At 41.1% G+C, this 56,386-nt stretch overlaps 2 protein-coding genes across 7 annotated transcripts; one reads left to right on the forward strand and one right to left on the reverse strand.

The window, feature by feature from the left end:
* The first annotated feature begins 2,331 nt into the window (after positions 1 to 2,331).
* On the forward strand, positions 2,332 to 22,422 carry TIMMDC1 (translocase of inner mitochondrial membrane domain containing 1). 5 transcript variants are annotated; one of them, XR_011568510.1, is made up of 7 exons: positions 2,333 to 2,786; positions 6,254 to 6,419; positions 9,660 to 9,748; positions 10,685 to 10,752; positions 15,423 to 15,568; positions 16,078 to 16,156; positions 19,466 to 19,576. XR_011568510.1 is itself a non-coding variant. In XM_019985965.2 (7 exons), exons 1-7 carry the CDS (start codon positions 2,593 to 2,595, stop codon positions 21,915 to 21,917), a joined length of 705 nt encoding a protein of 234 aa, XP_019841524.2. In that variant the 5' UTR covers positions 2,340 to 2,592; the 3' UTR covers positions 21,918 to 22,422. The 5 variants fall into 5 exon arrangements, 3 of the variants coding, with proteins under 3 accessions (XP_019841524.2, XP_019841444.2, XP_019841373.2); XM_019985965.2 differs by lacking the exon at positions 15,423 to 15,568 and adding an exon at positions 21,767 to 22,422 and having other exon boundaries at positions 2,340 to 2,633; XM_019985814.2 differs by lacking the exon at positions 15,423 to 15,568 and adding an exon at positions 21,767 to 22,422 and having other exon boundaries at positions 2,341 to 2,786.
* A 1,046-nt stretch (positions 22,423 to 23,468) lies between these two features.
* Positions 23,469 to 56,126, reverse strand: CD80 (CD80 molecule). Of its 2 annotated transcripts, none has more exons than XM_070796006.1 (9): positions 55,976 to 56,126; positions 51,949 to 54,090; positions 50,623 to 50,671; positions 50,353 to 50,457; positions 41,281 to 41,607; positions 36,105 to 36,386; positions 29,770 to 29,880; positions 28,458 to 28,566; positions 23,469 to 25,832 (listed from the first exon to the last, which is right to left on the reverse strand). In XM_070796006.1, exons 4-8 carry the CDS (start codon positions 50,450 to 50,452, stop codon positions 28,496 to 28,498), a joined length of 891 nt encoding a protein of 296 aa, XP_070652107.1. In that variant the 5' UTR covers positions 50,453 to 50,457; positions 50,623 to 50,671; positions 51,949 to 54,090; positions 55,976 to 56,126; the 3' UTR covers positions 23,469 to 25,832; positions 28,458 to 28,495. The 2 variants fall into 2 exon arrangements, with proteins under 2 accessions (XP_070652107.1, XP_070652054.1); XM_070795953.1 differs by having other exon boundaries at positions 50,353 to 50,460.
* Between the last annotated feature and the right edge of the window lie 260 nt (positions 56,127 to 56,386).

The following is a 56,386-nucleotide window of genomic DNA, read 5'->3' on the forward strand; positions in this document are numbered from 1 at the left end:
GATAGTGAAGGACTTGGAAGCCTGGCGTGCTACAGTCTGTGGGGTCACAGTCAGACACGACTTAGCAACTGAACAACAGGAAAGGAAGGTAAACCCCAAGGGCTTGGAGCAGCAGGAGAGTAGGAGAGTGACAAGTAGTCTGAGGAGCTGAGGTGGAATAGCAGCAACAGTGTGAGCAGGCCTAGGATCTGGAGACTTCTTGAGTGATCAGATGACAAAGGGAACCTTAAGAAAGAGGCTTAGTTACCCAAATGAGAAGGCAGCTATAGCTTTAGCAATATTTGCCTGTTAATCTCATTTGTATCTATAAGGTAGTGAGGGAGCATTTAAGTTGTATATAAATTATTTCAGTAATACCTGCCCACACTCCCACCCTCCAATTCAAAGTCCTCCTCATCCCAGAATGATTATGGAGTCATCTTAAGCATTTAGATTTTCCACATGTAGACTAGAAAGATTGCACAGCCATTTCCTTGAGCTTTCGCCTTGGGACTTTATATGGTGCCCACCTCTGCCTGTATGGGTTAGGCAGCAATCTGCAGCCGGAGCCAGGAGTCAAGGGATCTGAAGTCTAGATTCAAAGACGTGTGAGTGTAGGTACTGGAGATACAGAAATGCACATACATGATCCCCGACCTCAAAGTTAGTCTACTGAGACACACAGTAAATAGGAAATCATGATGCAATGTAGTAAATGCTATGATGGGAACTGAATCTAATCCCGTCTCCCAGACACCAGAGATCTTCCTGGCGCCGCGACTTACTCAGCTAGTCACTGTTATCAGTCAGTTCCCAGCGCCCTATCTATAGAATTCCAGATGTCAAATTCCAGAAATCTATTTACCTTATCTCACTAAAGAGTGTAACAGTTTAGACTTAAACCTAGAAAGGAATAAGGATGAGTAAGGATTGGCAAGGAGAATACGTATGTTTGATTGCTGCTACTGCTACTGCTAAGTCACTTCAGTCGTATCCGACTGTGTGTGACCCCATGGACGGCAGCCCACCAGGCTCCCCCGTCCCTGGGATTCTCTAGGCAAGAACACTGGAGTGGGTTGCCATTTCCTTCTCCAATGCATTAAAGTGAAAAGTAAAAGTGAAGTTGCTCAGTCATGTCTGACTCTTAGCGACCCCATGGACTGCAGCCTACCAGGCTTCTCCGTCCATGGGATTTTCCAGGCAAGAGTACTGGAGTAGGGTGCCATTGCCTTCTCCGATGTTTGATTGCTGGCAGAGCTTAAATGAAATAACACAAACCAGTTTGAGAATACTTCAAATGTGTACATTTTAATAAGAACTATACTTTGATGGGGGCAGGAGAAGGGGACGACAGAGGATGAGATGGCTGGATGGCATCACTGACTCGATGGACGTGAGTCTCAGTGAACTCCGGGAGTTGGTGATGGACAGGGAGGCCTGGCGTGCTGCGATTCATGGGGTTGCAAAGAGTCGGACACGACTGAGCGACTGATCTGATCTGATCTGATACTTTGAAGTATATGTTAATGAAAACTGTAGTGGCGGGATATTATTGCTATTATAACTATTAAGTCAACACCTGGTAGAAATTCCAGAAAGTGTCCTGCCTTTTGAGAAACAGTAGCCATATAAACTAAGGGGAGTAAAACCTATCTTCTGGAGCCCAGAGCGGATTTCTTTTAAAAAGTGTTCTGGAGATCTCGGGGCACCCAGCACCAATACTCCTCTTCAATGCCTCGGTCTTTTCTGAAAACCAGAATGAACCCCGTCCAGCCTGGGAGTCTGTGACAGAGTAGGTTAGGATGCATTTGCCCAAACTGCCTTCCCCTTTCCGTACTCCGTTTGTAATGAATACCGCACTTTTTCTTCTTCACGGCATTCTGCTGTTTTAAATGGCTTCCCTGATAGCTCAGTTGGTTAAGAATCCGCCTGCAATGCAGGAGACCCTGGTTCGAGTCCGAGAGGCTACCCACTCCAGTACTCGGGCTTCCCTTGTGGCCCAGCTGGTAAAAGAATCAGCCCGCAATGCGGGAGACGTGGGTTCAATCCCTGGGTTGGAAAGATCCCCTGGGAAAGGGAAAGGCTACCCACTCCAGTATTCTGGCCTGGAAAATTCCATGAACTCTACAGTCCATAGGGTCGCAAAGAGTCGTCACTTCAGCGTAAGACCACATCCTCCCGCCTGCAAGCTACCTGCCACCGTGTTTCCCTGTCACAGAAGGGTGAGAAGGACGGCACCGGAAGTCAGACTGCGCTGAGCTTGGCTCCTGCCATTACCTCATTTCCGGGGGCTGGCCTGACACCGTCCCGCCCCCAGCCGGAAGTGTGTTCGGCTCCGGTTCCGGCTTTGCCCAGTCCCGCAGCCTTTGCTCTCGTTGGGGAGGGACTTCCTGTCTCGTGTGTCATAGTACCTCCAAAGTTAGGCTTGGCACCGAGGGCCTGTGTGTCAAGCGGTGTGTCGACGGATACGGCTGCAATTTAACTCGGGACTAGTGTAAAGATACTCTCCCATTCCTTCTTGCAGTTACCCTCGCTCATCCCCCACCGCACTTCGTGAGGCCTTGGCCTCCTAAGCGCCCAAGCGAGTGTCTGTCGACAGGTTCGGAGAGGGTCATGGAGGCGCGGCCGCCGGCCCCGCGGAGCTTCCTCTGCAGGTCGCTGAGACCTTTTCCTCGGGTCTTTGCTGCCGCAGCTGTGGCAGCCGATCCCAAGGCTCTTGTAGAGGACCAGGAACTGTCTTCCTTCGTCTCAGAACCCCAGTACCCGGAATCCGGATGGGACCGCCTCCGGGAGCTGTTTGTCAAAGAGTAAACGTGCCTTCGGTCTGTGGGGAGGGGCTACAAAGGAGGTGACCTGCAGCCTGGGTCATCTGGGGCGAAGGACCCCAGAGTGGTGTGATTTACTTTTGCGGGATTTGGAGTTTAATATAATGTACCTCAAGCTTGTATCCTAACATTGCTATTTGGTAGTTCTGTTGATTGACAGGCCGGTTTTCAGATGGAGAGGGTGAGACTAACTGAAAATAAGAACTTTTAGGAATGTTTAGGGAGTCTAAACATAGTCTTTAATATAATCCCCTGACTTTACAAATTAGAAGAATTAGAGTAAGCTATTTAGTGACCCTAGAACCAACATCTGGAGGACTCCAGTATTCTTATTCGTGTATCACTTGATCACAGATTCTGATGCTTCTTGAACAGTAGCCCTCTTCCCCGCCACAAAAATGGAGGTTGGAGAGAGAACACAGTTGTTAAAATTTTTACTCTGCCAAATAAGGAATGTATTAAAAAAATAGTAGCAACTGTTGTTGCAAAGATATTAGCTGGATTCACAAGTATGCTTCTGATGCTTCTTGAACAGTAGCCCTCCTTCCTGCCACAAAAATGAAGGTTGGAGAGAGAACACAGTTGTTAAAATTTTTACTCTGCCAAATAAGGAATGTATAAAAAAATAGTAGCAACTGTTGTTGCAAAGATATTAGCTGGATTCACAAGTAAAGCGGTGTCAGAATAAATGATAACCCTTTCAATTGAATTAACTTTAATGGAAAACTCAGGATAATTAATTTCATCATTTTTATTCCTCACCGGTGAAAAGTTTTCCCTTTTTATGAAGTACTTTACCATATACTGATGGACAGGGAGGCCTGCTGCTGCTGCTGCTGCTGCTAAGTCGCTTCAGTCGTGTCTGACTCTCTGCGACCCCATAGACGGCAGCCCACCAGGCTCCTCTGTCCCTGGGATTCTCCAGGCAAGAATACTGGAGTGGGTTGCCATTTCCTTCTCCAATGCATGAAAGTGAAAAGTGAAAGTGAAGTTGCTCAGTCGTGCCCGACTCTTAGCGACCCCATGGACTGGAGCCTACCAGGCTCCTCCGTCCATGGAATTTTCCAGGCAAGAGTACTGGAGTAGGGTGCCATTGCCTTCTCCGGATGGACAGGGAGGCCTGGCCTGCTGCAATTCATGGGGTGGCAAAGAGTCGGACACGACTGAGCGACTGAACTGAACTGAACTTCCCATATACTACACTGTAGTATCAACTGGTTAAATTAACATTGAAGCTTTATTATGTTGCTGAAATAGAGCAGGGGAGCCAGTAGAATTGTATTTAATTATTTTCTTTAGATTTCATCATCTTATTTTAAAGATAATGAGGCCGCCCTTCCATTGGTCGTTGCAAATTTATTTGAGATACTTGTGAACGATCCTATGTAGTACACAACAGAAAAGGTTTATTTTTGTTGATTTATTTATTTTTAATTGGAAATAGTTGCTTTACAATGTTGTGTTAGTTTCTGCCATACAGCAACATGAATCAGCCATAGGTTCCCTTCCTCTTGAACCTCCCCTTCCAACCTCCCACCCCATCCCGTGTGTGTAAGTTGTCACAGAGCACCAGGTTGAGCTCCCTGTGTTACACAGCAGCTTCCCATTAGCTATCTGTTCACTTTACATATGCTAATGTATATATTTCAATTCTTTATATACATTATATATAATGTATGTATATCAATTCTTCCCACCCTCACCTGCCCCTGCTGTGTCTGTAAGTCTGTTCTCTCTGTCTGAATCTCTATTCCTGACCTACAAATAGGTTCATCAGTACCATTTTTCTAGATTCCATGTATATGCATTAATGTATGATACTCGTTTTTGTGACTTAACTTCACTCTGTATAACAGGCTCTAAGTTCATCCACCTCACTAGAACTGACTCAAATTCATTTGAAAAAGGTTATTTTGATCAGCTTTATAAACCACAGAATGTTGGAGCTGAAGGAAACTTGAAAGATAATTTAATATAACTTTCATTGTCCCCTCCATGTCATGGGTGAGGAAACCAAGGTTCAGAATGATTGTGATCTACCTGTAGGTCACTTAGCAGTGGATGACAGAACCAGAACTACAACCCCATTGTTGCTACTTACAGTCTAGGTCCTTTCCACCACTTTTCCCTGTTTGTTTACCATTCATTAGTTCTTAGGCCCAGTCATGTAACTTCATAGAGTGTCTGTTGATATTATGAAGAAAAAATATTGCTATGTCATGGAATTTTTCAGAGGATGAAAAAGAGGATATTGTATGCATTTCCTGGCTTGTTAAATCTTAAGCTCTTTTTTCATTTTCTCTTTTCCGAGTTCTCCCACTTTTTGTGTAAATGTTTTTGGTTTGGTTCATTATATAAGATAAAATATAAAGTTTAGATTATAGCAGTTTTTCCTATTGATATAAGAATTCGTTTCTTAAGAAATTTTATTTAGGTTTCTCTCTTGTATATGTGGGAACTATAAGAACTCACTGATTCTGATTTCAGAAATGTGGTTGTTAGAATTAGATAAATTATATAGAATTAGAATTAGATAAACACTTGTACAGTCTCAGAAGAAAACAAGTTAGTAGTTTGTAAAAAAATAATATTCAGTAGTTTACTTACATAGGAGGGCCATTACTTCTAGTAACTAAACACTTACAAACTTAGCTGTTTGTTAGAGCAATTTCCAGAGGACATCTTGGAAGCTGCAACATAGCTTCTAGTTTCTAATGCTTTTGAGATTAATAGATTGAATGAAATGGTAGCTTTTCCGTTTATTTTAGGTTGGTCTGTGCTGCCCACTGCATCATGAGCTTTCTCATTCAGTGGTCTTCAATAGATAGTACAGGCCCATCTGAGCATGACATAAAAATTAAATATTCAGAAAGATAAAATTTGGGTTTTTTTATGTATAGGTATTCATTCTTGCATACATTGTCCTAAAATCTCATAAGTTTTTATAATTTCCAAAAGTTATCTAAAAATTCAAAAAGGTAATTGTTAATTCTGCATCCAGTTTACCAATTCTTTCTGTTTCCAGGGATATAGTATAGCTATAAGAGTCATCAAATAAAATAACCCTTTAAAAAACCTTTTTATTGCAGTATAAATAAAATATGCACCTAGAAAAATGTGCATAAGTATACCTGTCAGTGACTTTTCACTAAACATAGGTCTGTATCCAGCCCTAAGAGACTGTTAATAGTGTCCCAGAAGCTCCCCCTTGTGCCCCTTCTCTGTCACTGCCTTCCCAAGAATAACTACTAATCTAACTTCTGACAGTTTGACTGAGATTTGAGCTACTTGTAATATAATTATTTAATTCATCAGAAGATTTAATTGGTTCTGCCCATCATGAAAATTTAAGTCCTGTTTAGCATTTGGGACGATTCTGATCAAACTGTCTTTTGGAGAGCAGTATCCATAAACTAATCCCAAACAACATTGTCTTTTTGATGTTTTAGTGAACGGCAGAGAACTTCAAAAGAACTTCAGGACATTTACAAGGCAGCAATTTCAGCAGGCATCATCGGCTGGGCATATGGGGGAATACCAGCATTTATTCACGCTAAACAGCGCTACATTGAGCAGAGCCAAGCAGAAGTTTACCACAACCAGCTCGATGCTGTGGTACGTACTGGTGTTCTAATAGTGTTTGGGGGCATGCCAGTTTTAGCTGCTCACTTTATATTTAATCATCTAGTTAGGTAGTAGGGTTGAGAAGATTCAGGAAACAGTCTGTTCTCAGCAACAATGGAAGTGCTAATGCTAGCGTGCATACTCAAACTTTGTGAGACCACTTTTCTTACTAGAATCGATCACCACCATGGCTCTACTTTCTGAAATATATTTCTAATCTCCTGATAAATCATCAAGGCTCAGCTGTAGTGTATTTATCCTATTCACAAAGCCTGTATGCAGTACACTAGCTCACACTAAAATAATCATTAACATTTAGAGCTTTACAGTTTGTTGAGTGCTGACTCATTTGCTCTATCTTTCATCTGTACATCAGTTCTGTTGTCCTAGTGAGGAAGTTATGGCTCAGAATTTTTTGTTTTTTAAAATTCGTGTGTTTTTTTTTTTAATTGTGTCAAGTTTTTAAAGTTGCAAAAGTAGTGCCAGTGTCCTGTAATGTCCAAGAGGGATTGGTTCCAGGACTCCTGTGGATACTAAAATCCACAAATGCTCGAGTCTTTTATTTAAAAAAAACCATAGTACCATACGTCCTTCATATCCATGGTTCCACTTCCTCAAGTTCCAAATCTGGGGATACAGAGAACTGACTGTACAAAGAATTCCTGTACACCTTTCAGTCAGATTCCCCAAATGTTAACATTTTACCACATTTGCTTTCTTATTATCTCTGTATAAGGCATGCTGTTATTTTTTTGTGAACTGCTTGGGAGTATGTTTTAGACATGGTGAGTGCTTCAGCATACATTTCCTAAAAAACAAAGACATTTTCTTACATAACCACAATATTATTATGCAGTTCAGGACATTAATACTGATAGAGTACTATTATCTTATCAATGGACTTTATTAAATTTTGCTTATTGTCCCACTAACGTTATTTTTAAAGTAAACAAGTTATTAAAATTTGTTTTTCTGGTCCAGGATCTAGTGTTGGATCAGATGTTGAATTTGCCTGTTGTGCCTCTCTAGTCAGTCTCCATTAATTTGGAACAGTTTTTCTATTGTTCTTTGACTTTCATGACCTCAGTATTTTTTAAGACTTGGGCCTTTATTTTGTATTGTAGAATGTCCCACAATTTGGACATTTGATGTTTTCTTGTGATTAAATTTCACTTAAGTGTGTTCACAGGAATACCCTACAATTGATACTATATCCTTCCCAGTAAGTAATGATAAGAAGCATGAGATACCTATTTGTCCCTCTACTGGGGATACTTTAATCACTTAGTTAAGATGTTCCCTGCCATGTTTATCCACTATAAAATTATTGAGTTTTTCCCTTTGTGGTTAATAAGTATCTTAGGAATACTTATTAGATACTTTGAGACTCTGCAAATATCCTATTTTTCATCAATTTTTCACCCCCTGGTTTCAGTGTTCAGTGCTGACTCTTTCCTAAAATAGTTATTACTGTGGTGGTAACCAAACAGCCATTTTGTAATTTTGTAATTCCATCGTCCGTGTATATTTATTGGTTAGTATTCTGCTGTAAGGAAGAGCTTTTATCTGTCCGTTTATCCATTTATAATTTATTCAGTGTGGACTTGTTGGCTTTTACGTTATTCTATGGTTTTATAATCCATTATTATCATCATTTATTTTGATACTTGGCGTCGATTTAGACTGTTGGAATCTCTTCAAGCTAGCTCCTGTGTCCTTTTGATGACGTCCACGTTAGTCTTTGAGCACATCTTTACTTCGGGGCGCAGCATGGTTTTTCTGGTTCATCTTTTCAAGCACCAGCCTTGTTTCTTTTAAAATGATATTTAAATGACTCAGGGAACTCAAACAGGGGCTCTGTGACAATCTAGAAGAGTGGGATGGGGAAGGAGGTTTGGGAGGGAGGGGACATGGGTGTACTATGGCTAATTCTTGTTGATGTATGACAGAAAACCACAAAATTCTATAAAGCAATTATCCTTCAATTAAAAAAAATAAAGTGGCAAAAAGAAAATGGTATTTAAAAACCAAGATCTGGGGCTAGGCATGCTCATTGCTACTGAGGTATGATGGTGTCTAGGCAGATAGAGCTAGGAAATGTATGTGTGTGATTTATATACACTTTCATACATATATCTCTGTTTCTATATTTGTCTACCTATTTACTAAAAGCCATGAATTTGCGCTGATACCTTTCAGAGAGGTTTTGACTTGCCCAGTATCATATAGTAGTTAAGACTACATCTAGGGATTCTGTCACATTCTTTAAAAATCTAGGCTTTACCCTCACAATATTATGCCAGACTTGCTTCATGGTGGTTAATGAAAATGAGCGGTGGAAACAGACAACCTAACTTCCAATTCTGACTTTATTCTTTATTGGCTGAGTGATCTTGATTAGAAACTTCCTCTTTATGCCTTTTAACACCTGCTTGAAGAAAATGTTGTAAAGATTAAATGAGGTAATATGTTAGCAACTTTTACGTAGAAGGTGGTCAGTAAAGATTAGGTTTTTTTCCTTCCTTTCTTCCTCTCGTGCATATCTGTATTACTTTAATCCTTACCATTTATAGTTTACTCAGTGTTCCTTCTTTATTTTCTGTTTTTTCTTTTCCCCACAATTTCTTGAAAAAAAAAGCATGTCTAATACTTTTGGAAGGACTGAGGCTAAAGCTGAAACTCCAGTACTTTGGCCACCTCATGCGACGAGTTGACTCATTGGAAAAGACTCTGATGCTGGGAGGGATTGGGGTCAGGAGGAGGAGGGGATGACAGAGGATGAGATGGCTGGATGGCATCACTGACTCGACGGACATGAGTTTGCATGAACTCCGGGAGTTGGTGATGGACATGGAGGCCTGGCGTGCTGCAATTCATGGGGTCACAAAGAGTCGGACATGACTGAGCGACTAAACTGAACTGAACTGAATACTGATTTTATATCTGTCATAGTATTTGTCATTTAGATTCTTAGTTGCTATTTAATTGATGAATTACTTGGTTGACACTGCATTTCTTATTTCCTTTTATACCCTATGATAGAATAGAGTGCACATGGTACATTTGCTTAAGTTTCAGTAATTGCAGAATGATATTTCTAGAGATTTTCTATTGTTTCTATCTATTTAGGTGTTCCTACCTATTTCCTAGTTGACATTCCTCCACCACAGTTTTAGAATAAAGAAAGTATCAAGGTGTCTTGGAACCTCACAGCCTTTTTATTAACTTTAGCAATCTGCCCATCGTGCTGCTACACGAGGCTTCATCCGGTATGGCTGGCGCTGGAGTTGGAGAACGGCCATGTTTGTGACTATATTCAAGTAAGTTCTCTGAATCTCATAAAGGATTTTAGGTATTCTTTTAGGAGCACATTGTTTTAACAAATGGAATTATAAAATCTAAACACCTATATAAAAGTGATCTATGATACCTTTTTCTTAAGAACTGTTACCTATTTATGCAAAAGATTCGTCCAGCTGTAGTTTTGTGTCAATGGATGATGGTCTGCCAGGCTTCTCTGGTGGCACAGTGGTAGAGATTCTGCCTGCTGTTGCCGGAGATGTGGGTTTGATCCTTGGGTTGGGAAAATTCCCCTGGAGGAGGAGGAAGCAATCCATTGCAGTATTCTTACCTGGAAAACTCCACGGACAGAAGGAGCCTGGAGAGGTAGTCTGCTGCTGCTGCTAAGTAGCTTCAGTTGTGTCCGACTCTGTGCGACCCCATAGATGGCAGCCCACCAGGCTCCCCCGTCCGTGGGATTCTCCAGGCAAGAACACTGGAGTGGGTTGCCATTTCCTTCTCCAATGCAGGAAAGTGAAAAGTGAAAGTGAAGTCGCTCAGTCGTATCCGACTCTGAGCGACCCCACGGACTGCAGCCTACCAGGCTCCTCCATCCATGGGATTTTCCGGGCAAGAGTACTGGAGTGGGGTGCCATTGGCTTTCTATGGGGTTGCAAAGTGTTAGACATGACTGAGCACCTTGCACAACTGAGCACGCGTGCACATGAAGGCCTGCCAGCTAGTATCAAAATAGATACAGGGTTGCTAAATGAGAGGAATTCTGCAGAACTTTACTTTACTTTTCTGTTGCTTACTGGCATATTATACCAATCTGAAACACACTCACTGAAGGAGCCTGCTGGAACCAGGGATTGACATAGTAGGCTCGTCTAAACTAACACGTATCACTTTAGTGAAAAAGTTAAAGTCAAGAAGGTAATTGAGATATGCTTTAAATTTTGTTTTCTTCTTCATAGTACAGTGAACACTGGTCTAAATGTTTACCGAAATAAAAATGCCTTAAGCCATTTTGTCATTGCAGGAGGTAAGACATTTTTGTTCATATTTCAATCTCAAATGTGGTTTAGGAAACATGTAAGGACTTATAAGTCATGGCTACTGAATTCTTTGGTTGGCTTCTCATCATATCTCATTTAACATTAATGCAAGATATATGGAAAATATGCTTGGTCTTTGGTATACTTAGTGAACAAAAACAGAAAAAAGTCTTTGCCTTCATGGAGTTTTATCATCTAATGTGTATGGGATAAAACAGGTTGCTATGATAAAAAATAGGTGGGGAGGTAAGATCTAATGTGGACAGACTGATTTCTAAGGAAGTGACATTTAAGCTGATAGCTGAAGAATGGAAAAGAGCAGGCCTTGCAGAGAAGAGTCGCCTAAGCAGGGGTAACATCAAGGGTGAAGGCTCTAAGGTTTCTCAAATGTAGGATAATATGACTGCAACACAGTGAATGCGGGGGAGTGGCTTGAGAGAATTGTGAGGTGAAGTAGAGAGGAGCCAGATTTTTTATGATACGAAATTAGATTTTGTTTTAAAATGCTCTGCCTCTGGTAGACATGCCCTCTTTAAAATGAACATTTTTAAAAAGTGTTGAATATTTTCATTACATTTCTAGTACAAATCCAGTATATCTACCGAAATGTAAATGAAGTTAACTGCCATTTAGATGCAAACATTTACTAATTCATGTATATTCCCTCACATAAGAAAAATGCATATACTTCACATAACAGCTTTTTACTTTTTGTTTGGAAATAACTTCAGGCTTATAGAAAGTTGCAAAAATAAAAGTAATACAGGAGCACCATGAGCAGTATCCTTTAGTACAAAGATTCTGTTATTGTTAAGAGCTTTTTTAAGCTCCCCACCCCATGCCTATCCTGTTTCTATTTTTTTCCCCATCAATTTGCCATGAAGTGATGGAACCAGATGCCATGATCTTAGTTTTTGAATGTTGAGTTTTAAGCCAGTTTTTTCACTCTCCTCTTTGACCTTCATCAAGAGGCTCTTTAGTTCCTCTTCACTTTGTGCCATTAGGCTGAAGTGACAGACTTTATTTTCTTGGGCTCCCAAAATTACTGCAGATGGTGACTGCAGCCATGAAATTGAAAGACGCTTGCTCCTTGGAAGAAAAGCTATAACAAAACTGGACAGTGTATTGAAAAGAAGCAGCATCACTTTGCCAGCAAAGGTCTGTGTAGTCAAAGCTGTGGTTTTTTCCAGTAGTCGTGTATGGATATGAGAGTTGGACAATAAAGAAGGCTGAGCGCCGAAGAATTGATGCTTTTGAACTGTGGTGCTGGAGAGGACTCTTCAGAGTCTCTTGGACGGCAGGGAGAGCAAATCAGTCAATCCTAAAGTTAATCAGTCCTAAATATTCATTGGAAGGACTGATGCTGAAGCTGAAGCTCCAGTATTTTGGCCACCTGATGTGAAGAGCCAACTCATTGAAAAAGACCCTGATGCTGGGAAAGATTGAAGGCAGGAGGAGAAGGGGACAACAGACTATGAGATGGTTGGATGGCATCACGATTCAGTGAACATGAGTTTGAACAAACTCCGGGAGATAGTGAAGAACATGGTGTGCTGCAGTCCATGGAGTTGCAAAGAGCTGGACATGACTGAGCGACTGAATAACAACAACCACCCACCTCTGGCTGCAAAGCATGTGGAATCTTAGTTACCTGACTAGAGACTGAACCCAGGCTATTGGCAGTGAAAGTGCAGAGACCTATGCCCTAGACCGCCAGGGAATTCCCAGTTATTAACATTTTAGCCCGTTTGCTTTATCACATATGCTCTTTGTTTTAGGTGCACTCTCTCTTTTTCTGTTAATACACAGGCAAACACACATATACATAATTTGAGCTTAACATTTTAATGAAAACATTTAAAAACATGAAATGAGAAATAGGTATTAATAGCATTGGAGCAGCTAGAACTTGCCCTGTTTTAACTTGTGAAAAATTTTACATGGATATTCTATAGTGCCTATATCCAAAGAAAACTCTTGTGTTTCTGCCCTCACTTGCTCCTGTCTACTCCTGCTATATGTTTTTTGTCGTCTACTCTGTTAAATTCCAAAACTGGAAATCAATTAATGATGTGGTTCTGCCCTTTATGTCCCCTTTCCGAACTTCTCATTCTGTCAGTCTTATTTCTTAAATATTTGGACTCGCTCACCTCCTCTTTTCCCACTGCTACTGCAGGTTTTCGCTGTTTTTCATCTGGGTTTGCTTCAAACCTCTACTGTTATCTGACTTTTTTTGAAACATGAGTATGATTTTAGCACTTTTCTGCTTCAGATTCTTCCTTAGTTTCCCATCACACTAAGGTCGATTTTTTTTTTTTTAAGGTCGATTCTTGACCTGACCTCCACGTACCACTCTTGCACGAGCCTTATAATCTACTTTGATTTCTCAAACCCAGCATATTCTTGCATTACAAGAATTCTTGCTTGAATCCACCTTTCCACTCCCATAACTAATTTTATTCAGCTCCATACTTAACACATGTCTTTCAAGGTTGAGTTCATCTGTCTGCTTCGGCTTCCTCAGAGGGTTCTCCTAGCTCCCAGTTTCCTATCTTGCGTATCTTTCCCCTGTGTTCTCATAATTCACTGTGAACAGTTTTATCAAAGCATTTATAACACTGTGTTGTAGCAGCTTACTTGTTTTTGCTTCCCTACTAGACAACTCCCTGAAATTCAGAGAAAGTGTTTGTCTTTTATGTCACAATTGTTTGATATATAGCAGGGTAGAGTAAAGGTTTCTCGATTGAATGTAAATATTATTAAAATAAGAATAGAAAAATATGTATGATAGAAAATATATTTTTATCTCAAACCAGCAACCAACATTAAAATAAATAATATAACACTAAAATTAAAAAAAAAAATTATCCTGAAGTTGGAATCAGGTAAGGACATCTTCCCTCACCACTATTAGTTGGTATTTGTTTGAACACTTATAAAAGTATTTTCAATAACCAGAGAGCTTGGCAAATCCTTTCCTCCAAAAGTAATAATAAAATTGGACAAAATTATCAAAAACAACCCCTTAAAGATCCTGGAACTGAGCAAGGGCACATAACAAATTGAGAAGCATTTATTTAAGAATTTCTACTAAATCTTGGTAAGAACAATGGGAGTCTGTAGTGTTTCAGCCTGAGGCTGCTCCCACCTAATGCCCAGCTCCATGATACAGAAGTTCCACAAGTGCAGGGCAGGCTGAGAAGACCAATACTAAAGTTGGAGATGACTGACTTGATTAGGAGCAGAGCACAGAAAATTGTATGCCTAAGGGTGTTGCTGAAAACAATAGCAAACACTTAGGAAAGAACAACAGCACACAGCTAACGGGAGGTTTTGGTGGTATTTGGGGCAAGCGGTCAATTAGTGGATGAGGTAGAATTCTACCAAAGACATCCAGAGAACCAGAAAGCCAACGGAGACTTCATTAAGAACCTACTAATCCCCAGAACTCCGGAAAGTTACCTGTCTGTGTAAGCACACTCAGGAGAGACTGGTAAGGGCTCTAGCAAGCTGCTTATCTGCTTTATTGTGAGGCCTCATGAACACAGAAAGTAAAAGCCAGAAGATTTATAAACTGCCTAAACCTTGAGTGCGTTCTTCAAGCCACAGACAGATCCACTGACAAAAGGTGACAGCCTTACTGGCTTAAAATGTGTACTGGCTGGCTGCCAAGCTAGTGTGATTCCTAGGAAGCCAGAAATAAAAGTAAAAACTGAACAGAGACCTCTACTGGCTGCACTCTACTAAACAAGAAGACTAAGACTCCACAGACTTGGTCCAGGCAAATCACTATAGCAAAGAACCACAGCCATGCCCCTATAGGAAGATACTCCAGCTCCAAGTAGCAGACAGAAGACTTCAAGCGTTTACAATAATTAAAATGCGATGATAGTTATCAAACAATATATCACTAAAGATAGAAATTATTTTTAAGAATCAAATGAATATTCTGGAGTTGATAAATACAGTAATGGAAATTAAAAATTCACTGGAGAGAAGGCCCTCAACAGCCAGTTTGAGAGAGCATGGGAGAATCAATGAACTTGAAGATAGATTGATATAGGTTATCTTTTATGAAGGACAGAATTTTAAAAAATGAAGACAAATAAATAGAGCCTCAGAGATCTGTGAGACACAATCAGTTCAGTTCAGTCCAGTCGGCCAGTCATGTCCGACTCTGCTATCCCAAGAACAGCAGCACGCCAGGGTTCCCTGTCCTTCACCAACTCCCGGAGTCTACCCAAACCCATGTCCATCGAGTTGGCGATGCCATCCAGCCATCTCATCCTCTCGTCCCCTTCTCCTCCTGCCCCCAATCCTTCCCAGCATTAGGGTCTTTTCCAAGAATATGAATAATGGAGAGGAAAGGAAAAAAAGGGAAGAAAAAGAATTTTAAGAAATTATGGCCACAGACTTCCCAAATTTGATGAAAAACATTAATCTACACATCCAAGAATCTCAACCAACTCCAGGAAGAATAAATGTGAAAAGATTCACACCTAGACACATAATAGTACACTGTTCAAAGATAGAGAAAAATCATGAAATAGAAAAGTTAAAAAATGAATATATTATACTTAAATAAGAAATATAAACCTCAGATGTTAATGTTTAAACATGTTACCACCTGAAATGGCATTTATTGTTTTGTGCATAGTGAAAGAGGAAAATGAATGGACATCTTGGGTGTACGGTGTCGGTGGTGAGGAAAAAGGACCTATGCTCCAGCCACCAGGTGGCAGTGTCGGCCAACTGCCCACTTGCAGGTCTGCTGGAGAGGTGACGCTAAGCAGCACAGAGCCGGTGAGGCTGAGGGCGTCCCTGGTGGCATGGCCTTTCTACTGTAGGAGGCATGGGTTCTATCCCTGGTTGGGGAACTAAGATTCCACATGCCGGGCAGCATGTCCAAAAAAAAAGAAAGAGCGAAGCTGGGGGAAGACATGACCTGCAAGTGGCTAGTGAAGATTTTTATTGTTTATTTGGAGAAAACTTTCCTTAAATCAGGAAGAACTAAAAGAGGTAGAAGTGAAGAAATAACAGATTTTTAAGGTGAGGTTGGCAAAAAAGCAGAATGAGAAGAAGCTGGGTCCATAGAACCGACTGAGCAGTTCTGTTTAAGGGACCTTTCTGCCTTTGAACTTGCAGAGTGGATGAGAAGCTGGCCGTATGGGAAGTCTAGGTTGTGGTGATATATTGATGTTGGGTTCAAAAAGCTTACTTGGAGATTTATGTCCTTATAGAAGGAACATGTTCAAATGGAACTCTGGTGTTTAAAAATGATTTGATACTGCTTTTTGTTTCTTTTAAAATAGCTGTCACAGGAAGTCTTTTTAGAATAAACTTAGGCCTGCATGGCCTAGTAGCTGGTGGCATAATTGGAGCCTTGCTGGGGTAGGTATTAACATATTTTGACTCTAATATAACATTAATTAATTCATTAATGCCTTGCCTGTTAAAAATCTGAATCATTTCTAAAGAACAAATTTAATCCTTAGAGGATTTAATCCCATGAAAGATCTCTAGTCTTGTATTGAGCTTCCCTGGTGGCTCAGTCAGTAAAAAATCTGCCTGCCGTGCAAGAGACCAGGGTTCAATCCCTGTGTTGGAAAGATCCCTTTGAGGAGGGCATGGCAACCCATTCCAGTATTCTTGCCTGGAGAATCCCCATGGACAGAGGAGCCTGGTGGGCTGCAGTTCTTGGAATCACAAAAGAGTTGGACATGACTGAGCGACTAAGCACAGCACAGCACAGTCTTGTATTGGTAGTAGCTTTGATTGTCCAGTTCTGATTGTATCCCAGTTGTTGATTTTACTTCTGGTCTTCACTGGGTAAAAACTGTTTAAATATCATTAACACCTGAAACTGAGGTTTGAACAAAGACACTTATAAAGAGTAAGAAAAAGGAATAAGAAATGGCTAACAAGCACATTAAAAAAAAAATGAGGTTAGGTTTGTTTATTTAGTTTAATAAATTTTAAGACTTTTCTTCTCCAACTTTTTACTTTGAAACATTTCAAACCTGTAGAAAAGTTGAGGTAATTAGTATGTTGAACACCCATATAAGCTTCACTTAGATTCACCAGTTGTTCACATTTTTCCATATTTGTTTTCTCTTTCTCAGTATTTGTGTGGGACATGTGTATATTTCTTTTTGTTTGAACCATTTGAAATATTTGAGACCTCACAATTCTTCAGCCCTAAATACGTCAGCATGCATTTCCGAGGAGAAAGAATATTCTCCAATGATTTCACAGTACAATTATCACAATAAATGATTTACCATTGATTCAATACTATTTAAGATAAAGTCCATATTCAGGATTCCTGTTATTACAGTAATGCTCTGTGTGTGTGTGTGTGTGTGTGTGTGTGTATAATATATAATTTTGTAGAATCCAGGATTAAATTGTATTTTGTTATTATATCTCTTTAGGTTCCTTTAAGCTAGACTAGTTCCACGCCTGTTTTTCCCCCAGAATATTTCTCAGTTTTGTTTGATTATCCCCTCATGATTAGATTTAGGTTTAACGTTTTCATCAAGATTACAACATAGGCGAAGTTGTGTCCTTCTCAGTGTGTGTCAAGAGGCATATTATGTCACCCCTTGTAAGTGAAGTAACTTGATATATTAGTTTTCTGTTGCTGTGTAACAGATTAACCACACACTAAGAAGCTTCACTACCCATTTATTATATCACTTTCCTGTAGGTCAGAAGTCTGGATGGGCTCAGATGGGTTCTCTTCTTAGTATTTCACAAGGCTAAAATCAAGGTGTTGGTCAGGCAGGCTCTTACCTGGAGGCTCTGTGGGAAGAATTTGTTTCCATAAAATTCAGATTGTTGACAGAACCTTGTGGCTGTAGGTCTGAATTCCCTGTTTCCTGGGTGGCTATCAGGGACCACCTTGTTCCTAGAGGCATCCACATTCCTTCTCCATGCCCTCTCCATGTTCAAACCAACAGCCAGCATGTTGAATCCTTCTCATACTTTGAATCTCTCTGACTTCCATTCTGCCACCAACTGGAAAAAACTCTGTATTCAGATGGTTCACACAGGTAATCTCCTTTTTGATTAACTCATTCAACTGATCAGTAACCTAAGTTACATCTGCAAAATCCACTTTGCTACATAACATAATTTAATCATGGGCATAATTTCTCATCATATATTCATATTTGAGAAATTATGGTAGGAAATTTGGGGGGACCATTTTAGAATTCTGCCTAGCACATTTGGTATCTACTAAATTTCGCCACTGCAAAGTTATCTTTTTCCATTGTGTTTAATAAGTAATCTGTGGGATGAGGTAGTGTGAATTATCTACCCTCCAGCCATCTTTTAGTGGTTTTAATGATCCATTGATAATCCCTAATGTAATCAGTTATTATTTAATATAAAACTGGTTACAAAATGTTGATTTGCTAGTTTTGTCATTTCTTCTGTCTTTACTGTCTTTATTAGTTGGCATTCACCTGAATAGAAAGAAGAGTTCTCCCTCGCCTTCCAAATTTGTGTTAAAATTCATCATGTGATGATCTGTTGCTGACATTTTTGTTTTCTTGTTAATATACCAACTTGGTTTGAAGGGGAAAATTGTTGAAATTAGCTGCAAAAATATGTTTTTATTGTGGTTAAAAAACACACATAACATAAAAATCACCATCTTAACCACTTTTAAGTGTACAGTTCAGTAGTGTTAACTGTATTCACGTTGTTGTGCAACAGGCCTCTAGAACGTCTTTGTCTTGCAGACCTGAAACTCCGTACCCATTAAACACTGTGCTCCCTTCCCCCATCCCCACACAGCCTTTGGCAACCACCTTTCTACTTCCTGTTTCTGTGATTTTGGCTACTCTGAGTAATGCATATTAGTGAAATCATGTATTTTTCCTTTAGTAACTGGCATATTTCGCTAAGCATAGTGTCCTCTAGTTTCATCCATGTGACAGGACCTTCCTTTTTGGGACAGTATAACATTCCATTGTATATACAGTTCCATATTTTGTTTATCCATTCATCATCAACAAACATTTCCACATAGCAAAAATAATTTTTTAAATGTGGTTACAATGTTAAGTAAAGAATTTAAGTTGTATCAGAGTCAAAAACTCCCTTCTCTTTGAAAATATGAACAAAACCCTCATCATTACTGTGATAATTGTTATGTAAGTCATTTTCTCAGTGAGTAACTATTGGCATTCTGGGTGAGACAGTTGTGCCAGACTCTTGAATTTTAGGATATTTTGGCAGCTGCAACACCTAAAGCCAGTAGCATCCTTCTCCCAACCAAAAGTACCCTTCACATTTCTTGCCCCTTACAGGGTCTGGTACCATTCCTGGTATGAATTTCCTTTCTGAGAAACCTTCAATATAAAGCTGCTAACTAGAACTTATAAATATATTTTTTACTAGTTTATTTATCTTTCATGATTAAAAAAAAAAATAGCCAATTTATAGACCTGTTGTTTTTATACCAGTTAAATTTAGGATGTTGCAGTGATTGTTTTTCCCGTTGTTTGGACCAGGAAGGAAATTATCTTAATATTTTTTATCTGACAAGGATGCTTTAACTGTCAGACGTCCCTGCACCTGTCAGTGAGCCAGTGGTCTGGTTAGTGTTCCTCCTGCCTGAGCAGAGACTCTCATTCTGCATGGTCTCACGGCTCTTTCTTCTGAATGTCCCCTCTGCCTCCTCCTCAGCACTCCTATAGGAAGTCTGTTGATGGCACTTCAGATGTACTGTGGTGAAACAGTTCAGGAGAGAAAACAGAAGGATCGAAAAGCATTCCAGGAGCTGAAACTGGAAGAACGGTAAGGAGTGTGTTAAGACTGGATTGTTTGGGCTTTCGTGTCCCCAGACTGATGCTTTCTGAAACAGGTACTCTAAATTGCTGCTCAAGTCAAAGACTTTCTTTTTACTGAGTCTTTCACTTGGTACCCTACTTGGTCTTTAATATTTTTAATTAAGGAGAATGGAAAAAAGAAAGATACTAAATGAGAACCTTTCCTTAGACACTTTTTTTTAAGTTAAATGTTATAAATCTTATTTGGTTGCATATTTTTTCTTTTCCTATGTTTGTGACTGCATTGGAAATTATATAAAGGAAATGAAATGAATAGCAGTGAGTGAGTTTTACTTGGCTTTACTTAAAAGGTGATATCCTTGTTTACACGTATGTCTATGAACATTACATAGCATGTTAGGTCTCCACATTTAATTATTATACTTCTTGCTGTGGCTTCAATAGGTGTTAGGTGCATATAGTGGCTGTTCACAGACTAGATGCTACTGAGAAAGATGCAGACTATCGCTTGTTCATATAAGTCTCTCCCTGGGATCCAGTGATGGCCAACTTCCTGTTATTCTTTGTAAGATCATTGTAATAGTCTGCCGTCTAGCGCTTTGGTACAAATGATTCTCATGGTTCTGCTTCCTGCCTACTAAGATGACATCTGCTGCTGCTTCTTTGGTAGTCTGGTAGATAAGAAGTCTTCTTTTTCCCTTGGTTTTATTTGAAACTTCCATTTGTGCTATACACACACACACACTCACATAGACATACATGGAAATTCTTAATATCTATAGATCTGTTGTCTAAGGACTTAGGTACTATAGGAGAAAAAGCATTGATTTGGAGCCAGTGAAACCTTGAAAACAAATCTTAAATACCAGCTAGACTATTAATTCTATGAACACAGATGTTTTCCTTAACTTCAAGCCATAAGTTTTCTCAGCTGTTGTAAGGGCAGAATCACACCACAGTGATGTTTGTTTTATTCCTTCTTCTTCTGCATAGTAAGAGGGTGAGTGAGATATGAAGCTATTATAAAGCACTTAAAATTCTGAATGCCAGCTTAAAATTTGATATTATGGAGGGTTAAAAGCATAGAAGCATTAGCTTATTTCTAGTTCTTTAGGTGTCATGAGACTTCTTTTTTAAAAAAGAATCTTTGAGAAAGGAGTTGGAAAAGTAAGGAAAGTACATGATTATTTGAATCTGATATAGGAAGTTATAGAAGAATTAACAATAGGAAAAATATGAATAGTATTCCAGTCAGAAAAAGGAAGCCAGAAAAAGAAAGTTAGAGAAGTTGATCAGTTATTTAGAGAAGGAAAACCTCAAGAATGGGTGAAAAACTGGGTTTATAGAAATGAAAGAGTATTTTGGCAGAAGGAAATAGTGTCACTGTGTCAGTGTCAGAAGTGTTTAGGTTATTTATATGTATATAATATATATGTGGTATTTCTGAGGACAGTTAATAAATAGTTAAGAACTTTTAAAATGTATGCTTCTTTGCTTGAAAATAACTATAGTATAGAGAAATCAACAAAGTGAGAATCTAAAAAATTGCCTTAGTGAGCAGAAAATATAGAACACTGGCTATATTTTCCATAGAGACATAGAAATGATCAAATCTTCTTATGAAAGTCATAGGTGACCTTGATAATCACTTAAAGAAAGGAAGACACTAATACTTGACTTGGAAAAAGAACCAATCTCTTATTTGAAAATTAGATGTTTTAACTCCTAGTAAATATACATCTGTAGTGGTGTCCTGACTTCTCTGTATTGAGATTACCAATGTTATAACCTTTGTGCATGTCCTACAAGATCTGTCAACAGAGTTTAACAGAGTGGCAGGGGGTTTCACATCCCCCTAGGCCCTGGGGGCAAGAGCACAGACTGGTTCCAAGGCTCACACACAAGCTCAAGGTGTTTTAGCAACTGCAATTCACTGCTGGGAGAACTCTGGAATATCTTAAGGATCAGAGCTACTGCCCTGGCAATGTCCATTTTGGTAATGTGAGACTCCTACAAGGGGCTTGTAAGTGAAACAGGTTATGAGACAGAACAAAGTCTTGTACTTGAAGTGCAAGGAGAAGTATTTGCTCATAAGTTGTAGGAGAGAATAAGATAAATACTATCTTTCTTAGAAAAACTCTAAAAGCCAAAAAAATAGAACAGTACTTGCTATATCTTTCTTGTACTTTCATTACAGGAAAGCCAGACTACAATTTACTGAGCTCCTCCCTGAAGAAATTGAAAGTAATTTACAGAAAGATCAATCTAAGGATGATGCTCAGAAAATTGAAGCACTGCTAAATCTTCCTAGAAACCCTTCATCAACAGATAAACAAGACAAAGACTAAACATGCTCTGGACTTGAAATTCAGTGGAGAGTTGAAGAGAGCTATGTCACCATGTCTAAGCATGCCAGTTGCTTGGGCTGCTGACACATGTAAGCACTGGCATCTGTAGTGGCACAATGACTTGCTCTTGCTTTTTTTTAATCAAAAATTGGGCTCTTGTACTCTTCCTTAGATTTAAGTACATACTTGTATCTGCATTGATTGATCAATATAGATTTCCTTTCTCTGGATTTTACAGTAGTAAATTAAGATTTCGAAAAAGATTAAAGTTGAATTCTACAGGTTTTAAATTTATTCTTGTAGCCCTTTAAAAGAGTACTGTAGTGATCACTAGGAGAAGGAGAAGAAAGAACCAGGTAAGGCAGATGATCTGTGAAACCCCTGTACCCTTGGGTCCTAGAAACAGTAAGGACCTAAATGTGTAGTTGCGTTTGATTTTGTTTTAATACAAATCAGAGATGGTTTCTATGCCATTTGAAATAAAATAAAACTTAACAAAAAGGAAGTAGAGAAGAATTATTAAGAAATAGCCCAACCTTGTTCTCTCACTCAGTAATGCTGACAAGTATGTCTGCTGTAGTATACAAGAGCTGCTCAGAATACACTGTCTCTATGCTCCTGGAGTTTGCTGCCTGGGAAAGAAGCTGCCCTGCAGAGTATAACTTTTATTAAATGAGGGCAGAATGGTTGAACCAAGTGTACTGAAATGAGAAAACTGCTAGTGCTTTGCCTTGGGTGAGCGCCGAAGAATTGATGCTTTTGAACTGTGGTGTTGGAGAAGACTCTTGAGAGTCCCTTGGACTGCAAGGAGATCCAACCAGTCCATTCTGAAGGAGATCAGCCCTGGGATTTCTTTGGAAGGAATGATGCTAAAGCTGAAACTCCAGTACCTTGGCCACCTCATGTGAAGAGTTGACTCATTGGAAAAGACTCTGATGCTGGGAGGGATTGGGGGCAGGAGGAGAAGGGGACGACAGAGGATGAGATGGCTGGATGGCATCGCTGACTCGATGGACGTGAGTCTGAGTGAACTCCGGGAGTTGGTGATGGACAGGGAGGCTTGGTGTGCTGCGATTCATGGGGTCGCAAAGAGTCGGACACGACTGAGCGACTGATCTCTGATCTGTAGACCTCTTAGTTCCTACTCTGACAACACGGTTGTTCCCATGAGCAGTGTTTGTGAAGCAGCCTGTAGTAGTGGCTAAAGCTGTAGGCTCCGGAGGCAGACCACAGGCTTCGAATCTCAGCCCTGAGGCCTCCATGTGACTTAGAGCCAACCCATTTTACTTTAGGTCTCAAGTTTTCTCATCTGTTAAACAGTATGTATCTCAGAATAGATACTAAGTGAAATGATGTGTGTAAGACATAGCACAGTACTGTGGCACACAGGACATTGTCTAACAACAGATATTAGCAGTTAAAAGGATATGAGAACCTCTGCACCAGCATAATCATCCCATTCATAAATTGCCGACAAATTGGCAGTTTATTGTTTTATTCATGCCCATGTATAGATTAAATCCTCCAAATGGAAATTATAAAATTAGATGGTTGGTTTTAAAATAATTTTATTAATAAAGTAAAATATAACTCCTTTAACACATTTATTAAATGTAATAAGCAATAATTTACTATAACTTATTTAAAGTACAAATAAGCTGTCTCTTAGGTTTGTACTGACTCTTACTTTTTTTTAATCATGTCCAAGGATTATGACTCTTAATGAAGCAATTCCTGGGCTTTTTTTTTTTTATTATTGTTTATCTTCTTTAAATTCTCGTAAGTCTACTACCTTTATTTTCTTCTGTAATTTTGTTCTGTAAGCAACCATTTAAAAGTGTATCCCTGTTTCTCAGACTGTATAGAATAATCTGATCTTTAAAGCTACTGAAATGAAACGCTTTAAATCTTGCCACATTTGAGAAACTTGGTCAAACTCTTGCTGTCCAACTCCAGATTTTCAAATGAGAATGTCTAATTGACCAGGTCCACTCCTGGTTCAGTGAGCATGGAAGGCAATTTCAGAGAAAGAGAAGTCATAAGTTAAGTCATGTAAGAACAGCAGTTGGCCACTTCTTTCTTTTCAATTCTCTGATGTCAGGGGGATCCAGAAATACCGCAGAGAAAAAGCCACTTTAGGGATCTGAGGAAGCCCCATGGAATGCTATTTTCATTACATCAATCAATTTCTGCTAAAGACAGCTTACTCTTTAGTACATACACAATGAAACTATCTCATTTTAAATGAGAACCTTCTCATAAAGATTTTACAAATGAGATTAAACTAGCATAAAGCCATTTAAGGAGAGTATCAGTCCAATGTGAACCAAACATTACCACTCTCCAACCTTAATAGTGTGTTGGGGTGTACAGTAAGTCCCCTACATAGGAACGAATTCCGTTCTAAGAGTGTGTTCGTAAGTCCAACAAACTTAGCTTAGGTACCCAGCTGACAGAATTGGCTGTATACTGCTACTTTTACACTTGCTTCTGGACATCCTGAAATAAAGATCCTGTACTATTGTACTCTATATAGTACTGTAAAGTACACAAAAGCGCAGTCACTTGTAGAGAATGCATGTGACAATGTACACCAGACACATGAACTGACTTACATGATTGGACATGCGAATGCGCGTTCACAATTTTGAAAGTTTGCAACTTGTTAATAAGTGCAAACAGAATGACTTTATTTTTTGTTTTGTGAAGTAAATCATATTTACCAGGTCATAGGTCAAACAATAGATTTTGCTGAATTTTTTTTTTATAGGAACAACTGAAAAATCAATACTAAAGTCCAAATGAATGCTTTTTGATAATTCCTTGGGAAAAAGTTGGTAAGCTTTTGTATACAATACAATATTTACTTTTACATACAAAGCAAATATTGTATTAGAGAACAAGAACATAACAATATTCTTAATACACAGTGCCAATCTTTGTGGTTAAGACTGAGGCTATCAATAAACTGTTAAGGAGAAAAATGCAAATTTCCCTAAGAAAAGATTTAGAGAAAGTTGTGTAAGTGTGCAAAACACACTTTTTTCTATTTAAAATTTATGATCTAACCAATAACTTGTTCTAGAAGGTAACTACAAACGAAACAGCTCATAAGTTCACTTTTGAATTAAAAATTGGCACAATACCTATTTTGTTACTTCGAAGAATTTTAAAAGAATTAAAATTTATTTTTAGTTAACATTTCACAACTTGGGAGTTCGTATGTAAGGGACTTACTGTATAAGTCACTCATCCTCCATGTCAGAGGAATTCAGTTTTAGATGGATCTACTTTCTCCTGAACCTGGTTGAGAAGTGGGAAAGCCAAAAAGGAGAACATAGTGAGAATAAAGTCCTGGCTAAATACCAGTAATATTTCCATTGTCTTCTAGGTGTACTTAAAACAGACTTCCCATACATTAACATTAGATTTCTTTTGACAGCATGACATCCTCCATTCCTTCATCACACTAAGTCTCTTGAGATGGACCTAACTGACACTGAATAAATTCTGTTTCCAGAAGCACTGTGACGGATAGTGTGTGTACACACACAAACCAGTCAGTAGTACAGAGCCTGATTTGTGAAGGAAAAGAACACCAGAGCCAGAGCACCAAATCTGGGTTCTGGTCCTGACCTTTATAATTCAGGTCACCACACAGGACTTCGAGATCCTTGTTATTACTAAGTGGTTTTCACTAATGTCTCTTCCAGGCCTAAAGAATTCCATGTTTCCAAATCCTTGGGCAAGGTCACCAGAACTACTTCTGTCCCCATCATACTCTTCTAGTCACTTTCAGTAAAGCCACTGGAGTGAAGGGGCTCCTAGAGAACAGATACAGGAAGGTCGAGGTGGGATAATCCTGGCTGTTTGCAGAAGCACCAGAAAGAGGCCAATCTCAGATGGAGGTAGGACCTGAAGAAAACATTAAAAAAAATTTTTTTATTTTTTTATTGCAAGGGTATTCCCAGCTTGAGGTACCATTATAGATACTGATCTTGATGGCTAAATGACATAAAGGCAGGTCCAAAGTATGAGAGAATTTAGGACAGGTCTGACGAATTTTACTACAGGAAATATTGAAGTATTATGCACCAGCAGTCACCAACCATCCAAACATTATCGATAAAGGTGCTCACTCAGCTATGTGTGGGACAAACAAAGGTGTATCAGGCATGCTTGCTCTTCTCAGTTAGCCTACAATTTGGTAAAGTAAGACACATGAAAATAAACCCAGGGTGGAGAGTGATGTGCCCAAGAGAGCACAACAATAGAGGTCACAGGCAGAGCTGCTTGAACTGGACAGCATGGCCACAGAAGACGTGTAGGGGATTGGGTTCCTGGCTGCCTTCAGCTGACTGAGCAGAAAACTTTTAAGATGGAAGGAAAGTCAGGGAAATGCAAGGTAATTGCAGAACTCAGGGGAACATCCTGGGAAGGGCATCCTGGGGAATGAGTAAGTTGTAAAGAAAGCAGAATTGGAAGCTGAGAGACTGCTGTGGGGGAAATACACATAGGCTGCTATGGAACCATGAAAGGAACCGGAGCTTGATGTCCAGTTCGGGTTCTGGTTTTGCTCTTTATCTGTCTGACTTCAGGCAAATCACTCAACGTCTGGGAGGCTTGAGTTTCTCTCCATAAAACAGATCTTGCTCATAAGAGATTTTTATAAGATGAAATAATGCTTTTGTAAAGAAAACTAAGATCATGGCATCCAGTCCCATCACTTCATGGCAAATAGATGGGGAATCTGGGAACTTATTTTTTTGGGCTCCAAAATCACTGCAGATGGTGACTGCAGCCATGAAATTAAGACACTTGCTCCTTGGAAGAAAAGCTATGACCAACCTAGACAGCATATTAAAAAGCAGAGATATTACTTTGCCAACAAAGGCCCGTCCAGTCAAAGCTATGGTTTTCCCAATAGTCATGTATGGATGTGAGAGTTGGACTATAAAGAAAACTCAGCGCCAAAGAGTTGATGCTTTTGAACTGTGGTGTTGGAGAAGACTCTTGAGAATCCCTTGGACTGCAAGGAGATCCAACCAGTCAATCCTAAAGGTAATCAGTCCTGAATATTCATTGGAAGGACTGATGCTAAAGCTGAAGCTCCAATACTTTTGTCACCTGATTTGAAGAACTGACTCTTTGGAAAAGACCCTGCTGCTAGGAAAGATTGAAAGCAGGAGGAGAAGGGGATGACAGAGGATGAGATGGTTGGATGGCATCACCGACTCAGTGGACATGAGTTTGAGTAAGCTCTGGGAGCTGGTGATGGACAGGGAAGCTTGGCATCCTGCAGTCCATGGGGTCACAAAGAGTTGGACACGACTGAGTAACTGAACTGAAAGCATAACCTGCTCTGTAAGTCTTAGGTGTTAGAGCTCATTTTTTTTCTTTTTAAAAGGAACTCTGCAGAGTCTGATTTTTATATGCAGCTGTTACCCTAACTTTCACAAGTCAAAACTGAACTGTTTATGGAGACTGTAAACCATCCTGGTCCTGATATCAGTCTCTTGGATTCTAATGTCCCAATATTTCTCTTAAAAGACCTGGGGATTTTAGAATAGTGCAAATTGGGCTTCCTCAGAGCCCAAAATTGGAGCTTCCCTGGTGGCTCAGATGGTAAAAAATCTTGGAATGCAGGAGACCCAGGCTCAATCCCTGGGTTGGGAAGATCCCCTGGAGAAGGAAATGGCAACCCACTCCAGTATTCTTGTCTGGAAAATCCCATGGACAGAGGAGCCTGGCTGGCTATAGTCCATGGGGTCACAAAGAGCGATTAACACTTATAATAGTGTTACTCATAAAAGCTGATTCTGGGTTAGGCTCCCTTAACATCCTTGAATGAACAGTAATTACTCCATCATATATATTTAGAATCAGATCAAATCTAAAGTCTTGGACACCATTTATTGACATTTAGTGTGTCCACGTGTGCTCCTGGAAACTGCCATGTGAAGGACGATAGAAACAACTGAGGATGTTTACACTGAGGAGATAACTGGAATATGGAAAGTAAGCTCTGAAGCCTTGCCTGTAGACACTGGAGTCTCTTCTGTTCTTAAGTGAGAAAATGACCCAAAGAGGTAATTCTTTGTGAAAATGACACTATGCTTGGGTCAGTGGGATGACTCTCTTAGTAAGAGGCAGACAGACCAATGAGATGTTACTGAATTAGTACAGAGCTACCCCACTCTGTGTCCCAGTGCTGAGGGATATAGGGAAGAAGGAAAGATGAGAATAAGGAGTTAGCCCAGAAATAGTACATGTGTTTGACAGATACTAAAAGACACTGAGTTGACTGAAAAGAGGGGAACATTTTAAGATGGCAGAATGGCACGACAAAGGAAAAGGTTACACTAAGCAAATTTTATGTGAGGAGAAAGAAGAGATGTGCCAACCACCTGTTGAGAGTACTCTGAGGATTTTGAGAAGGTGGTAGTTGGTAAAGGATCTTAGGTTTGGTCCTGAGAGGAAGAAAACCCTGTGTTCACAAGCCATAAGATCTCACACATCCCACATTGGCAGAGAAGGTACCTCCAGGCGTTTTGGTCAGCTTGATCCTTCCACAGATTCTATGGAGACTGAGAGCAACTTTCCATTTCCACTTCATTCTCCCTTCTCTGTCTGCGTATTGCAGCATTTCCTTGAAGACAAGTGCAAGCAATAAAAATCTAGATAGGTAATCATTCCTTAAATCACGCCTATGTATTTTGGCAAAACTTCAGCAGGCTTAGAACTATAGCAGTGGTTCTCAACCCCGGGTTTCCACCACCACCCCCGCTGGGGGATACGTGCAATACTTTGAGACATCCTTGGTTGTCACAACTGGGCCAAGAGGTGCTATTGTAATATAGTGAGAGGAGGCCAGGGATGCTGCTAAATATCGCAATGCACAGAACAAACAATTATCCAGCCCTCAAAGTCAATGTACTAAGGATGAAAAACTGTAAACTAGAGGGTAGGGCTGGAAACATACTAGAAACTTCCTTGAGCCCACCAGACCTCTTTATACTCGTGGCATAAGTTGTTCATAACAAAAAGTCTCTAGTGACTTCCTCGAGCCTTGATTTTTTTGTGTGCTGGAAGTTGGAAAAGTCAGCAGACGTTGATTTTCCAATTTGCTCTGTATAAAATTTCTGCTCCAAGAAAGCTTGGTGTTCCTTCATGGTGACTATAGCCTTAACACTGGCCTAGCAGCTCCTCTTCATTTAATTACAGAGATTGAGTATAGCATATGTGTAAGGCCAAAGATTTAGATTCATAGGAAAAAGATATCCCAAATATCTCTTCTTTCCTCAACCACTCCTGATCTTTCATAAAAAATAAATTCTGAAGAACTGAGAGTTGGTAAAATCACCTGTAGTGATATAATTACTCAAATACATCTCATTAGTGCATCTTACCCTCCTCCATGAAAATGATTCTTGCCCCTAAACCTTGTCATTCTTGCCTTTCCTCCAATTCCAAATCAAAGATTAGACTATCACTTTGCATCAGATATGTTATCAATTTAGTTAGCAAGCCTCAGTATCTCTAAGAAAATACAGAGTTGGGGGAAGATAAAAGGACTAAGCTAGAATGTGCTTGAGGTCAGTGATTTCTCATCTGTTGAACTCCAGTGCCTAGTAGAGTGCCAGGCACATAGTAGGTGTCCAAGAAATATCTGTGCAGGGAATGAACAGAACCTGCTGAGACAAGTAAAGGAGACACTAAAGTTTCCATAGATTTGCTCCAAAAAGAATAAAATAGGCTTAAAAGTTGAGAAGTTGAGAGAGATGCTGACCCGTCCTGATAAGAGGTTGGGTGTCCAGAATTGAGATCATTACCAGAGTACAATATTACTTACTGCAGGTCAGGCATGTTAGTATAACTGCAATGATCACAGAAATCCCAAATGCTGAGACTGGGATAATAATGGTCCAGGTCAGGTGCTGATTAGCAGAAGGGGTTGGTTTGGCTGTTGAGGGAAAAGAACAGTGTCAGCTCTAATGTGTTTCCAACTGCTCTAATGTGTCCAACTGATACCCTTCATGCCCCTTATAATGACACAACTGTAAAGCATTTTTCACTACTTTGCCTGGTCACCTCTCCAAAATGCAGCTTCTGTCATTTTTCTTGCATAACTCTAATCAGACACATACTTATGGGCAACTAATATCAGATGTCAGATATAGATATTGAATGTGAAAAAGAAAATTTAAATGTTTGCATTTACTGAATTAAGTTGGCACAAAGAAAAGATTCTCAGGAGAGCCTTTACAAACTATTTTAGGGACTCCCCTGGATGCCCAGTGGTTAAGACTTTGCGCTTGCAAAGCTGGGGGTGTGGGTTCAATCCCTGGTCAGGGAACTAATCGTGCATGCTGTGTGTTGTAGCCAAATAAACAAATACCAGAGCTTAATAAGCAATTTTTAAAAATAAATAAAAGTAGAAAAATAAATAGAAGTATTTCTATAGCTGATATTACTATGTACTGCTACTAATAGTTGATGTTGTGTTCTAGATGTACCTTCTAAATTTTCCTTCTCCAGCTCTGTCACGCCTTCTCCCTTTTAGGGTGTCCTCTTTAACGCACATACACATACACATACACACCTCACAATAGCTGCCTAAAACTACAGAAGTCACTTTGCATTCATTTTCAGATAACACCTTTTTCATCATTCAGCCTAGAACTTCTGGAAGAATAGAAGAGACCTAGCAAAGAACCAAGCATGGCTGTCGCTTAGTGGTAGGTAGGATCATCCTGGAGGAGAGCTCTGCAAACTGGCTCTCATCTGTAGAACACAGGGAACAGAAAGAAGAGGGGGCACACGAAGAAGGATGTGGGTGGGAGGACAAAGGTGTATGTGTCAGTCCTCCACTCAGGAGCAGCAGCTACACCATTTATTCTTCAACTCCTTTAAGGAATAGTTAGCACCAACATCTGGACAAAGGGCAGAGACACTAAAGGAATACTAGCAGCTCATCCTCCTCTGATTTCCCCGGAATGGCTCATCAATAAATACTGAACATTTATTAATACTAAAGTACTTGATTCTCCAGAGAAGGCAATGGCAACCCACTCCAGTACTCTTGCCTGGAAAATCCCATGGACAGAGGAGCCTGGTAGGCTGCAGTCCATGGGTCGCTAAGAGTCGGATATGACTGAACGACTTCACTTTGACTTTTCACTTTCATGCATTGGAGAAGGAAATGGCAACCCATTCCAGTGTTCTTGCCTGGAGAATCCCAGGGACGGGGGAGCCTGGTGGGCTGCCATCTACGGGGTTGCACAGAGTCGGACACAACTGAAGTGACTTAGCATACTTGATTCTCATTTTTCTGATTATACACCTTGGGGATAAATTTTGGTCTTTAGCTTATTGGATTTCTCATCAGCATTCAGTCCCGTTGACACTTTTCCTCCTGGGACTTCTGTGACACCACATTCATCTGTTTCTGTTTGTTGTGATTCAGTTTTGTTCATCAGCTCTTCTTCCTCTTTTTATTCTTTAACTTGTCCCCATGGTTCCATCTGTGGTCCCATTCTCTCACTAGCCCTGGTAATCATGGGCGATCTTAGCCACACCTGAGGTTGGAAACACCAGCTGATTTCTAAGTCTGTATATCATATTTCTGATCTCACTTCTGAGCCCCAAATTTGTATTTCCAACTGCTAACTAGATGGTTGGATGCCAGCCTCTCCATTTGATTAAAATTGAACTCAGCATATGTATTCTTTCTAAAGTGTATCTACCACCTGCATTCTCCCATTTCAGTTAATGGCAACACCATCAGTGACCAAGGGAAGGCTTGCCTTCGTGCTCACTGCTCAGTAGCTCCCACTGACTTTCTGTTCTGTACTGAGACTATCTCTGCAACTGATTCCTTTTCTCCAAATCTCTTGCAGGAATTAGTTCAGGTTTTTCTGATCTCCAACCAAGTAGCCTTTATGGTCTCTTTGCCTCTGGTGTTCTAGGCTCAAATAATTCCTATACATTCTGCCACAGTGATCATTATAAAATGTACATTTGACCATAGAGCACCCACTACTTGAAAACTAGGGTAAGTTGTTTTTCTATTTTTCTCTAAAACACCCAATTGCATAGAGATATCCAGTGGTTACCAGAGTTGGCCTCTGCAGACCAAAATGACACCCAAAATAACAAAGAAGCTCTTGCTGTTATCCTGGGAGTCTAGATGTTTCACAGGGTTCCTCTCAGAGGTCACTCCTCATCCATTCTCAAGCCTCACTCAGCCTAGAAGAAGGTAAGTGTTTAAGAGAAAGGAGGAATCAGTAACAGCAATCCCACTCTTTCGTGATGCCTATTAGGAACCTGGCACTACTCCATGGGGAAGACCCAAAATCCCGGATGTATAGTTGTGTGAGGACATTTGCACATATAGCTCATAAGACAGCCTGAGTAGGTCTCCCTGATTCACCCCTTATACACACACACACATCCCTATGTGTTCCAGTACGTCAAGGGTTAACAAATTGGGTGGGCCCAGGCTAAAAGAGCCACAGACCCAATCTGCTTAATTAATAAATTTGGGGTTAATAGTGGGTATTTAAATAGTAGAGCTTTGCTCACATCCATTCAAAATTGCTATCAACTATACACTAATTTGACTTCCCTGGTGGTTCAGATGGTAAAGCATCTGCCTACAATGCAGGAGACCCGGGTTCAATCCCTGGGTCGGGAAGATCCTCTGGAGAAAGAAATAGCAACCCACTCCAGTACTCTTGCCTGGAAAATCCCATGGATGGAAGAGCCTGGGAGGCTACAGCCCACGGGGTCACAAAGAGTCCGGACACAACTGAGTGACTTCACTTTCTTTCACTATATACGCTAATTTACGTTTGTTTATGCAGTCACCCCTTGACACCCCACAAATGCTTTATTTGCTTCTGACTCTGAATGACATTTGCAGTCCAGTTGAAGTATTTAAAGCTGTCTGACCATAAAGACAACACTGGCACCTAGCAAGATGCTTGCTTTGTGACAACTGCTTAATGAAGACTGAATTGAAAAAAAAAAAAAGATAGCCAGACGGAATGAGTAAACAGTTAATTCTGTCTCCACAAGTCATTGTGAATGTAGACCAAAGAGGACAAAGAGCTAGTATTTTTAATTATTCTGAAAAGGGATACTGCTCATCTTTAGCATGAAGAAAGAGTTGAGAAAAGACAAATCAGAGAAAAGATGATAAAGCTGGGCAGTCTAAATCATCTTTAAAGAATAGATCTATCCTTTTATTTAAAGGACTACAATCTATTTCCTTTAAGTCAATGAACTACCATGCATAGGCCAAATCTGGCTTACCACCTATTTTTTTAAATAAAATTTTGTTGGAACACAGCTATGTCCTTCATTTATGTCTTGTCTATGGCTGTTTTCATGTTATAACAGAACTGAGTTGTTGCTAGAGACTATGACCTGTAAAGAATATTTGCTATCTGGCCCTTTTCTGAAAATTTTTGTTAACCGTTGCCTCAGAATATCATACAGTCCCAAATAAAATATAATTGACTCTGTACTTATTAACTTCTACCTTAATCATGATGATCTAAAATTGATTAATTATATATCAATAAAATGACAATGCTGAATTAATAAACTATATGATTCAAACTTAATTTTTATAAGCTTTTTTCAGATACATGAAATATGATAGAGATGAGTTTGGACAATTAATAAAATCATATCAATAAGATTTGGTTTGTATCTGAACTAATTTTGTATCATGTTCCAACAAAATTTGGTTTGTATCTGAACTAATTTTTGCCCCAAATTTTATCTCCTTACCTATTAAGGAAAACAATCCACTCAAGATGGAAAGACCTAGAGTTAATCTTACCTAAGATGAACTAGTAGACCATCTAAAATATCTCTACTACAAGCAAAGGTAAGTGGAAGATATAAGATATACTATACATAAGATCAATATATTATACACAATATATTGTTTTTTACTGTGCAGCCACAAAACATACTGTTACAAGGGGTTGGGGGGTGGACAGAGGCCTGGTAATGCTCCATATAATCAGTCAAATATGCTGGAAATGTATTTCAAGTATATGAGTTCTTCTGTAATAACCCATTGTGGATTTAATATGCATACATTTATGTAAGCCCTACTTTTTCCATTTTATATTTTCATATGATTTCACCTCTTGGGGAAAGAAAATTATATAAGTTTACTACATGTGGGGCAAATATTTGGGCATGGTTTTGGTCAAAAATGACCACTTTTTTCAAGCATTGTCCTCTAGTAGTTTGTCATTCACTTTCTTTGCCAGGCTTGGTTCTGAGTGAACAAGTATTTCTTAAAAAGCACATTCACCCTCAAAGGACAATGATTTGACATTATGGGACCATCATGGGAAGGGGGCTCCCAAAATGAAAGTGCCACAAAGAGAAACATAGATCAATGGAACAAAATGGAAAGCCCAGAGATAAATCCACGCACCTATGGACACCTTATCTTTGACAAAGGAGGCAAGAATATACAATGGAGAAAAGACAATCTCTTTAACAAGTGGTGCTGGGAAAACTGGTCAACCACTTGTAAAAGAATGAAACTAGAACACTTTCTAACACCATACACAAAAATAAAATGGATTAAAGATCTAAATGTAAGACCAAAAACTATAAAACTCCTAGAGGAAAACACAGGAAAAACACTCTCTGACATAAATCATAGCAGGATCCTCTATGACCCACCTCCCAGAGTAATGGAAATAAAAGCAAGAATAAACAAATGGGACCTAATTAAACTTAAAAGCTTTCACACAATGAGGGAAACTATAAGCAAGGTGAAAAGACAGCCTTCAGAATGGGAGAAAATAATAGCAAATGAAGCAACTGACAAACAACTAATCTCAAAAATATACAAGCAACTCCTGCAGCTCAATTCCAGAAAAATAAGTGACCCAATCAAAAAATGGGCCAAAGAACTAAACAGACATTTCTCCAAAGAAGACATACAGATGGCTAACAAACACATGAAAAGATGCTCAGCATCACTCATTATCAGAGAAATGCAAATCAAAACCACAATGAGGTACCATTTCACGCCGGTCAGAATGACTGCTATCCAAAAGTCTACAAGCAATAAATGCTGGAGAGGGTGTGGAGGAAAGGGAACCCTCTTACACTGTTGGTGGGAATGCAAACTAGTACAGCCACTATGGAGCACAGTGTGGAGATTCCTTAAAAAACTGGAAATAGAACTGCCTTTTGACCCAGCAATCCCACTGCTGGGCATACACACTGAGGAAACCAGAATTGAAAGAGACACGTGTACCCCAGTGTTCATCGCAGCACTGTTCACAATAGCCAGAACATGAAAGCAACCTAAATGTCCAGTGGCAGACGAATGGATAAGAAAGCTGTGGTACATATACACAATGGAATATTACTCAGCTTTTAAAAAGAATACATTTGAATCAGTTCTAATGAGGTGGATGAAACTGGAGCCTATTATACAGAGTGAAGTAAGCCAGAAAGAAAAGCACCAATACAGTATATTAACGCATATATATGGAATTTAGAAAGATGGTAATGATGACCCTATATGCAAGACAGCAAAAGAGACACAGATGTAAAGAACAGACTTTTGGACTCTGTGGGAGAAGGCAAGGGTGGGATGATTTGAGAGAATAGCATTGAAACATGTATATTATCATATGTGAACTAGATCACCAGTCCAGGTTCAATGCATGAGGATCAGGATGGGGAACACATGTACACCTATGGCTGATTCATGTGAATGTATAGCAAAAACCACCACAATATTGTAAAGTAATTAGCCTCCAATTAAAATAAATTTTTTAAAAAATGAAAGTGCCAAAGCCTAGAGAGCAATTTCAAAGAAAGGCACATTTTAGTGCTTTCTATAACAACAATATTATTATAATAACTTCTTAAGATGTTGACTTGACAGAACTTACTTGGATATCTAAATTTTAGAATGTTTATTAAAGAAAGTAAAATTAGTACCATTATAGTCAAACCTTGTACAGTGACCTTAATAAGTCATACTAACACTTTTATTGTTATTTTATTTGCATGTCTAAAAAATACTGCAAGTAATAGTATCAGAGTCAATATGCATAATTGTGTAATGTATCTGGCTGAGTTATTTTCTTTTTAGATTCTACCCAGCAGAAACTCTCCAGGACAATCACTTACATTCTTGCCAGTAGAAGGTCTGTGACACTGTTAAGTCTCCATACTTGACAAGACACAAGAAGCTGTGATTGCTTGTCATGTTGAAATCCAGTTCACTGCTAATCATGTAGAGCTTGGTTTCAGGATCTTGGGACAGTGTTGTGTTGGTAGCATTTAATTCTTCTCCATTTTCCAACCAGTAGAGGTGGGGCCTTGGAAAACCTCCAGAGGTTGAGCAAATTAGCCTTCTGATATTAGGAGATGGATTTCCAAGATCATTTATGGTAGGGACAGGGAAGTCAGCTGAAGAAAGAACAAGAATGTAAGTACATATCATTACATGTTTGTGTGTAATTATATTTTTAATACATAGCTTTAATAATAATAAAATATAATTTTCAACTTCCCATAAGTATTAGTAATTATGTATAACCCAAAGACTAACTTTAGTTTGAGTTGGTTATATCAATTCATTACTTTTGATGGAATGGAGGTAGGAGAGCACTTATTAAAGAACTAAATTCATGTGAATAAATATTGACATAGTGCTTGCATTTAAAAACAACATTTATTGAGCTGTTAATTTTCTTAGGTCTGGACGTTATCTCATTTTGTCTTTATAACAACCCTAGGAGGTAGGTTGTAGATCCAAAAAGGTCAAATATCAGTAATTTTGTATTATTTATCCTAATACAATGTTTCCATTTTATGAATAATCAAATTGAGGTCTAGAGAAATCACAACCAGTAAGTGGGAGAACTGAATTCAAGTTTTTCTGATACCAGAGCCTTCCCTTCCTCTGATTTCTTTTCCTTTTTTTTTTTAGAGCTTTAAACTTTGCTGTCTTATTAAAACAGTAAATAAGATTATATTGAAAAAAATGTAGCCTCAGAAAAATACCAATGGCATGGTATTAGAGATAGTTATAAACAGGCAGATTTACATACGTTTGCCTTCTTTTCCTTTCCTTTCTTTTACTTCTTTTTCTTCCTTTTCTACCTAATTTTTGAGGTATACAAACTGACCCTCTTTTATGTATCTATTTATTAATTCATACTATACTATGTACCTGGGAGCCCACCACCCAACTTGAGAACCAGAGCATTGACAATAACTTATGTAAATCTACTTGTATGGTCTTAACTTTCCTGGCCTCCTAGTTCCCACACCTGGAGTAACACTACTCTAAAGTTTGTTTGGCATTACCTTTATATTTTCAAAAGCAGTCTTTAATCAGATAGACCTCTGTTCCAATTTTATACTGTTGAGCCTATAATCTCAACCACCATACTTTACTGATCCCCTTGCTGTTTTGATACACCTAACAAGGACAGAGAGGCCTTCCTAATATTCCTCCAAAGTACTTGAGGCACTCTTTCATTTGTGTTTTTGACCCCTAATAACATGTTAAAATATACACAAAGCAAAGCATAGTGAAATGACTACAGAGGAAACAGGGAAAAACTCCACGCACCTCTTTCTCACTTATTGTGAGGCTTAAAGAATTTATACTTTTTTTAGCGTAAGTGTGGGGAACCAATCCAAATGTGGACTTCCCAGGTGGTGGGTGGTGCAGTGGTATATAATCTGCCCACCAATGCAGGAGATGCAGGAGACGGTGGATTCTGTCCCTGCGTTGGGAAGATCCCCTGGAGAAGGGAATGGTAACCCACTCCAGTATTCTTGCCTGGAAAATTCCATGGACATAGGAGCCTGATGGGCTATAGTCCATGGGGTCTCCAAGAGTCAGAGCCAACTGAGCACACACACAGGACTAATCCCCTCGTACGTCATCTCATATGTTAGTTTTCTTTTTAGAATTCAGAGCCTCACAGAGAGATGTAGTATAATGCACAGTGGTCATCAAGGGCAGGTTTTAAAACCAGTTTTGCCTTTAATCCTGGGCCAATTCCTTAACCACTTTCAGTCTTAGTTTGCTCATTGTAAGAAAGGGATTATAATACCTCCTTCCCAGTGTTGTAAGAGTTAAATGGTATCATTAACATAAATCATGTAGACCAGAGACTGACATACAGGAAGTTAGTTAGACTAATGTGAGTCTTAAACGTGTCCTCTCTTAGAGGAATTCCTTCATGTAAATCACGTTGCTGGGTGAAAGCTTCCAGGACTGGGAGAGGAGAAGTTATGACAAGTGACTATAATTGCCAAGGAAAGGAAAAACTTGGATCTAGATACAGATAGAGTCACCTTTCTTTTTTGAATTAGTCCTGTTCTTAAATTGTTTGACATTTTCTTGAGCCATTTTTAGTTGACATTATTTTCTACTCCTTTAATTTATCCTATAAGATCAAATCATTGCAATGGTAGCTAACAAGAATACTCCTTTTGTTTCTTATAATATCAGTATGTCATGTTATAACTTGGAATAACAAATCCAAGTAACACATATCCAAATTATGATTCATGTTCATTTCTGGACTTTGCTTTTCTAAGAAATATTTAACCACAAGAATGCCACTAACACCAAGGATCATATTGAAAATCATCTTTTCAAGGTCTGCCTGGACTTAAAACAGCCTAAGCTCTGTCTTCTATTCCTTCTGTAAGATGATCTGTTCCGAGTAGCAGCTCCAAAGGTTTTGCAAGACTGAACTATCAAAGAATTACTCTTTTGTATCTCATTTCAATCTTAACCCAAGTTTTCACCACTCTTAATGGGTAGAGTAAGAATATCCTACTAGGAAAGGAAAAGGTGCATATGTTTTAGAAAGGTAAAAATTTGTTAACCTAGTTAATATGTTGGGAGAAGGCCATGGCACCCCACTCCAGTACTCTTGCCTGGAAAATCCCATGGACAGAGGAGCCTGGTGGGCTGCAGTCCATGGGGTTGCTAAGAGTCGGACACGACTGAGCGCCTTCACTTTCACTTTTCACTTTCATGCATTGGAGAAGGAAATGGCAACCCACTCCAGTGTTCTTGCCTGGAGAATCCCAGGGACAGGGGAGCCTGGGATAGTTCATAGACCCCATAGACGATAGTTCAGCTGCCGTCTATGGGATCGCACAGAGTTGGACACGACTGAAGTGACTTAGCAGCAGCAGCAGTTAATATGTTAACTAGTATAGCTAGTTCCTGAAATGTGCTGCTTAATGCAGGTTTTAAAAACATCCATCGTGCAGCACATTTGAGGAACTAGCTATCCTACTTCATGATACTATGCTGTTATTGTATCCTTTGGCAATGTAGAGAAATCATCCTGTCCCAGTTAGCCTGAGACTGTCTCAGTATTAACACCCGAAGTCTCATATCCAATGAAACCCCTCAGTCCTTGGCAGACTGGGACAGTTGGTCACCTCGGCCAAATGAACGTTTACTTAATTTCTTGCTTCTCAGACTATAATCCTTAGCAGCAGTACAGGCATCACCAGGGAGCTTGTCAGAAGTGCCAAACCTGCTGAACAAGGTCCCCAGGTCATAGGCATCTTATCATTTGAGAAGCACTGTTCTAATTGACTCAACTGGGAATACCAGAATTGTTTCTGGGTCTAATTAAGCAGTATTTCCCCTTTGTCTTCCCTTGTTTGATTTTGGCACCGAATCCCCGTTTGAGGCCGTGTTAGCCTCAAACAGCACTCCCCCTGGTAGCCTTTTAGCTGCGTTGGTCTCCAACTATAACCTGCTACTAAGGCCTGCCCTCCCTGAAACTCTGTCTCTTCTCTCCTTCTTGGATCTTCTTTATCTTTCTGTCAAAATGTACATGTCCTGAGTCTGTTTCTCTCTGGATATTCTGTTAAAGGACCGACTATGTATCTAACGTAATTAACTGATACAGGCTAATATGTATGTGATGACATCTCCACCCAGGTAACACATTTTCATCTTTAACAGGGATCCTGGAGGGAGAGGGAGGGCTTCCCAGGTGGCTCAGTGGTAAAGAATCTGCCAGCAGGAGACGTGGATTCAGTCTCTGGGTTAGGAAGATCCCTGAAGAAGGAAATGGCAACCCACTCCAGTATTCTTGCCTGGGAAATGCCATGGACAGAGGAGCCTGGTGGGCTACAGTCCATGGGGTTGCAAAGAGTCAGACATGACTTAGCAGCTGAGGACACATACATGAGGGGAGAATAGTGCCGAAACTAGTAGGAGAGGCTATAATAGTGGGAATTGGAGGAATCCATGCAGATCTAAATTTTGGAGGAGATAGGCTTCTCAGAGCCCCTCACATCCCACCACATGATCATGGATATTTGTTCTCTCCATGGGTAGGGAGTACACAGAGTGAAGTTTAAGATAATTCTGTGTAAATTTGGCTTACTTCCTAAGCTTTAGGTATGATCTGGGTGTTACACAACTAAAAATTCAGTATAGCTGAAGACCAAAAGCAGGGAAGAACAGTAAAGAACTCACTAAAGATCCTCTTAAGCTAACTATTATCAAGGTTATTTCTTACCTTATGTTAAAAGGTTTTGTTTCCACTAAAGGCTCAAGTGCCCAGAAAGAAAAAAGAAATGTGTTTGAATTTCACGTATGAAGGAATGGCCCCAGGCTGCTACTTCTCAATGAGGGTTCAGGACATATCAGTGTCCTCTAGCAGGATTACCTGTGATTGAGTCAAGGCTGGTTCCTACCCTGCCTTTCACAGTTTTCTAACATCTAACTTTGTAGGAATGACCGTTAGATGAGAGCTTCAAATATGCAATAAATACAATAGTAAAAGACATTCAAATACTACTTGAAAAATATTTATGCCTGTGCAGCTTTTATGCCCGTCAATATACTTTACGGAGAATATGTTACTGGATCAAGTGCAGGTAACAGAACGACTATGCTGTGTGTTAGTACCTCAATCGTGGATGACTCTTAGTGACCCCATGGACTGTAGCCTGCCAGGCTCCTTTGTCCATGGGATTCTCCAGGCAAGACTACTGGAGTGGTCAGTACAACTCAGTACAACTACATCAGTTGTACTGATGTAGTTGATCAGTACAACTACATCAAATCAAAATCAGTACAACTGCATCAAATCAAATGTGTCCCTTTATGATTCAGAAGGTGCTTCAGGTCATGATAGTGCTCCAGGGTGGCTGTCATGGGCTTGGACTGTCAAAGTGCAAGAAATGCAACTAACAAATATTTCTAGGACATCCTGAGAAAACCCAATAGGAGTGTGTCTTTAAGGACATCAAAGACATTCTCCTATCGATGGCTTATTGAAAATCAGAAAGTTCCACTGACCTCTGATCATTAACCTCACGGAAGTCAGGTGCTCCAGTTTATAAGCCCCTTTCAAATCAGGCTTCTGAATAACACAGGTGTAGGTGCCACTGTCCGACAGGCGCAGAGCCAGGATCACAATGCGGGGGTTATCGTTCATGTCAGTGATGGTGCGGTTCTTGTATTCAGGCCACACCTGCACTTTTCCAGGCAGGATGGCCAGCACCATTTTACTATCCTTTTGCCAATAGATCCGAAGGCTTGTCAGTTCTTCAGTGGATGTGTTGTAATCACAGGATAGCATTACTGTTTCTTTCACTCTTTTGGTCACACTCTTTGGGGTGATGCCTATGGAGAGGCAAACAAAACAAGATCTTGTATCTATTAAATGTTAAGATACCTGCACAAGCAGGAATTCAGAGTTGGCAGTAACAGAATTTTCAGAGTGTTGTATTTAGTGTCTAAGCAGGATTGGACAGAGTGTTCAGTTTGATTTTTTTTTCTTTTGGTCCCCAGTGCATTTTTTTCTCCATTTAAATAATCATGATTAAAACAATAACATAGATTTTACCATCTCAACCATTTTAAAATGTACAGCGCAGTAGCGTCCAGTATCTTCACAGTTTTTGTGAAACAGATTTTCCATGCTGTACACATTAAACTGCTCCCCCTTGTCCCTCCCTTCAGCCCCCTGGTAACCACCACTCAACTTTAGGTTTCTATGAATTTTACTACTTTAGATTCCGAATCATACAGTATTTGTCTTTTTGTGACTGGTTTATTCCACTAGGCATAATGCCCTCAAGGTTCCTCCATGTTTTACATGTGTCAGAATTCCTTTCCTTTTTAAGGAGTGATAATGATGTTAATGACTAAATATTCCACTGTATGTATTAATATATGCCACACTTCCTTTATCCATTTGTCTGTCCATGGACAATGAGAGAGAAGTTATACTAGTCCCAAAAGAAAAAGGACTTTAGGAGACCCCAGCACATGAATGCCAGCTATTGGTGAGACAGTTTTCTCAGTCCCATGGGGACAGAGAAGTCATAGTTAAGGAATATGAGGTTTTGAAGGAATTTCTCTGGTCATTCATTTTGGTGGTCTTATTTTATAGACAAGAAAACTAAGCACAGGAAAGGAAACTGCCCCAGTTTTGCAGAGAACTTTTTGGATCACTCTCCTTATTTATTTGTTTCCCTCATTTGAGACCCACTTCTAGGATAGGTAAGCCAGCATTGCCTGCTCAGAGCCGAGTCCCATGTTCTAGGCCCAGCTTGACCCGTGACTTCAGACTGAAATGACTGTCCTCATCTCCATGTGACAAGACCTCAGTTACACCTCCGGACCATTTCTGCCCTCTCTATCTACCGAAACATATGGCTACCCTGTCTTTATCTTCCTTGGCTATCTGCAATCCAAATAGCCGGTCCCCTACAACCTAACTTTGCAAAACATTTAAAACATGTTTAAACATTTGCCCATTTAAACATTTGCCCATTTCCCATCAGCGTATCACAGAAATTTCAGCATCCAAACTTCATAGTTTTGTTAGCTCCTAAGCACTCATCTTTCACTCTTCACTTTCATGCATTGGAGAAGGAAATGGCAACCCACTCCAGTATTCTTGCCTGGAGAATCCCAGGGACGGGGGAGCCTGATGGGCTGCTGTCTATGGGGTTGCACAGAGTCGGACACGACTGAGCGACTGCACTTTTACCTTTCACTTCCATGCATTGGAGAAGGAAATGGCAACCCACTCCAGTGTTCTTGCCTGGAGAATCCCAGGGACAGGGGAGCCTGATGGGCTGCTGTCTATGGGGTTGCACAGAGTCGGACACGACTGAAGCGACTTAGCAGCAGCAGCAGCAAGCACTCATCAGTAGCACCAAAATCCCTGAAAGACTATATTTTCTGGTTTTCTGCTTAGAAGGCATAGTAAATTTTCCCATGCTGTGCTTGACCTAAAAGCAGAGTCCCTCCAAAACCTCAGCACTTTCACAACTGGCCAGCCCCAAAGGCCCCCCAGTGCTGACATCTTCCCTTCTGTATCCTCCAGAGCCACACAGAACCCCAGGGAGGCCCCCATCTCACTAGGAGAGGGATCTCATTTCCAGGCCTGCTCTCCCTAGACAGCAGGGTCACGGGACACTAGCCTGTCTCCACCTCCCCAGCCATCCTCCCGCCCGACATCAGACTGGATGTGGCACCACTGCAGCATTTCGGAAGAGAGTTTTGTGATTGTGGGTATTTACACAGCAGTGGGAGGTACCTTCGATTGATCCAGGGCACTTCTTTCAGCAATTGTGCTGAACATTGCCAGCCCTAGATTTAGGGAGAATAACTGAAAAAAGGAAGTAAATGAAAAGGTATACTTTGTTGTTGTTGTTCAGTCGCCCAGTCGTGTCCGACTCTTAGAGACCCCGTGGACTGCAACGTGCCGGGCCTCCCTGTCCCTCACCATCTCCCAAAGTTTCCCCAAGTTCATGTCCATTGCATCAGTGATGCCATCCAGCCATCTCATGCTCTGACGGCTCTTCTCCCTGTTCTCTCTCTGCCCTTAATCTTTCCCAGCATTAGGGACTTTTCCAGTGAGTGGGCTGTTCACATCAGATGACCAAAATACTAGAGCTTCAGCTTTAGCATCAGTCCTTCCAAAGTGTACTCAGGGTTGATCTCCCTTAAGATTGACTGGTTTGAACTCCAAGGGACTTTCAGGAGTCCCTTTATATTTTAGGAGAGCACAAAATAGCTAAATAATCCAAACTCTCTTTTTAAAAAAGATATGACTAAAAATGGTATGTAGAAGGATTCCTATTCACTTGGGTTCTAGTCCCAGCTCAGCCACTTACTGATTAACCTGTTCCCTCATCTGTAACATGGTATGATGCCAACCTCTCAGGATGATTGAAAACTTAAATTCAAATTAAATGGTGTAAGCGGAAAAGTCCCTAGTACCTAGCAGGTCTTCCATAAGGGTTTCCTTTCCTCTTTCTCCTTCCTCTCACCCCTAACTCATACCCTCTGGTCTCTTTCACTCTGGGGTTATGACAGACACATGGAACACTAGTCTTGCTATGGGCCAGACAGACCCCATGACAGAAAGCAACTCAGTCATCTGGGGTCCTAAATAACTGAGTGTTTCCAATGCTCTGTTGGTTCCCACCCAAAAAGAATCCAGGATTTCTAATTTTGACATGTGGTGACATTAGCAAAAAGAAATCTTAACTGAAACTGATCTGAAAGTTTTCTTCACTGAAAATTTTAATGATGGTTCTTAAGGAGTTTTTGTCCAGCCATCTGAGGAGAAGTGTGGGTGTTTGTGTAAAGGTCAACAGCAAACCATCAATGGACTCTTCGATGTTCCTATGTGAGATCCCCTCACCAGACTCTGGTGCTGAGGAAGAACCAGACTGAAAAGAGGAACCAAAAATCTTCTGGGCAATTCCCACCAGGACCTGGCTTTCATACTCAGGGACTCTGCTACACATGGTTACAAGAAAACAGTTGAAAGATTCTGAAGGGTTGTGTCTGCTTCACTGGTTCTGGAGCGGAGAAGCAGGTCTCAGCATTACTGCCTGCACTGTTGGATTCTGAGCTTAGTTTGCCGTCTTACAAACGGCATAGCAGCACCTACCTGATAATGTGGGTTGAGGTTTCTGTGAGGGAATGTAGGTAAAACCTGACCCAGTACCAGGCACACGATTGGGACCATTGCCTTTCCCAGACTTCCACACAGCTCCGTCCCTTGCTGCCTTCAGGGAAGATGTCCCCTTGTGGTGAGCCTTCTCTGACTCTCCCCAACCAGCATCATCCTCATGCCCCTTTTGAGTCACTTGCCCTGATTTATTTCTCTCGTGAGCTTGTCTAGCTGCTACATATCAGCTGGAGTTACTTTGGGGGCCATGAGAACAGGGACTTTTTCTGTTTTGTTTGTTGTCATACCTGCAGAACTCGGGCCTTGCCCAGAGCAGGTGCTCCCTAAGTACTTGCTGAATGCCTGGGTAGGCCTTAGGAGATGGGCTCTGATTCTACCTGCTGTGTATTAGACTCATAACCTTTGATTAACCTCCTTGGGCCTCAGGTATAATTTATACAAAATGGTCATAATACTGTCTCTCCAACTTACTTCCCGTAATTACCACAGGTCACATGACACCCAAATGTAAAGTGTTTTATGAACCGTAAAAGCTATACAGTTGTTTTTTTCCCCCATGGGGTTGTTCTCATGCATAGCACCTCCTGTGCCTCCGGTGTTGAGTCACGCCCAGGATGGGGCCAGAATCACTGTGTAACTGGCTGACACTTGCACTGAGTCACTGCCCCCATCTGGCACATGGTGCCCATTGTCACCTTGCCCATCTGTGAGGAGGAGGAGGGACAGCAGAGATGGAAGGCAACCTCACTCATCTCTCACAAGTCTGTGTGCAAACCACCCCACCCGCAGGGCACTCTGGGTGCACTTCAGAACCCCTGCCTTTCCTGACCCCTCTGCCTGCTTCCTGCCCCGATCATAGCAGCTCCCCACTGATAACTCCCCAAGAGAGGGAGCTTTCTGCCAGCAAGTGCAGAGTACACTAGTTTTAGAAAAATAATGTAGCTCTCAGAACTCAAAATACAATGGAATATTATTTAACCAGAACAGATGTGAGGCACTGTTACTACAACATAGATGAACCTTAAAAACATTGTGCTAAATGAAAGAAGCCAGACACAAAGGCCACATATTATATAGCTCCATTTAAAAGAAATGTCCAGAATAGGCAAATTCATGGAGACAAATTAGATTAATGGCTACCAAGAGGTGGGGTAGAGGGAATGGAAAGGAATAGCTAATGGGTTTGGAGTTTCATTTTAGAGTGATAGAAATGTTCCAAAATTATAGTGGTGACGGATTCACTTCTTTGTGATTATACTAAAAACCCCTGAATCACATACTTTAAAATGGTAAATTTTATGTCTTTGCAAGAAAAACAACAATAAACGCATGCAGGACAGTTGGGAGATATGACAATAAAATTTAATGTTTAGCTTTAAAGAAATAAGAACCCAGTCTAGGAAGCCATGAGTCTCCCCCTAGTCCCTCCAAAGAAGGGGAAGGCAGTGTGGACAGTGGGCTGGTCACAGCACCCCTTCCCCATAGGTGAACCCCAGCAGTGGTCAGCAGGGCTGCACAAACACTTCTAACAGAGAAAAAACCAGGTGCCCACAGCAGCTTAGATCACCGTGTGCTGTTGTGTATCTCACTGAGGAATGTGGTGTGCTTTTTAAATAAAGACTTTCCCTGACTCTAAAAGAAACACACATTAAATTTGGAAAGAATGAAAAATAAAGAAAAACACAATAATCACCTATAATCTCACCATCTGGAGATTTAATGGTCTGGGTGACCTTTAACACAATGGAAGTGACCTTTTGGGACCTTTCTAAGTGCTTTTAATTAAGTGATCCAGCATCCACAGGGCTGGTGTGGGCCCTGGGCTAGGTGCTGGGCACACGAGGGGGCTACAGGTATCTGCTGTCCAGCAACTGACAAATTTATACTGGTGACCTGATTTATGCACTGCTCCCAACTTTCCTCTACAGGCCCAGACTATATGCTCTTTGCAAATATGATCCTTACTTGTGTGTCTCTCTCCAAAATGCTCGGGGACTTGAACAGCTGGTACCACAATAGTCATAGCAAGAAGCGTGGTTTGGGGACGCCTTGGCCAGCGGCATGCAGACAGAACGTGGCGACGGGGGAGAGGCCCTGTTTATGGTGGCACTCTGGGGCCCTCTTTTCCTCTAGCTCAGTGTTCCTCGTGCTATAGACTTCCAGGCCAACACCTTTCCTGAATTCCTGGCCTACTCCTACCTAAGATCTCTCTCCGTTCCTTAAGGCTGTGTCTCCCTGAGAGGACCCTAGCTCTGAGGAAAAGGTGCCCATATTAGATGACCACCAGTTTCTGGAGCACGAGTCCAGTGCTTCTTCCTCTGCAGACCAAACCAGAAGTGAAACAGGAGGCCTGCTGGTGCTGCCCTGTGCAGGAAAGAGGTCCCCCTGTCCTGGGTAACAGCGGGGGGGACAGGTGCAAGTGTAGCTTTGCTGCACAGGGGAGGAGGTGGGTGGCAAATCCCCAGCCCTGAACAAAGTCCTCCCTGATTGCACTGGCTGCTCTAAAAGCCATTCTCCATGCTTTAGCAACACTGGCTTTTTCTTTTTTTGTATAATGTATCTTTTACTACTAAACCTAAAGGACTGTGGACCAGTAGCATCAATATCACCTGGCTGATTGTTAGAAATACAGATTTGCTGGCCCCTCCCCAAAGCCCACCTAAGCAGAAACTGCATTTTTAAAAATACATATATGGCCTTTATCTTTCACAGCAGTTCTAGGTTCACAGTACCCATGTGCCCCAGCTCCCATGGGTGCAGCCTCCCCCACTATTAACATCCCACACCAGAGTGGTACCTTTGTGACAATCAGTGAAGTTACGCTGACACATCACTATCACCCAAAGTCCCCAGTTTACATTATACATCATTCTTGATGCTGTACATTCTATGGGTTTTGACAACTGCCATTGCATCTACCATTACAGTATCATACCCAGTCTTTTCACTGCTCTAAACATCCCCTGTGCTACAGGGAAGTCTGCTCAATATTCTGTAATAACCTAAATGGCAAAAGAATTTGAAAAAGAATAGACATGTGTATATGTATAACTGAATCACTCTGCTGTACACCTGAAACTAACACAATATTGTTAATCAACTATACTCCAATATAAAATAAAAGTTAAAAAAAAAGTCCCCTGTTCTAGAAGCTGCTTTTTAAACAGTCCTCCAGGAGATTGGTATGTATAATAAAAGTGTGAGCAGCCCTGGCAGAGACTGTGTCACTCCCCTTCTTAAAATCCTTCCATGGCCTTCCAGTCCTCCAAATAACTTCCAGATCCCTGGCCTTCGAGCCCGAGCCCGTAGAGTCTGGTCTCTGTCTCCCTGCTGCCCCAACACTGCGCGCCTTCACTTCTTTGCTCCTCCATGTCCCTCGCATACTGCTCCTTCCACCTTCACCCAGCTCACTCTCACCACCCTCCTCCCCTCTGGCAGGGAAACATCGTGTTTCTTGGTCATACATTCAAGTGATTGATTCATCTTCGTCTTCATGCTAATGACTGTAAATTCCATGAAGGCAAAAGCCAAGTCAATTTTGCTAACAGCTTGTCCCCAGGACCAAGAAAAGTGTCTTGTACATAAGAAAGGCTCAGTGTTTGTTGAATACACAAATGATTAAACCAGAAAATGAGTTCCCCGCCCGCTGACTCATCCTCATCTTTCTGCATTTGTCCAGGCTAGTCTCTGCCCAAGTTCTGCTGCTGCGACCCCCACCCTCTACCATAAAGCCTGCCCGCCTTTCCCAGGTCAGGGGCGCTTACAGGCAGAGCCAGGCACTTCTCTGCTTTTCACTTGTTTGTGGATTAATTACTTGTGCCTTCTCCAGCTAACATACTCACATCTCTCTTTGAGAGTAGGAATCTGAGGCTCAGTTTTTCAAGGTCCATCTTTTACACAGTAGGTGTTCAGACAAAAGAAGCTCAGATTCCTTTGTTGACTCAGTATAGCAACAATAAAATCTGGATGTAACTGTACAACAAGGTGCTTTCCAAAATACCTTTCTTTAGCTCAAAGTTCATTTCCTTCTATTGGCCTCTAATTTTTGTGGTATAATTGTTAAAGTCTTGGTTTTAATTTTCTTTTTATGCTTTCTCTTTTTTTTATTGTTTTTCTTTCTCCTCACCCCTCCCCCACCTCTCTCTCTCTCCTTCTTTCACAGACACACACACACACACACGCTTGCACACACACCACATTTCTAGGAAGCCTGTAAATTTACTTTTAAATCTTTTAAAGCTCATTTAGACTCCCCAGAAGACTCTAAATTGGGAATGCTGCCTTCAGCTACCCAGGAAAAAAGTTGTAACCGTTGGAAATATTACTGTCAAATATATGCAAAATCTGATGTTTAAATTGCAAAACTTGAATCATGGTTCTCTTGCTTCAGCAACAGTGTAAAATAGCAATTTCACAACAGAAAATGTATAAATACCTGCATTGTAGTCATCTTTTTGCGACTGTGCCCACACCCCTGTGTCCCCGCCACCGCCCCCACCCAACCCGCGAAGTCATTCTGGGTGATGGCTGCAGTTTAAGCAAGCAGAGCTTAAGACAAGATCCTTTGATATTTGGTTCTTTGAAGACTAGGAAACTGTGCAGGAGGCAAAACCTCCTCTTTATTTTGAGGAAACCAGGTGGTATGCTGCTCAGCAGAAAAGCAGATCTTTTATTTGTTCTGCCTTCTAAAAAAAGTCAGAGCCACCCTGTCAGCAGAATCAGCACCACCCTTCCCAACAGCCCCCCAAATTCAGCACCTGAGCTGGAAAAAGTCTCCAGAAGTCAAAATACTCTTTGTAGGACGCACTTGAAATACCTTTGTAGTAAGTTAAAAGTAACTCAAAATATGATCTGCACTAAATCTGATACTACCAAATGTCAGATGCCAGCATTGACAAAGGGCATTGGCACCTAGAGCATAAAAGTAAATATTAAGAGAAAATTTTAATATGAAAAAGATTGTATGTCACCACTACTTTCTTTTCCCCCTTCAACTTGGAAAGATCATCACTGTTCAGTTTTAGAAGCAGAGGATATTGTGTTGTCTCATGGAAATGTAGCTTGGGAAGCAGAGCCCAAGGCCAGTGTGCCCTCGGTGTGTCACAACACGTAAATGAGCATCTAGTGGAGGAGATCACAACTCTAAGCTGTCCTTCTGAATTGGCTTTTGGTTTTGTTAAAATAACACGGCTCTGCCTTTCCTTTAAGGTCTGTGTTCCTGAGCTAGCTTGGCCACTGGCTTGTTGTGTGATCAAGGACAGGTCCTTTAACCTTTCTGGACCTGTTTTCTCATCCCTAAAATGGACTGAAATACCCTGAATGTCCCTTCCCTCTTGCAGGGTGGCAGAAGGAGACAGCACAGAGAACACCATGCCCTTTCTCTTCCAAACCCCGAGGTGGTAGACTCAGTCAAGTTCCTGGAAGTTGCTTACCTGAACAGAAGTAAAAAAGACCAGTGAGCACCAAGAGCTGAGAGAGCCAGAGGCATGGGCGCTTGGGTGGTAGTGTTCCCCACTTCATTGTGTGACCCATGGCTTCTGCTGGTGAGGATGGAAAACAAAAGCAAACAGTTTCAAGCCACGTGAGAACTGGCACCTCACAGTTTACACCAGGCAGGGCCGGAGACAATTCAGTTGCCTCCCGCACAGAGGGTTCGCCTGTGATGTTTGCAAAGCACACTGAAGAGACGCTGGTTGGAGTACCTGGGTATGCAGACTCCTAAAATTAAAAGACAGGATTTATCTTCACAACCTGAAAAGGAAAAAAAAAAAAAAGGTCATCCAGGAAGGAAGGAAGATTGGCCTACCCTGGGTTGTAAAACCTCTTGGTTTACTGCCTAACATGAGTCAGGGACTGTAATCTGAGCAACCTCTAAATCACAGCACAATCTTAAGGGGAAAGCAAGACTTGACAGACATTTGAGGAAGTGACCCTGCCTTACACATGTTCCGAGAACCAACCACCGGTCTCCTACTGCTGGGAGATGTTGAAGGTTATTAAAAACAAGGAGAACTAAAGGCCCCTGGACACCAGCCAGCCAACGCATGAAAGCTCTGACCCTCTTCAGAACATATAGAGAAACACAGAGCACCAGGGAGGGCGTATTTTGTCCAAGGCAGTACTTAAGTCATGAAACTATTTCTTTCTTACTATATTAACACAGAGAAACAAATGTTTCTGTTTTTAAATGCTTCTACATAAAGACTGTGTCTTAAAGCGGTAGAGGATTTCAATCAGTGGAAGAGCATCAGTAAAAGGGGAAGAGAAAAGACATACGGAAATCATTACTTGGTTATATTATGTACTACAATGTGAGAAAGCTGATTTTTTTTTTAGCAAATATATTAAACATTAGGAATAAAAATGAAAGCTGTGCTTTGATGTGATCCTCTCAGATTCCAGCAGAGACCCAGTCTGGGTGCTACCCAGATGTTTGGGACCCGTCTTGGAGAACCACCCCAGGGCTAGTCTGTCAGCCACACCAGATTGTCTTATCAGCCACACTGTATTTTAATCAGAATTAGCCTGGATTCACTTATTCACCAGAATTTTACTGGTTTTGGAAAACTCAGATTCAGCCTGAAAAATTAATATTTTCTACTATCTAGGGCCATAACTGATGCCCAGGCTGTGCTGGTGGCTCAGGCAGTAAAGAATCTGCCTACAATGCAGCAGACCCAGGTTCAACCTCTGAGTCGGAAAGATCCCGTGGAGAAGGAAATGGCAACCCACTCCAGTATTCTTGCCTGGCGAATCCCTTGGACAGAGGAGCCTGGCAGGTTATAGTCCATGGGGTCACAAACAGTCAGACACGACTGAGCAACTAACAGTTTCCACTTTCCTTTCCACTTTCTAGAGTCATAACTCTGATAATGATTCTCCAATATGTTGGAATAAGAAACCCCCAGAAGGCCCTCTGGGGGGAAAGGATGCATCTTAGAGGTATGTTTGTTTAAAAAGCAGTCAGGTTGTTGGTAACTAGATCCACCAAGCTATCCCCATATTAAGCTAATAATAAATGTACTTACTTGCCAAAGAACAATTCCTCTTGTATTAAAAACCGAAGTATGAGGCTCCACTTCTGAGATGTTCCTTTCTTGCCGTCTTCAAACTAATGGCAACTCACTCGGTTTTTCTTTGGGTGATATTTCACAGAGGTGGCATTTCCCCTCCCAACTTCCTTTTACTTGATAGAGAACTCTGATGTTCAGAAATGTTTAAGTCCAACCAGGGGAAGAGCATAGTGTTCTTTATGTGCAATTTGAGGAAGCTCCCTCTGCTGTCCTGTTTTGTCACTTCCCTTCAGATGGTATCGCAGATTGCACAGCCTCTCTCCCTCACCTGCCCCAGCAGTGCCTCAGGGTCAAGGGGGAGAGGAAACTGCACTGGGCCACCTAGGGGAGAGGTTAGAAAGGTGCCCCATAGTGGGAGGGGCCGACACATCAACTTTGGGGGTAGACAGTATTTGAGCCATAAGGCTGGCTGCTTCTGTGCTTTTTCAAGTTTTGTTTCAGCACGCAGAATTACCCCTCCCTAGTTACAGTCATGCCGTAGCAGGAGTGGGCCATCCATCTCATGGGTAGTGGAAACTTTGGGGGAGTGCCCAGCTTACAAGACCACTCTTACCTACACTGCCCCCTACCCCCACCATCTCTACAGAGTGGCTGGACAGTGTATCCTACTAGCCAAGTGGGACAGTAACCCCAGCCACCCTAGCCTGGTACAGTAAGCCTCAGGTGAACACAGTGACGGAACCAGAGGGTGAGCTGAGGAAGCTTTTAGTCCTCCCCCGCCAATTTCCAACCAGCCTGCTACTCCTGTGAAGAGTTCTAGAGCATTTCATGGGAAGGCAGCCAACCCACACTGGTCCAGTGGATCCCTTTTGCACCCGTGGAACCTGATAGCACTTTATCTGGCCCATACCTTTCTCTGTTTGCTTCTGGCACTTGAGGCCTCTCTGTTGCCTTCACATCAGATTCTCTGGGAAAGTCTACACTCAAGCATGTGCAACTTGGAAATATGAGGGACTTAGAACCAGTGGGGCTACTCTTGATCCAAAGGGGCTGGAAGATGATGGATAACCGCTTTCCATTTTCATCACCCAGATGGGGAATTGAGAGAGACATTTCACGAGGCTTTCCAGAAGGTCCCGGTGAGATGGAGTACCAGTTGCCTGAAGCAGAGGCCAGCATGGTGAGGCACCCTTGTATTGGCCTTTCTTTCTTCCCTGTGTCAAATCGCCCTGTCTTATACCACCAGACTCACATCCCCAGTCATCTAGGGCTTTGTAACTAGCTTTGCTTTCTAGAGAAACTAGGCTTAAGGCAGGAGGGACTTCATGTGGTAGACACACAATGGCTTCCCGTCTAAAATAACTGAGTAAAACAGAAAGGTGACTCCATTTAGAGGAAAAGAAAATGATAGGAGATGTGACTGATATATGAATGTGATAAATGCACTTGGCTTTGCCCCTGAACAAAGTGATCTCTCTAAAATGGAGATTCAGTCTAGCCTCTCTCAACCTTAGAACTGTTTCACCTCTCATGCAGATAAAAGCCAGGCTGAGCAAAAAACCGTTAACACAGGCAGGGTTGGGCTGGGCCAACTAGGGCTACTGCAAAGTCTTTGCATATTGAGTACTCAGGGTCCAAGGTGCTAGGACAGCTTTTGTTGTTGTTATTTAAGACAGCTTAGGTGCGGAGAAAACCTTTCCCACGGTGGACTCTTCTGTTGCCAAAGAAACAAACCCACTTTTGCATTAACAAAAATTTTCAGGAAGTTGTATCTTTGGTTTTTCTAACAAGACTGGTTGCAATCTCAGCAATGAAGAGTCACAAGAAGCTCTCTGACCTCTGTTTCAGGTCAGTTCCCCTGGGCAACTACCTGGCAACCAGCACCCTGATTTCTGCCCTGGACTGTGGTTGCAATGAATTTCAGCCTCTCTGTGGAGCCTCTCTGACTCCCGTTCTCAGCTTCATTTAAATTCATCTGTATAGCCTGCACTCAGAATGGGGTGGCCAGACCTGGGCTTTAAGACTGTGGTGCTCCCGAGTGGTGCCACACTCTGCTAAAGCTGGTGGTAAAGGCCATCGGTGTGAGAGTGGTAATCTCTTCTTCTTTGTACGCTGTCACATTCTTTCTGATTCACGGAGATGGAAATCACCAGAGTTCTTTAAATGAAAAGAGAAGTGGACATTCAGCGCTAACTCTGATCTAAACTGAGGGCTCTTTCCCTGTTGCCCACTGCCCCTCTCCCTTCTGCATTTGGGGCTCTACTTTCTGCCTGAAAATCTTAACTTCACCATAACCCCCTGTACCGCCTTTCCCATCCTCTCTGCCCATCCAAACATCTTCCTTCCCTAAAGGGGTATTCCAAAAATCACTTCCTCAAGAATCTCTCTTTGGCTCTTCTAATCCCCATCTGCTCTTTCCCTCCTCTGAGCTCCTAATGTCTGTACCACTCCTTTGCCACATCAAGCCAGTCCCCCCAAATTTACTGAGTGCCTACTGTATGCCTAGAACTGTATCATGTGCTGTGGATGCAAAGGTGAATAGAATGGGAGAGAGAGAAGAACAAGATGGACAGACCCTAAGAAAAAGAAACAAACAATCACAGAAAAAGACCCAGGGCATTCTAAGGCTGCAAGATGGTGAAAATGCCAACAAAATATTAGGGAGGTATGAGTGGAAAAATGACATGCCACGGCCAGGAATTATCTTCATTATCTTTGCACATGAGCCCAGACCTTTATTGAAATACTACATTCTGTTTCAAACGAAATGGATCCCGAAAAAAAGTAACAAACAATAAGAAGAAGAATGTTAAACTGGGCAATTCAGAGAAAAGAGCAAACAGAGGAGAGCTGAGATATTTTTAAGATTGGCCAAGGGGATTGGGGGTTCTTGATAATGATCTTTCACTGCCTTGAGGTGTTCCTGTTTATTTGCTTTGAGCTTTTAATGGATGTAAATGAACTTCACTTCTGTGGATGACCAAATTAGAGAAAATAATCTTAAATTAAAGCCGGCGATTTGGTTGTATTTAAGGAAGACTTGGTTTGTGTGTGTGTGTGTGTGCGTGTGAGATGAATCTGGAAAGGGCAACTTTCAAAGGCACTGGGAGTGTAGTATTGTACTGCCTTTTCAGTCACTTCAGTCTGTATCATACTCAGGCTCCTCTGTCCGTGGGATTTTCCAGGCAAGAATACTGGAGTGGGCTGCCATGCTTATTACTTGATCCTTTAAGAGAAGAGACAGACCCTGTGTCCACTCGAGTTCTCTGCCTGAGGGTAGGGGCCTGCTCTTGAATCCTGGCCACTCTGTGATGATAGGACTCTGGGGATTAAGAGTCGCCACAGACACTGGCTGCAGTCCTCCTGCCCACACTGTCCATTAGAGCTGCTGGCAGAGTCAGCACAGCTGCCCTTTTCTCAGTTTGTGCTTCCCTTTCCTTGCTCCCCCAGAAACATAGAAAGGCGCCATCCAAAGGCTGTCGAAGGAGAGGACGGAGACGATTTTGGTGCTCTCATAATGGGACATGTAGCTGTCATGATATCTAGCTCAAATAAATGAACGCTTAAGAGTCAAGTCAGCCCATTAAAGATTTTTGGGGGCTGGTGCACTGGGACGACCCAGAGGGATGGTATGGGGAGGGAGGAGGGAGGAGGGTTCAGGATGGGGAACACATGTATACCTGTGATGGATTCATTTTGATATTTGGCAAAACCAATACAATATTGTAAAGTTTAAAAATAAAATAAAACTAAAAAAAAAAAAGATTTTTTTATTTAATTGGTAGAAAATAGCTTTACAATTTTGTGTTGGTTTCTGTCGTACGACAACTAGATTCAGTCAGAATTTATATGTATATATAGATATATATATATACCCCTTCTCTCCTGAGCCTTCCTCTCCTTCCCCTATCCCACCGTTCTAGGTCATCACTGAGTGCCAGGCTGAGCCCATTAAAGAGACTGAACAATAGGGCATTTACTTCTTAAACACACTAAACTATTTAACCACCCTAAGAGGCACGAAGAGTTGGACAGGACTTACCAGCTAAACAACATCAACAGGAGGAAGTAACCACCTTCCTTTACCCTCCCCTTCTTCTCCTTCCTCCTCAGCTTCTTCCCTTTCCTCCTCTTTCTTCTTTCTGGCATATTTTCTTGAAAAGTGAAATAGATAGCTGCCCTCTGTTTCTTAGTGACATAGTAATCTAGGGGAAAAACAATCTGTAACCAAAGGTCATGGTCTCCTATTTCAAAAGAAGGGGGAGGGGTTGGGGGGAGGGGTTGGGGGGAGGGGTTGGGGGGAGGGGTTGGGGGGAGGGGTTGTGGGGAGGGGTTGCAGGGAGGGGAGTCGTCTAATTCTATGCATGAATTAAATTAAACAGAAATTGCATGGCTTGACTGGAAAGAGGAGATTTATCTCTCGTCAACTCTCCCCAGAAAGGGCAACATTTAA

The sequence above is a fragment of the Bos indicus genome, chromosome 1 (assembly GCF_029378745.1).
Source record: "Bos indicus isolate NIAB-ARS_2022 breed Sahiwal x Tharparkar chromosome 1, NIAB-ARS_B.indTharparkar_mat_pri_1.0, whole genome shotgun sequence".
In the NCBI taxonomy this organism is placed as follows: Eukaryota; Metazoa; Chordata; class Mammalia; order Artiodactyla; family Bovidae; genus Bos; species Bos indicus.

What these genes read in the sequence shown, in the direction of transcription:
- TIMMDC1 (XM_019985814.2), top strand. Translation starts at nt 2,593, where the DNA reads ATGGAGGCGCGGCCGCCGGCCCCGCGGAGCTTCCTCTGCAGGTCGCTG. An exon ending in CGGGAGCTGTTTGTCAAAGA is followed by an intron (nt 2,787 to 6,253) that starts GTAAACGTGCCT and finishes TTGATGTTTTAG; the next exon opens with TGAACGGCAGAGAACTTCAA. An exon ending in GAGCTGAAACTGGAAGAACG is followed by an intron (nt 19,577 to 21,766) that starts GTAAGGAGTGTG and finishes CTTTCATTACAG; the next exon opens with GAAAGCCAGACTACAATTTA.
- CD80 (XM_070796006.1), bottom strand. Translation starts at nt 50,452, where the DNA reads ATGGGTCACACAATGAAGTGGGGAACACTACCACCCAAGCGCCCATGC. An exon ending in TCTTTTTTACTTCTGTTCAG is followed by an intron (nt 41,608 to 50,352) that starts GTAAGCAACTTC and finishes GCCTCTCCATAG; the next exon opens with GCATCACCCCAAAGAGTGTG. An exon ending in GACCTTCTACTGGCAAGAAT is followed by an intron (nt 29,881 to 36,104) that starts GTAAGTGATTGT and finishes TTCCCTCAACAG; the next exon opens with CCAAACCAACCCCTTCTGCT.